Source organism: Lytechinus pictus, chromosome 13 (genome assembly GCF_037042905.1).
Source record: "Lytechinus pictus isolate F3 Inbred chromosome 13, Lp3.0, whole genome shotgun sequence".
Lineage (NCBI taxonomy): Eukaryota > Metazoa > Echinodermata > Echinoidea > Temnopleuroida > Toxopneustidae > Lytechinus > Lytechinus pictus.
In genome coordinates, this window is record NC_087257.1 from 7224529 (window position 1) to 7296617 (window position 72089).

Genomic DNA, 72089 nt, shown 5'->3' on the forward strand with positions numbered 1-72089 from the left:
TCACTGAATCTTTCACTAAATCAGATTTTCATTTGAGGGCCATGTTAAGGCGGATATGATTTTCCCACATAAATATCTAGTCCCCATACCCTCAAAAACGTTGACCCATAACGGCATCTGCTCATAATAGGCAATGATAGGCCTAATTATAAATAAGAACTCATGTTCAAGCATAAACATTAAAAATCGACGCAGAAAATAATTTAAATACTCATAATTCTATTGGAACATAAAATCAGCCAATGAGAAGAGGAAATGCTACCTTTATCGAAATTCGGTGGTCTTTGCCCCCCCCCCCAAAAAAAAAAAATCATCTAGTGACAATAATATGAAAATAGGGTTGGATTACTCAGAAGGACAATCAGAGAGAGATTTTGGGAAATAATATTGATGAAAAGACCTGATGGCGCCCTTCAAAATTCACGACATTGGTAACGTTGGTTTCACTGCAGCTGCTATGATAAGCGGTCCTGCCAACACAGTCTGAACATGCTGAATGCCGCGAGTGGAGAAAGACTGGTGGAGGCCGGGGTGGGAGTTGAAATTGCATAGGTCTAGGTTTAGCCATAAACCTACGTTTTTTATGTAAGTTCAAGTTCAAGTTCAAGTTTTATTTCATTTCTCAACTCAATACAAGATAAGGAATAATTACACAGATATAAAATGATAACCGTACAAATCAATACAAATGAATATACATTGCAAGCAATATGACTATACAAGAAAGTAAATAAATGTTTATGGTAAACACTAAATAACGTGATAATCATATTAACCAATAACAATATATACAATGGAAATAGAACAAAATGTATGCCATTCTCGGAGAAAAAAAATATTTAAAAAATGCAAGGCTACCTTTATAACTCTTTTTTTTTCTCCAATAAGGTTGAGTAAATGGAGGGATCCACTAAAAAGCAGGGCTTGTTGAGTGTGGACCCCTCAGAGAATTAAAGATTTTTAAAGTACAGGTATAAAACGAAAATGAGAATGAGAGAGAGAAAAAAAAGAATAAGGTTGATGGGATGGTCGATGAAGAAATACCGAGATAATGGATGAAGAAATATATCAAAAGGATAGGGTGGTGCACATGTGTCGTTGAAAGAAGAAGAGAAGAAGGAGAAAAAAAAAAAGCAAAAGAGTGAAGGGCATAAGACCGATGAAGGAGAATGAGCGGAAGAGAGCGAGGTAGAGAGACGGACAGGGAGGGGGGGGGGGGAGAAAGAGGAGGGTAAAAGGGATTGGTTATCGACTGTTCAATTGGAATTTGCTTTATATGATTCAAGAATTTGTTTCTTCAGTTTAATCTTAAAACTGTTCAAACTGGCAGCATTTACGATGTCATTGCTGAGTGAGTTCCAGTATTTAGGGCCATAGAAGGTAATTGTTTTTTGTGCGAAGAGAGTACGTGTACGGGGAAGGTGGAAGCGACGGGATTGTCGGGTTGGATAATTGTGAATAGTGTTGTTTTTTGTAAACATGATCATCAAAATGTTTGGTAATTTATTTGTGTTCAGTTTGTACATGAATTGTCCTGTATGAAAAAGAAATAAATCCGGAAATTTGAGGAGATTCGACTTGTAGAACAAATCATCAGTATGACATCGAAAAGGAGCATTGTGTATAATCCTTATAACCTTCTTTTGTAGAATAAGCATTTTGTCGGTGAGACTCTTGTAGGCGTTACCCCAAGCCAGTATTCCATAATTAAAATACGGAAGTATAAGTGAGAAATAAAGTGTAAATAGTGTTGATTTTGGAAAGAAATGTCGAAGTTTGTTCATTATACCAACATTCCGCGATACAGTTTTGGAAATATTTTGAATATGAATGTTCCATTTTAATGTACACTCCCTAACCCCACCCCCACCTCCGACATCATCATCCCCGTCCCTATAACAAAATAATTGTTTGGGATTATCTGTATAAATCCCCATTGTTCCCTGAAGTGAAAGATGCCTGAGTTGAAGCCATTCCAACGGCGAATAGCAAAGGGGACACATGCCCCTCTCCCCCCTCTCACCTACTTCTTCCCCTGGACTTTAATATGTTTTTTTTTTGTTCTGGTCCTAGTTTGCTTGGCAAACCCTTCACTCGAGTAAAGGGTCTGAATGTGCAGCCTACTCATGCATTGTGTACTGAAGGCCCTCTCGCTCTGAATTGAAACAGCAAGTTTTGTATGCGCTAGTCTCTGCGTAGAGACACACTTGCTGATCAAAGTTTCAATCAGGGTCTGTGCCAGCAGACTATGCTAGTCCCGAGAAAGACAGAAAATGCCACCAGTGCACTTTAAAAAAAATATTGGGTAAAATTCGAACCAGCACGAGGGTATAAGTGTCCAACCAATTTTGGGACAGTATTTTACCCAATGCGGGAAGCATATTGTCCAGTAAAGTTATATAAAAAAGGCAGCAATTACTTTAGAATTGGCAACATTTTCATCACACTGGATAAATAAAAATGCCCAAAAGAAATGCCCAATGTTGGTTGGACACATAATTACCCTCATGGAGCATTTTTACCCAATATTTTTTTAGAGTGAATTATGATCATTGTATAATTCCTCTGTGGAAATTTGAATAAGCCTACCTTCATTGTCTTGTTATTGTTAAATTAATGTGCTGTTTTAACGATGACCCTTCAATGTCAGGATCTTACATCACCTTGAATTGAATATTATGTGCTGATGACCTTCATTTCATCTCATTTTTTTAGTGCCACGGGCACCGCCCCCTCCTTTCCAACCCCCCCCCCCGGAAATCCAAGATTCGCTCTTGATCCATTCTATTTGGTATCCTTTGTTGCGACAATTTCCTATATAGTCTGCAGGCACAGACCCTGATTAAAACTTTGATCAACAAGTGGGTCTCCACGCAAAGACTAGCACATATAAAACTTGCTGTCCACAAACAAGTTCAAGTTTGACAAGCAAAAAAAAAGGTCTTCACTTTCAAAGGGGGGGGGCACACTTCTATTTTTACATTACAAATTTTAATTGTGCCCCTCAAGGGGGGGGGGGGGGCGCACGGGCCGGTTCCCCCCCTGGATCCGCCAGTGATTCAGACCCTTAACTCTAGTGAAGGGTTTGCACAACAGACTAACAATCTCCCATCCTTGAATGAATTAAAGTGGGAAATTTCAAGAATAAAAGCGACCAGTTCACCGAAAAACGACGGAACATCGTTCCTTGATTGGGATTATGACTATTATGATAATAATGTGTGTGTGTCCATGAAATATTTCAAAACTAAACCTGATTATGATTTTTGTTTCGTTTGTTCTTATTTTGATTGAGGTTGTACTTACTGACGGTATCCATTTTGTTCTTATATACCGGTAGTATGACATACAATACCCTATATCAATAACTGCAATATATTATAAACGTCCATGCTCTTTTAATGTGAATAAAAAGTAATCCTCGTGTAGTACACTTTGAAAATGTTAGAATTGTTTATACAACGCTGTTTATTAACCTTACCTTCGTTGTTTAAACAAGTGTTTATAGGGGCCTATTACTAAAACAACATGCAACAAAGTGTAATTTTGAATTAAATTCCAATTAAGGATGGTTGTTAAAACTGTTAAATATTTACTGAAAGGTTCATCTTAGTAAAGAGCGTTGTACAAAAATTTAAACAGCGTTTTAAGGTGTAATGTCTCGATTTTATCCAATCTCATAAGTAACATTTTAAAATGCATCTCACAGTGACGTCATAGAGGGCGCACTTTTAAATCCTTTAAATACCATTGAAAGGCCGTTGGAATTACAAGCAAGTTTAAAGTGCTTCCGGCTGTCTTGCTATGGGATTGTGGGTTTAGGGTGTATTTATGAGGCAGCTGTTAGACGTGGGTGTGACATATGGAGAGCGCCCCCCCCCCCCTCTCCTCTCCGCCGCTTTCTTATATAATTTTGCGATAAAACTATCAAAATACAATCTCAAGCAGTCCAAAGACTGAAATATGCGACTGTTTAATTACAGTCATGTACAAATAGAATCATAACAAAAATATAAAGTAAACATTATAAGTATATATTCAAATACAATACAGATTCATACAGATGAAAAAGAAATGTATTCTTCATCAATATCATATATTTTGCAGGGTGGTTATTTAGGTCTGGTGAAAAGGTTTGTGGAATATCCTGGTATTATCTTATTGGTCAATGATTGATAGAAATGGCAAAGGATGCAGTTGTCTGCGGTTTTCTTTTTTTTTCAGGGGAGGGGGTGAGGACGATTATTTAACATTACATATTCAAGAGAAATCTATATTTTATAAGCATTGGTTTTAGTAGACCCCCCCCCCATCTCCAGTTATACTCTACTTTATTTTGCTTTTCTTTAGAATGTCAGACCATCCTTTGGCTTGTGCCATAACCTAGCTATTATTATAATATTCGTCTTAATAGTAGAATACATCGTGCGTAAAGGGTAACCAAACCCACACTTAAAAAAAAAAATCATCAAAGCAGATTGGTGAATTTTTAAACTAAATTCGACAAACACTTAAACAATAATGATTTTGTTACCAAAAATAACAAGTTGCAATCTTTTCTAATTGATATCATATTATTCATTCATTTGCATTTTCGTTTCTTTCCCCCTCTCCGTCCGTGCCCCTCTTTTTTGTGATGATTGATTATTTATTCATTTTATTTATTTATTTATTTGTTTATTTATTTTTATTTGTTTTATTTATTTTTTATTTATTTATTCATTTAATTTATTTATTTATCCATTGATTCATTTATATAATATACTTATCCATTTGTTTATTACACCCCGTAGGCAGGGTTTTAATAAAGGGTTTCGATTTCATCTCTTCTTTGGCTGAACATTTTTACAAAAAAAAAAGTTCGCGGTCAAAATAGTTTCTAGGGTATTTCGTACCCTAGAATCTATTTTCTTCCCAATTTTTCTTGCTTTGGAAAGGTTAGGGGGTTCGACCCCCGACCCCTGGCTACGGGCTTGTATTATTATTAATATTAGGCCTATAATTGTTTTTGGGGGATTATGTATCCCTAAAGCGTCTTTCCCATAACGTTTGTGATTTGATTCTCGAAAAACGGGATCAAGGTTAAACCCCGTTCTTGTTTCATTAAACTATTTATCAATGACAAAATTGAAGGATACCAATAAATAGGAAACTGGGACAAGGTCAAGAAGAGATGGATATTAGTAATTGAAAAGGTTATGCGTTTATATAAATCGACTTTCAAAACTGACGAAATATCACCTCTGTAGGCAGCAGAACGAACAGGACCTCCCTATTTACTCCAGGTCCGTGACTCTATAAACGCCTATGGTCATCTGTAAGAGCTGCAATTAAGGTAAATGCACATGTACATAAGATACTATAACTCTTCATGAAAGATGTTTGTTATAATTATAAAAAAAATAACTACTCAATATTTCATATGATATGAATTCCATTAATTGATATTTTTGCTCAGAAAACTGAACACGTAATTTCATATCTGCAAATGAAATACATTGTTTAATTTTTTATTCGTTTGATGAAAAAAGATCAGTCATGGTGAACCAATCAAAATGACAATCTAGTTAATCAACGTTGTATGACTAAATATTTGACGTAACAGTATGAAAATAATAACTCTTATATTCTTTAACATAAATTTATCTTATTTTCTGATTTTATCAAAATCAACGCAACCACGCAAAAGAATTCTTGTTCAGTTTGCACATCAGGTATCTGAAATGAATCGACTGGTCTAAAAACTGACTTCTGGAGAAACGGCGTTTAAACATTTTATAACAATTAATATAAACGTTAAATAATCGAATTTGAGGTTCATGATAACTATCAGAATGTTTCTATATATAAAAAATAATAATTTCAGTAATGGCCGAGTTGGCTATTACAGACATAATCGTACGATTGCTGTGACGCTAATATGTTTATCAATTGAATTCCATTTTATAACTATGAAGATGCATGTAAACGCTATTAATATCATTTCAGTATTCATTGACGATTCAGAGCTTAGGAATCTATTTTTCATTGACGTAATCTTCTCATTAGATGTTATAACGTTCAATCTAAATTTCGGGTCGTATACCAATCGTAAGGTGTGTACGATCTCAAAATGATTTCGAACAGAATCCAATAAAATTACCACCCAAGTGTTTGGATAAACAAAAAAATATGTGCCAAATGGCTATCGAAAAAAAAAGAGAAATTGTCGAGAAATGAGCAAAATAAGCACGGAGTTCCATAAAATGTCGGGTATTTTTCCAAAAAATATTAATGGACTGTCCCACATATGCCTTTTGTGTGAGTGATCATCAGAATTATATGTTTTCAGTTAAGATATCAGGATTTCACAAATATACGTTTATTTCAATGTACCAGAATAAGATCTATGATGATAGGGTGGCATTTAAATTTGATTTCAAAGACTTTCTCATGAAATATTTGTTTGCTACAACTACAGTGCGTATCAAAAAAAAGTTTACACTTAAAAATTATATATTTGTAATATCGTGAAGATTTTTCCACATTTTAACATTGGTACAGATCCATTTCAGCAAATGACGATATACCTGTCGAAAAATATTTCCGCTTGAGTGAGCACCACTTACTTTTGAAAAGTTAGTGAAAAATGATTTGCGCAGAACTTTGAAATAGTTATGCGAATAAAAGTAGACCTTAATCACGAAGAACACGTGGAATTTAGCTAGTAAAATTGATTTGAAGATATCTTTTACCTTTTTTAACTTGTTTCCTTGCCCAAAACACTTTGAAGAGTGCATTGCGCCCCACCCCACTCCCCCACACACCGAGGCCATCATGACGATATTTGCTTTACACTGAGCTGTGATTTACACGAGATGGCTTAGGCTTGATTTTTATTTTGTTAATCCTTGTCAAGCTTGGGAAAAGTCGTGAGAAACAAGTATTAAATGAAAAATGAAACGTAAACCAACTTTAAATGATAAAAACTTTGTGAAAAAAAAATGCTGGAGATTTCTGATATAAACTTTTGTTCAGATTCAGTTATGTCAGTCCTCATCCAGCTGGCACAAAAAGGGTAAAGGTTGTGCTTACTAAGTGTTGAAATTTGAATTTGGGTTGCAAAATTGTTACAAAATGCTTGAATGTATCCGTTTTATTTCAACTGACTAAAAGTGCAAGGGAAATGTATGAGAATATTTTATTTCAAGGACCACAACTCTGGAATTATGTTTCTGTATATAGACATCAAGCAATCGGTTTCATTAAATGTTTTTAAGTAAAAAACAAGTCAATTTATTTTAAATAGTTATTCATAAAGTTTGTTTGTATAAATTTCATTCAGGCATTATAGGCACCCCCCCCCCTTACGTTGTAGTATAGTGATTTTTTTCTATCTTTGTTATTGAAGTCTTTGTATAATTATTATGTTATAGGGTCAGCTAATCACAAGGCTTGTTCCTTTCTTGCTGTCCCTCTCATATTCAATCCAATGTTTATTTCTATTAGTGTCGTAGTTTTTTTTCTCTATTTTGTGAATATGATATGATACTTTGTATATGTATGTTTTTGTATGGATTTTTATGAGGAAATAAATTGAAATTGAATTGAAATTGAATGTTTTGCAAGGTAAGTTTGATTTCGCCCTTTCCCCTTGACACAGCGTGAAAACGAGCATTTCTGCGCAAACAGATTTCTGCGAGCTTTAAAAAAATGGACATGCAGTGCTCACTCAAGTGTAACATTCTATCAAAACTTTTACTTTAATTGGATAGATGAGACCCAAACCCAAGATTATATGTGAAAAAAATACCCGCATGTTGTATATTTTTTAATTTCCAGGGCTTTTTCAAAGTGTAAACTTTTTTTTATACGCACTGTATATACTCTCTTTTACCTTTAAGCGTGATCATTATTGATAATTGGGAAACATGAAGTTGATGGTGCTGATCGTTCTAGGCGTTCTTTGGTCGGTAGTGATTGCTAAATCGACGATTGGTTTTGAGCTACTTGATAAGGAATTCCACGAAGGTAAAGATTGGGGAGAGAGGGATGAGGGGAGAGAGGGTGATGTATAGGTGAGTGAAAGAGAGGGAGAGGGGGGGGTGAGTGAGACATATAGAAAGATGGTAGAGAGAATAGGGGAGAAAAGAGATGGGGTCATAGGAAAGAAAGAGAGATTGGAGGAGGGAGACGGGGAGGGGATAAATGAAGAGAGACAGGGAGAGAGGAGAGAGAATAAGAGGGACAGGGAGGCAGAGATAGAAAGAGAGGGAGAGAGAGATGGGGGGGGGGGCAGCTGATACTTGGGGGAGAAAGATGGAGGGTTGTAACATTATATCATGTATATCATTATATCATTTGGGTAATGTTTCTGTTGTGATCTTTATATAAATACATTGTAAATAGTTTTTTTTCATAGTTATTCCATGTGTGAGTAAAATATGTGCAGGGGCCCCTGATTACAAGCTGTGCTTCTTTGGGGTCCCAAACCTGTCATTTTCAATTATTTATTATGTAATCATTCGTCTGTACCTTGTTTTTTTTTTTTTTTTTTTTTGGGGGGGATAAGTTCAATTCAATTCAATTTAGCTTTATGTCTGATGTGATACTTTTCGGTTTCCAAGTGATGTCTGCCTCATCATACAAGTACCCATGGTAGCACAACCTCAATCAATGGTCTTGTCAAGGGCATAGTGAGAAGAAAAGAAACCTGAAAACTAAATGACTAAAACGATAACTCAAACCTTCATATGGTCATTCCTTTGTTGTATAAAGAGTAGTATGTTAAATATTATGTCATCTGCACTTAGTCTTGCGACTAAATTTAATCATACCGATGACTACTAACTGATTTTTTTTTTCAGATGAAACCGACCTCAAAGAGGATGATTATCGCCTACTCATTGATAATGGTAAATATGTCTCAAACTTATTCGAAAAGAGGGAATTAAAAGAATAATGATTAAAAAAAAGCACCAATGACACACACGTATATGAGAAAAAAATAGTCTTATTCTTTTTCTTTCATATGAGAGAGATGGGACACAAAATTGGGTTTTAGCGCCTTTTTCTATGTAGTTTCTTGTAAATAAGCATAGCAACACTGGGTGAAGTAAAATGTTTTTTTTTTTGGCAGAGTTCCTACATTTTTGTTTTTGTGCAATATGGGGTGACTTGAGAAATTGTATGAAGGTAAAAGGGAGTAGAGGAAAGTTGAATACATGTATTACAATTGAAAATTCTAGATCACAATTTTGATAATTTTCTTACCAAAATGAAAGAATCATTTGTAAATAAATCATTACAAGTCAAATGCAATGTACGAGATTAGTGACTGGTGCTTTGTAATTCAAAAACTTAATTTTGAATGTGTTTTGGTAAGACTGGGCAAGAATTTATGGTGAAAGTTTTATTTGCCTTTACCCTCGATAATGAAATCCTTGCTCTGTTCCTGCATGGAATCTATTGGGGTGAAGATCCCGACAACATGTATAGGTGTCGTGGTGTACCGGTTCTGACACTTGCCTTTCGATCAGAGGGTCTTGTGTTCGAATCGCACCCGGTGCTAGCATCCTTTGGCAAGGTGTTGATCTGCCTTTGCCACTCTCCATTCAGGTGCTAATTGGGTACCCGGTAGGATGCGAAAGTTATTGTATATTTGAATTTGCCAGCGCCTTTCGAGGCTGCGATGAATGCAAGGAATGCTCCCCAGTGAGTGGAAATTGTGCACTTTCGTGTGGGATTTAAATGAATCCAATGACCGGGGTAATAATATGCTGGAAAGCGCTATGAGCAGTATATGGGAAAAGCGCTATACAAAAACTGGCTATTATTATTATTATTATTATTGTTGTTGTTGTCGTTATTATTATTATAATTATCGTCACCACTGCCATCTCCATCCTCACCACCACAAGGACAATCATAACTATCACAACCAGCATGACCAGCACCATCATCATCAATACCACCTCAACAATCATCGTTACCAACACCAACACCACAGCAATTTTCATCCTCTCCACCACAAGGATAATCATAACTATCACAACCAGCACCACCATGCACCGTCACAACCACCACCATCACCACCACCACCATCATCATCATCATCACTACCACCTCAACCATCATCGTTACCAACTCCACCAACACCAGCGTCACCACTGCCATCTCCATCCTCACCACCACAAGGACAATCATAACTATCACAACCAGCATGACCAGCACCATCATCATCAATACCACCTCAACAATCATCGTTACCAACACCAACACCACAGCAATTTTCATCCTCTCCACCACAAGGATAATCATAACTATCACAACCAGCACCACCATGCACCGTCACAACCACCACCATCACCACCACCACCATCATCATCATCATCACTACCACCTCAACCATCATCGTTACCAACTCCACCAACACCAGCGTCACCACTGCCATGTCCATCCACACCACCACAAGGATAATCATAACTATCACAACCAGCACCACCATGCACCGTCACAACCACCACCATCACCACCACCATCATCATCATCATCATCATCATCATCGTCATCATCATCATCATCATCATTACCACATCAACCATCATCGTTACCAACACCATCGTCACCACTGCCATCTTCATCATCACCATCACCACCACTGCGCCCTAAGGATAATCAGAACCATCAGAACCAACACCATCATGCACCGTCACCATCATGATCACCATCCCTACCACCGCAACCATTCGTAACCATCACAGCCGCCACCATCTCTCCGTCACTATCATCATTACTACCACCTCAACCATCATCGTTACCAACACCATCGTCACCACTGCCATCTTTACCCTCACCACCACCACCACTGCACCACAAGGATAATCAGAACCAGCAGAACCAGCACCATCATGCACCGTCACCATCACCATCATGATCACCATCACTACCACCGCAACCATGATAATCATCATTCTTCACCAACACAGCCGTCATCATCACCATCGTTCTCATTATATGAAGGTTTTATTTCAGTTTATCAAGCTTATTAGGGACATTTTGCAACTGTTACTTGGACGGGCTCTAGAACACAGCAAATGCATTTAAAATACCCGTCAAACGACAGCGAACAGCTGCGAGGTCTTTGTCAAAAATTGGTGAACCGCGGGACAGCAGTTTCGTCGTAAGTTTCGGAGCTGACGAAGTTTGTCCATCAGGGTCCAGAACGAAACTGCTGTTTTGATTCAATCGCAAATTTTCGACAAAGACTTCTTGGTTACTCTTTGTCAAGAAGAGCATCTGACAATACGTTTACTCGGTCCTTCAATCCTCCCTACATCGCCGTGAGGAAACCTTTGGAATAAGTATAGGCTTGTGTCGAAACAGAAAAATCAAAGAATAAGAACACAGAAAGTTTGAGAAAAATCGGACAAATAATGAGAAAGTTATGAGCATTTGAATATTGCAATCACTAATGCTATGTGGATCCTCCCATTGGCAATGCGACAAGGATGTGTGATGTCACATGTGAACAACTTTCCCTTTGATGGACTATAAAATACCCTCAAAATGTATCTTTCCGCTTTTTCTTGTGGTGATACAAACTCTTTATCCATGATGTATTCTTTAAAAATCTGTATTACATGCCCTCCTATAGAAAGAACACATAATCTACTGGTGATAAAAGAGGCAATTTAGGTGAAATATATACTAAAGTAATGGGAAGAGTTGTTCACAAGTGACATCACACATCTTTGTCGCATTGCAAATTTGAGGATCTCCATAGCATTAGTGATCGTAATATTCAAATTCTCATAACTTTCTCATTATTTGTCCGATTTTTCTCAAACTTTCGTTGATTTGTTTCTTTGATTTTTCTGTTTTCACACAACCTATCTTGTTTCAAATGTTTCATTCTCCTTTAACGACAGACCCAGACTGAGAAGACCATTTTCTGTTCGAGGAAGACATCGACATCCTGCTTACCAATTGGTTCACGAAGGCTGGTAACAGTTTACATAAGTGGGGCCATAAAGCTAAGAAGTGGACTCACAAAGCGGTGCATGACTCTAAACACTGGACAAAAACAGCAGTACACGACACTAAACACTGGACACAAAACGCGGAACATGACACCAAACACTGGACGAATAAGGCAGTACACGACACCAAGAAATGGACAAAGAAAGCAGCTCATGACGTTGGCAGTGCCGTTAAGAAGGGATGTAAGGTCGTGAACAAGATCCCCTTCAAAGGTCTCGGTGAGTAGCCTATTCTCCGTTTAATTAATTAGTTTTATCTATCTATCTATCTATCTACATCTATCTATCTATCTGTCTATCTGTCTATCTAGTCTTTATCTATCTATCTACATCTATATCTATATATCTATTTATCTATCTATCTATCTATACCTATCTATCTATCTATCTATCTATCTATCTATCTATCTATCTATCTATCTATCTATCTATCTATCTATCTATCTATCTATCTATCTATCTATCTATCTATCTATCTATCTATATATATATATACAGTATATATCTATCTATTTCCGTCTCACTCTCAACCCACTCACACACTCACCCGTCCCCCTCCCTCTCTCTATCTCTTTCTCGCTGACTGTCTGTTTCTGATTCCTAATTCCACCCCCCTTGTCCATCACCCGCGTCCCAATTTCGACGGCTTGTGCATGCCATATTGTCGGGTTATCGCAATCGGGTCGGCAATCGCGTATAAAAGGGCCACCTAAATTCCCGAAACGACCATTTAAGACTTTTGCTATAATTTTGACAAAACATTGGGTAAACTGGACCCGACCTTTTATGGAATTTAAGGGGCCCTTAATAGTTCTCGAATCGTCGTGTTTCGCGATTGCCCGACCCCCGACCCGACGCGACAGCCCGATGTGATGACACAAGCCCCCAATTTCTGGGTACGCTATCAGAAAGACTTGTGAGATAGTAACAAATGCACAAATTCTATTACAATTCAACCATCAGCCAACCAGAAAGAAGGATTCCAATAGCTTTTAACAGTATAACAAATTTGATAATTATAACAAGTTTTTGTGAAACGGCCTCATATTGTCTATTTCCCCTTTTCCCAGTTCTTCAGCTAAAAGAGTCCCTCAAGGATCGTGGTCTATCTGAGGAGGATGTGAGTGAAGATCAGGTAGCTGCGGTAGCATCTGGGATCTACAAGGGAATCAAATTCGCATGCCATGCAATCGATCACTAAAAACTTTTCGACGGGTACACTAAGACCCGGATTGAAAAGGAAAAGGATTCTTTGTAGAATTAGCCCCCCCCCCCCCCCCCAAAAAAAAAAAAAAAAAAAAGCAGAAAAGCAGAAAAGCAGAGGAAGGTTCTATTTATAGGGGTATAGTTAGGCCTATTATATTTTGCTACACTCTAGAGCAAATTATGATTTTAAGAGAAAGTATGAAGTGTTACACTCCCAAGGTTTAAAATAATGATCGGGAGTTCAATAAAATTTATCGTGGGATCTATATAGATCTTAATTCAATAAAGCGTGACTTTAATGTGATGATAGCTTAGTCGAGTACATTATTCTACGGATATTTAACCATTTTTGAATAAAATATATATAATTTGGGAAAAAGGATAACGCAAATGAAAAAGCCTAGTTTCTTTAATATCGTCAAATGTGTTATTAGAGTATAATTTGAGGGAAATGAGAGTGTAAAATTGACAGGACCATAACTGGAAACGATGGTTGCTGTGAAGCAATCGCTTTGGTCGGCTGGTGACTGTCTTTGTCTCACATTTTTATTAGGGAGGTTTTGAACCGAGACGCAGAACGAATTCTTCAAGAATACAATGAAAGTGTTGAAAATGCCCAGAGAATGACAATGAACGGCTGGGAGGTCTTTGTCGAAAATTGGTGAACCGGAACAGTAGTTTCGTTCTTTGTTTCGGAGCTGACTAGAAATTGCAAATAATGTTGTTTGCCCACCCAGAAGGAAAAACCAGTAAGACCAGTAAGAATTTTTACTGGTTTCCAGTAGAATTTTACTGGTTTCCAGTATATTTTTACTGGGCCAGTTGATTTTTAACTGGACCAGTAAAAATCAACTGGAGACCAGTTCAAACAATTGCATTCCAGTTAAAGCAAAGTAATAATACCAGTTAAATTGTTTTTCATCAAACTGGTGTTACTGGTCCAATAAATAATGACTTTATTTCAAGTCAGATCATTTGACGAATTATGGAAAATGAATCTTGCAATTCAGAGAAAGTTATTATCGTTATCATTGTTATCATCATTATTATTATAATTATCATAATTATTATTATTATGATCATTGTTGTTATCATTCTTATTACTGTTATCATTGTTATCGATATTGTAATTATTATTATTAATATTATCATAATTATCAAGTATTAACATTATCATTAAAATAATTATTTCCTTTAATTATGATAAAGATCAAAGCAAGATATATTCCTCTGATATAGTCAACTGGTCTAAAGTAATTCATTGTTTGAAATTGAACTGGTCAAGACCAGTAATACCAGTAATTCTGATGATGCTGATCACGTGGTTTACCTCATTTGCATATTTCCTATTTTAAAAAGAAAAATCAGGATTTAGAAAGGAATATCCTTGCAATGGCACTCATTGCTGTTTAAAAACTTTCCAAATAAGTGTGTGAACTAATTCACAATGGAAATGTGTAATTTCATATATCACATTTAAAATAACAGCAGAAAGATTAATTTACTAACCATCTTTTCCATCACATTTCACTGACCATGGTATGTAACAAACCAAATGAAAGTAATAAATTGATCCAGTAAGACCAGTACGAGGACCAGTTTGACCAGTTCGAGGACCAGATCGACCAGTTTGAAGACCAGTAGAAAATACCAGTAAAAGACAAGCTGTGAAGACCAGTGAGACCAGTAACAAGCACCAGAAACAAAACCAGTATAAAATTCCAGTAATTCAAGACCAGTTTAATTTTTAACTGGACCAGTAAAATTTTAACTGGACCAGTATGACCAGTTAGACCAGTAAACCGATGTTCCAATTTCCAGAGTTACCAGTTAAAATTCTACTGGTCTAACTGGTCCAGTGGAACTGGTTTAACCTTCTGGGCAGAGTATATTTTTATATTTTTTTCTCTTCTTGAAATTGCAATTAGCCAAAGTACTTTCTCCTGCTGCCCGCCTTCTTTCTACTTAGTGATACACTGCACTCCTCTGTCCCTCCTTTCTTCTCCCCTCACCCCCCTCTCTCTCTCTAATCATTGTGTAAAACAAAATATTTTCTCACACGATCCATCAGTTACGTTTTGTAAATTGTACAAAAATTGTTTGTATTCATTTTTAAACAAATATTCTATGTATTATCACGACCCAATGTTTCTTTGTTGTAATTTTGTAATGAAACTAAGTTAGGGGCTTGCTTTTGTACAAGCTTTGCTTTTTTTCGGCAAGACCCTCCGTTTTACTTTTAAATACAAATGTCATCTGAGTTAACTTTATTTATTGAATTGTGTTCCTTAAATCTATGATAATGTTTTATATATTATATTATGTCTTGTAGTATTTTCGACCTTGTTACCTTATGTTTATCATATGTACAATTGTGAAACGGAAATCAATAAATCAAATTAAATAAAAAACTTTGTTTGTGGGCATCAACGGACAGACAAGACATTTCTGTTTTGATTCACTAATTCTCGACATAGACTCGGGCAAAGACTTGGTTGCGATGTCTTATAGTAATTTGTACATAATTTAGCCGGCGAGAAAACTTTTGCTGTACATGTCGTTTTCAAATTACTGGACTGAGTTGACACTTAAATTATTAACTGAAAAGCATTAAAATCAATATATTTTGTAGTTTTAAATTTATATATTCCAATTAAATTTCATTGTAAGTACTTTTCGCCTATCAGGAAAAGCGCAGTGTAAGTATTGTGTTATAATATGATTGTAATAATGATGTAAATAACTCAACGTGATTGAACATATTTTTTAAAAAATACTCTTTGTGAGTATAATTAAATATTCAAGAGCTGCTTAGGACATGTGTTTGCATGATTTGGAGAATTGAATAAATGAATTAAAATATTTATGAAAAATATGATTTTGACTATATAAATTAGCTAAATTATTGCTGACAAAGTAGACCTAACTATAATAAAGATATTTATCTCTAGGTCTGTTGACTAGCTGGCATAGATATATTTAGTACCTTGCAACATGTTTTCTATATTTTTTTGTTGTTGTTGACGATACCATACATTCCTGCGTCTTTGGCAACGCAACAGAACAAGAAGAACAGTGGCTGAAATTTTATTTTTCAAATATCATTGTAAGTGTACCTTAATCTGAAATGATTATTCTTACAAATTGAACTCGTAATGAATATATTACCACGACCTGGTTTATATTAATTTTTCTTTACTTTTATTAATTTCAAGCGCGAGCTTGGAATTAGTGTCAATGACCGTTTATTCATGGCACCGTATCCGCAGCGGCAGACCGACAGTGTACCGTACCGTACTTTAACGACCGCCAGGGCCAGCGGCCCAGACCCAGGCCCCAGTTGAGCATGCGCATGCTGCTACTCTCTGGCAGTGCTGTAATCTGCCGGCCGATGTGGTGGTGGCAGTTTTTGCTTGTTTGTTGCAACTAGTGCGATGGAAGGCCAAGTTTTGCGTAACATATCAATAACAACGGCTCTGCCTAGCTATAGGTCTAAAGTTCTAAGACTAGGGCTAGGCCTATGTCGCCTGAACTTGAAGTTGAAATGATTTCGATTATAATTTGGCCTTTTTGGCAATTGCCCTTTGCTTTTTGCCTTTTTGGGGTCAAATTGTTTTTTGTTTTGGAAACCACTGTTTAACAGTTACTGAGTCTGAGTAAGACTAGCCAGGCGGCTTCTAGAGAGTAAAAATCATTTACTAACGTAAGGTTACTCTCATACGAAGTCAGGACTTCTACCTCATAGACCCACACAAAACAAAGGAAGCCAAAACCTGAAACTTTCACCCCCGAGATTTCTACTTTCCTTCTAAAAGATCTAGCTCTAAATCATGTACATGGGATAAAACTTCATTTCCGACATTTCTACGCTCTCGTTGTTATTTTTGAAACAAGAATTCATCAAAAAAATGAAAAAATATTGTGAAAAGACGGAAGAGACTTGCCCGATGTTTACGCCGCCATCTTGTTTCTTATTGTACTTCCCCAACATTACGGACGCGAGCGTCGCGTAACGTTGGGGAAGTACAATAAGAAACAAGATGGCGCTGAAGTTTTATCCCATGTACATGATTTAGAGCTAGATCTTTTAGAAGGAAAGTAGAAATCTCGGGGGTGAAAGTTTCAGGTTTTGGCTTCCTTTTTGTGGGTCTATGAGGTAGAAGTCCTGGCTTCGTATGAGAGTAACCTTACGTTAGTAAATGATTTTTACTCTCTAGAAGCCGCCTGGCTAAGTAAGACCGCTCATTCAATGAACAAGGTGCCTGTAACTAGTTTCATGACGAGATGAGCGGTACGTAGGAACGTCCTAGTCCTACTCCTAGGCTAGGAGTAGGACCATTCTTCCGAGATGAGATAGAAGATTGGCGACAAATCAGCGCTTTCCATTTCACGAAGGCAATTTTGTCTTCCAAGTCCGCGACATCGTTTATTATCGATAGTAGTATCGGGAAATATTTAGTCTTCATCATCACCTGAACCTTTTATTTTGGAATGACGAATTCATAAAATCATATATTTCAATAAATGGAGATCAATAATTTTTTATGTATTACTGATTGTAGAATTGATGTATGGAGCTTACATGTTCGTTATGAGGTAAAAAGAGAAAAAAACTTCAAAGATTCACAAACATAACTGGATGAAATTGAAATTTTCATTATTTCCCTTATCTAGAAAACGATGCCCTTTTAGAGACACCTTTCATTGATATTTCAACGAAAGAAATCCTTATCCGACATAAGAATTGATGTAACCAGGTAATTTCAACATTGCATTAGTTCAATATTCTGAATTTTTATAGAATAGGTCTACACTGTACTTATTAATAGTGATAATTTTGCAAATTATGCTTTATTTGTTGAGGTAAATATAGGGTTTGAATGGAGCAAACAACATCAACGTGTCTGATTACAAGAACGAGACTAAAAAGGAAAATATGAGAGGCTGCGTGTGAAAAATTGAATTTATTATTATTATTATTATTATTTATTCGGCAATTAAAAATACATGATAGTACAATACAAATCACACAGACAATAAGATATAGGTGACATAGTACAAAGGACCTGGAATAGAGATGAAGGGGCTGCCTGGGTTAGAAAAGGTAAACTGAATTACCATGGCCCACAGGCCTTCCTTCCCACACCCCTTCACCTCAATCCAGGTCAGTTAAGAATATAAAAAAAGAAATATGTAAACTGAAACTGGCAACAATTAATTTGAGGGAAACAAGTGTACCATGGATCAATCAGCAATCATCATTTCAATATATTACGGACTAGCATCATCAATGACATTTCAATTGTACAAATTATGTGTATATTAATGTTCAGAATAATGGAAAATATTTACAATACATACAATTTATGTTCAGAATATCATATTCATAAATGTGCATTATTAAAATTCAGAGTGACGCCAACAGCTAGCAAGAACCGAATGTCATAGTCCAGTTATTGATCAATAATTGAATAATACATGTAACTGCAATTGTTGCATTATATATATATTATTTGTCAGATATAACACAAGAAATACAAATATGAGTGCTTAGAGTATGAACATAATACCTTTGCATAATAACCGAAGACAAGCAAAATGTGAAAATTGCTTCAAACATGTCAAGTGGGTAAAGTAGTGCTTTGCAATAATAAAACAGAAAAATGTGTGAAATCAATTCGCAATGGAAAAAGAAAATACCATTTATAAATAAAAACAATGCTAAAAATGACAATGATCATAACGTTTTTCATATTTAAAGTTGATAACTTTATGGAAGTATATATATAAGAACATAAGCTTCAGGAATATAAAAAATATGTTCAACATTTCAAAGTTACGGAGTCGAGATGTACATTATTGCTTTGACATGACATGGGTGCCAGGGCCCACCCTACGATTTAAAATGCGCCTTTTCGTATGGACTTTCCATAACCTTTTCTTTTATAGGTACAATTTATCTTCGTTTGTAATGATTGTGATGGGTTTGTAAGCTATAGGCCTATCTATATTTGAATTAGCTATTTTGTTACAGCAGATTTTTATTTGTTTCATTCATCATCTCAAGTTTGTACAATTAATCTTTAATGATTAAAATAAATCTCAGCAAATATAATAATGAAAATGAAATAAAAATGAATAAATGATTTAGTATGTTTAGTAATTTCTTAGTTTTGTATCATGTTTTTGGTTTTCTTTTTGGGGTTTTTGTGTTGTTTTGCTGAATGTTATAAACATGTTTTCTTTACCATACATAATTTCTTTCATAAAAAATATGTTCATGTTGTTTATCTAATGATAAAGCATGAGGGGTCAGAGAGATTGCCGCCCATTTCAATATTTCAAGTTTGGTTTTAAAAAAAAACGGAAAAAGGATGGGGAAAAGAGGGAGAAAATATAAGAAAACATATTTAAAAAAATTATTTGGGTCTAGATTACACCGGAGAAGTTTAAATGACATCCGTTTTGCAGTGAAATTGATGACAGCCCCCATATAGAAATTAACTAGGTGCCATCCCAGCCTGAGGGGGGGGGGGGTACTTAGATTTGGTTTGGATGTGGGTGTGCGGCTGAAGGTTCAAAACCATACATAAGGGTCATTTTGGCTAAAAAAGGTACTCATTATTAGGGATCTGTTAAAAGTTATCACCCAAAATTGGAGGAGAATATGGACCCATGTTTAAGGCCAGTATCTAAAAATTGGGGGCATTTGTTTAGGGATTTTCCAGCATAAAACCATACCCCATGTTTATGGATTTTTTTCCAAAAAAGCGACCCATTCCAGCGGCACATCCCCATATATGCCTTATTTTGTGAGTCTTATTACAAAGTCTTATTACTAAGCTGTTTTGCTCATGTGACAAGAGGATGCAAGGCTTACATGTCCCGCCTGCACAACGAGTACATCTGCATACTAATCATGTACATGCAGCACCAGGATTACTAGAGTTGACTTCATGTAGAACTGACAAGAAGTTCTCTCATTTTACTGCCTTTATTTAATAAAATGGAGTAGACATCACAGTAGACTTCCCCTAGCTTCAAGAGTTTAGAATTTAAGTCATTATTTCATTTCCATTATATTTCACAGAACTACCATATGATATTGTGAGAGGAGACACCATGACCTCATCAGTTCTTGATGCCTTATGGGAGGACAGGGATGTCCGATTTGATATTAATCCAAGGTAAGTAAAAAAAAAAATGCTTGTTTGCTGTGACAAAGGTGAAAATATGGGTCGGTCAGTCTTTTCCCCATGTCATTGAGAATGTTCTCCCACGCCATTCGTCAGTATAAAAAAAAGTAGAAAGCAGTGAAAATTGATGTCGGTCGACACTTTTTTTTTTTTTTGGGAGGGGGGGTTTGAATAAAAGTAAAGAACTAGGTGGCCCTTGTACAGAACCTGTCTGAATTATTGCATGATCAAGTGGATTAAATCATAATGCTTCTATCTACAGCTTATGTTTTTTTTTTCTGAGGACCAAGACATTCTTATTCAATTGTTTCTGAATAGAAGTGGTTTCACAATTGCTGGAAACATCTGCTTTTTATTGTTGGTTCAGACTTAATTTATGCTTTAGTTTTAAGCCTCTTAAATTGATCTTTGTATTGGGACATTGTACCTCCATGTAACAGTTATTGGTAAAGAAAGCTAGAATCATAATTTGCATGTTTCGATTATTTCAAAAAATCATCAAAGAAACGTGTATAATAATAATAATATTCAGTTCTTTTATAGCGCATAACACATAGCAACGCATGTCCCTATGCACTTCGATGAAATTAAGGAAAGAACTTAGAAAGTAAGTAAAGAGTGTTGGGCACTGAATTCATTACAAGTTAAACAGATACTTTTTTAGGGAAGTCTTAAACTTCTCTAAATCATGTATATTTCTCATATAATTAGGAAGTGCATTCCATAAGACCGAAGAGGCATGTGCAAATGAGCGCTCACTATATGTTTTGGTAACAATGGGAGGAATAGCAAACAGCCGCTTTGTGCTTGATCTTAGAGTACGAGTAGTCTGATGTAAAGTTAATAGTTCGATAAAATATGATGGCGCTAATACTAATAGATCTGTCTAATATTCATGCTGTGTTTATTTCCCCCTAATTTTTTTCAGTCAAATGAACATGCGCCCGGGAGAGAGCATCATAGACAAGCTAGATTCTATAGAGGACACCAAAGGGAACAATGGAGATCGAGGTAAGCAGGGACTCAGTTTTATGATTATGAAGGGAGCAATAAAATGCTCTCCTAAAACTTTTTAGGGGAGCACTACAAAATGCTCTTCTTTGACATACATGTACATGTACAAGCCAAGGGAGCTCTCTTGTCCGATTACAAAATGGATGGAGGAACGTACACTAAGTTACAACCCACAACCAAAGGAGACAAACAATCACATATAGATTTACCGTATGCGATATTTGTCTCATTGAACTTTTTTTATTTCATTCTTGCTTAAAATATAATTGTGTGTTATTTATAAAACCTTGACGGAGAATGCAGAGCTGCCAAGAAGTACGATTTTTCCGTATTTAGTACGTTTTTGCAACCAAAATACGGCAGTACGTTTTTTCTTTAAAAAATACGTTTTTTGTATTTAAAAAAAAAAAAAAAAAAATACAAAATCGAAATTTATTGAGAAAAATCATCTCTATATGTCTCTATTTCATAAAACGTACTCAAATATGGTTATTAGATCAATGTAATTTCAGGTAACTTGTTTTTTTCAATCATTTTGTAAAAACCAGGGTGAGATATACACAAGTTTCAATGTTTTTGTTTTTTTCATCTGCAAGAGCAGTGCACATTTTAGCTTGCATGCAGCTTGAGCGCCGTGATGGGCGAGTGCGCCAAGCATTTTATTATGAAATACACTTTTTTTGGGAAAAATACAAAATATTTATCTCACACGGTAAAAATACTGATTTTTTTGTCAAAATACTGATTTTGGGGGATAAGAATACTGAAAATGCAAAATACAACTTGGCAGCTCTGAGAATGAGGCTTTCAAGGTTGACTCTAACAGTTTGATCATTGACTGACACTCTAATCGCCGAGGCGAGTGATAAATCGCTCTACCAGAAATGGATTAAGGAGAGCGGTAGCAAGTGATCACTCACTCCCCTTAAAACTGAGTCCCTGGGTAAGATAAGTTATTTTAATCTGTACTGGCCGCACAGGAACATAGCATTGACAATGCACTATAAACAGAGGCCGGGGTACAACCAGTAAATGTTGCAGTTACGCCTTATGTCACAGCAATATGTTATTTACATCTTGGATCAACATTTTGACATCACAATCCAAAAGATGTGACACGACTTTTGCTCCTGCGACAATTGCTCCGGGCTTTATTTCATCTGAGATACAGGGTTAGGGTTGCAATAGGGTTTTATGTTAGGTTTAAGGTTAAGTTTAGGATAGGGTGTAATGTCAAGTCCCGGAGGCCATTTCATAAAGCTGTTCGTAAGTTAAGAGCGACTTTAAGAATGACTGGTGAACCTTTCTTACACGCTAAACCATCGCCAATGGTGTATACCGTTTACCAAAAGAAAGGATCACCAGTCGTTCTTAAAGTCGGTCTTAACTTACATGTACGAACAGCTTTATGAAACACCCACCAGGGTTGAAGTTGGCTATTACATTAGTGTGTGGAATTTACAGCAGAGCAATTGTCGCCGGAGCAAATGTCATGGAACCGGGCTAACGTCATTTCTGTATGGTCGGTACAGGAGGGTGCTTCGTAAAGCTGTTTGTAAGTTATGAGTGACTTTACGGACGATTGGTGACCCTTTCGTAGAAACAAAATTAACGCTATTAGAAATCCTGTGTGCATCAGGTAACACAAGAAAAGATCAGCAGTCGTTTGTAATATCATTCATGATTTATGAACAGCTTTATGAAACACCCACCAGGGGCCCGTAACACAAAACCTAGCAATGATCGTAGAACATTTTTCTACGATTGATTCCATTGACTACAATGTTACAATCAATTGTGAAGCTCAAGCGTACGATCAATCGCTAACCTTTGTGTTACGGTACCCTGGTAAGTGTATCATCAAGCTGTTGTAAATTACAGTCAACTTTCTTGATGATTTTGCTAATATTTTGCTGCAAGGTAAACATCAAAGTTTTGAACTCTTCTAGAAGTTAACGCCAGGGGAGTGTTTCATGAAGCAAAAGGTCAGTCATTTTCACTGACTAATTTGCCCTGAGCCAATCAGATTCAAGGATTCCAGTAGCTTATAACATTTTGACAGTGAAATAAAATCACTATTTGTTTCATGAAATGCTCCCCCGATGCTACAGTCGCACTGGTGAAAGTCACTCCAATCCAACCAATGGTGTGCCATTCATTGAGTATACAAATAATGAATGTTTATGAGTGCAATGGACAGAATACTTCATGGCCTGTATTCTGAAGTCAGGTTTAACTTAGACCATGGTCTAACTCTGTGCTAAAATTATGGGAAGCCAAAAGTGTCAACATTTTTATTAAGTTGTATGTTTCTTATGTTTACTGTGCTCTTTTCTGATTCATCGATAGTGAAGACAATCATCTATTTATACTTCCTAGACAATTATGAATGATTTGAGAGCCAAATGAGCTGAAATATTATATCTCTACTGTTAGTGATTTATGTAACAAATGGCTATCCAAACTTAAACCACAACTTTAAACCTGAGTTTAAGTTAATCCCGACTTCAGAATACGGGCCCATGAGTTGAATGGATCATTAATTTCATCTTAGTGTCACCCATTGAAGTAATCTGTCCATTGCACAAATGAAAGTAACATTCATTATTTGTTTTATATGACACCTAAAAATAGATTCTTTTTCGTATGAAATTTATGAATTTCGTTGCAAAATAATCATGCTCATGCAGTGTGAGCTAGTTCTATTGAGTGTCGCGTACATACAGCAGGCGCGCTGCAAACACGGGTGGTTTTACTTGTGGTGCCCGCAGCCTCGGTGTGCGCGTGCAATTGACAAAATCGTATGGATTCAAAATTGCACGATGAATGGATATAAAATTGCACGGTGGATGACGTCATTGTAAAATGGGCTGAGTGATCAATATCAAACAACCAATCAAATGACAAGGATCTATCTAGGTGTCATATAATTACAGCTAATAGCTGTTGTTCTATATAGAGTCAGTTTCAATGGTGTGTCATAGTACTAGTGTAAGCAATGAACATGTATACATGCACAACTCTATTCTTGCTTCATAATGATTACTTACATGTATAGAGCAATTGTACCAGCTATTCATTGTTTTGTTTTTTTAATAGATTTTTGTAATAAATTTTCTTCAATTCTTGTCTCGTAGGGCGTTTGTTGGTCACCAACCTGAGAGTAATCTGGCATTCAACGTCACTACCAAGAGTGAATCTCTGTAAGTATATTAAACTGGAATCTTATCCTGATAAAATGTTTTGGTTGAAGGAGGAAACAGAGAGGAAAACAAAGGGAAAACCTGAATTTCAAGAGTTTGAAAGGAATTGGACAAACGACCATGGGTGGTATTCTGAAAATTGTCTTAACTTTTCTTGTAAATATTCTTGTAACTCAGCAAGATAACAGCTCGCTAAAATTCTCTTAAATTGGTATTCTGAAAATTGTCTTATCTCTGTAAGGACGTCCCCTATTTTATCTCTGACACACCCAATAATTTATCATCAACCAATCATTAAACTTTTCATATGCTTAGGTCAACCAATAGAATCGTTTCCTCTGAAAATAATTAAGTGCATTGTTGGCCTGAGGCGTAATTACCCTTGCGCCCTTGATGCTTATGCTTGTGCGCTACTGTGCTAAAAATACAAGAGGCTGTTCTCCCAGTCATAATTTCCTTGAAAAGTTTCATCATCTCGAATGCCGATTTTTAATTGCTGAAAAGTCTACCAATCCGTCTCTGTAATGTCTTCTGAATGTCTCCTCTTGTAAAACAAGATTTTCTTGCGTGATGCAGCAAGAAATTATTATTTTTGACCAACAATATCCCATGCGCCATAAAGTTACAATAGCCCCCTACATCTTGTAAATTTTCTTGTATTTTACAAGGAAGATAACAGAACGCAAAGACAAGAGAACTTTCAGTATACCTTTTATCTCGATATGTTATCTTGAGCAAAGAGATATATATATATGCGCCGTTATTAACTTTACGCATCATAGCTCTGACATCATACACGCTAAGTGAAAGTTACAAGAAAATTTACAAGAAAAGATGCAAGAATTTTCAGAATACGGATTTTATTGTAACTCTGAAGATACAAGAATATTTCTCTTTTTAAGACAATTTTCAGAATACGGCCCCATGTACTTGTAAATCTGGTAAATCTTAGTTTGGTTTCTTGTCTTGTAATTTGTCACAAGTCGTAGAGACTACTCTCCAATTTGTCTTCTTGATTGTAAGGAGTTTGGTGTTTTTCTCCTATATGTAGCTTTTCCCAAAGGGAAACATCCAATATAATAGGTAGCGTATTGATATATGTCATACAATAAAATATGTAAAGTTTGAAATAAAAAGAAAGCATTTGATTATAGCCAATGAAGGAGTAATTATTACCTTACATCACATTTTTTTTTTCCAATTTGCAATAGCATAAGGTGTAATGATTACACCTCTCTTATAGCTTTTAAATTTCATAAACTTTTTTTTTAATGATATTGTTCTATTTTTACTTATCTGCTTGTCCGATATTTTGTTCATCTTCTTAACCAACTTCCCCCAGGGTTGGATTCACATTTAAAACCCCTTTGCATAATTTATCTCAATTCAATCTTGAAGAAAATTCCTGTCATGTTCAATCCAGTACAACTTTTGTAGATTAGATAGATGTATAATTGCTGTACAGTGAGGGGGTTAAATCAATGCAATCTTTATATTCATAACTTTCCTTGCCCTTTATTTCATATACTTGAGAGTGTTATTGATTAAAAAATATCAGAAATGCATGTACATGTAGGTTGCACAACATTTTAAAAGATTATTTGTTTACAATTCCAGTGTTCATACATGTACATGTATATGTTTGTTGACAGGACTGTGTGAGATAGCAATAACATGGTACAAGGCACATTCATTAACCCTTGCTTTGGCTTGAGCTGCTGCTTCAAGTGCTTAGTATATTGATTGAATAAATTCTGCCAGTAACCCATCAACTTACCTTTGTTTTTAATAGTGCAGCACATTATGGATACATTTCTTGCTGAAGGAAAGCTTGCAATGGGTGGGATTTGAACCCACAATCTTCCGTTTGAAAGACAGGAGTCAGGACCACCACATTTTAGAAATGTTTTGTTTTTAGTTTCAATATTAAATGTAAAATCTTCTATCTGAAGAAGTTATGTAGAGAAAAAGTAGGTTTGTAAGTAAGAAGGCATAATTTTAGAAATCTGATGACATTTATTTTTTCTCCCTCTTTTGCAGCTGTTGGGTTGAATTGTATTCTTAGCATCACAGTGAGAACGGCCAACTCAGTAAGTATACTTAGTGTGCATAGACACTGTACACTAAACAAATACCCGGTATATCAGGTTTGAGAAAGTAAAGTGGAATAATTTATCCCTGGTTGGTCTGGCAATTACTATTTTTCACAAGGGGGGGGGAAATATAGTAGTTTTGCCAGTCCAACCGAGGATTAATAATTCCCACTATGCTTTCGAAGGAAACGCCTGATATATTTGTTTTATGTCCTACTTAAGAATTTAGAACCAAAATATATGCGCTAAGCTTGCAGAGTCCGGTTACTTGCATTGAATAATCCACTTTTTCCCAAGTAGAACGCTGATTAGTGCCTGCGCCGACGCATCACGGGACTTGCCCGGGAGAGACAGCTCGCTGACCGGTGCGCCCGAGAGTTTAGTTAAATATCCAGTTTTCTGAAATAATGACTTCAGAATATTGGTATAGCAAAAAATATATCGAGGTCTGACGTCACGCAACATCATAGTTAAAATGTATTTGGTCACATGATGCTATTTGAACCAATCACTATAGAGGATTTAATCTATGTAGGATTAATTTGTGTTATTATCACTATTTCATGCAATAGGCCTTCGGCACACATACTGTATATATCCAAAGGGATAATTTTGACAACATATTCAAACAGTTCTAGATGAATATTTATTTTGTGACATAAATAGCTTTTTTTGAATGGGTGCACTCTTTTTCAATCTCATGTCACTGTTTATAAAGCAAAAGGAAAGAAAATCTTATTGTATTATTTGGCATATTTTATTATTATTATTATTGCTATTATAAATTTCATGAGATCGTTATTTCAAGAAATAAGTTTTACTATTATTTTTTATTGTTATTATTATTATTATCATTATTATCATTAATATTAATTTTATCATAAATGTATGTTGATTCCAATATTTTTGTGTTTCAGAAAATAAGAGGACCCACGGAAGCATTGTACCTGCTCACAAAGTGCAACAACACAAGATTTGAGTTCATCTTTACCAATCTAGTGCCGGGATCACCAAGACTCTTCACCACAGTTATATCTGTACATAGGTAAAACTACATGAATGTACTGTACATCAAATAAAAAGTGATAGGAAATGATGCCATTTCATAGCATATATTATGACCTGAACCAGGCATTTTGGAGACAAGATATAACCCCATATTTTGGTCTGTCTGATCGATTAACTCATCAGAAAATATGTCACCATGGCCCCGGCCAGGGTTCAGCTGAATGACTAGGGACCATAATATTCATAAACCCCTCCTCCGCGAATTTGTCATTTTCCTATTGCGCCTATGTAGTAAATCATCGGTCCATAATATCCATATTCCTGTTTCATCAAACCCATAGATTTTAGAGATGTTTACACGTTAAGTGTAACTTTGTGCGCACCATACATGATGCAAGCCTGCGCTGTGTACACTTTACGTCACAATTACTTAGCCAGGATTTCTTCATCAAGTTCACAAATAACCTGAATTCAGAAGAGACAACAGGCAAAGGCCTGTAGGTAATAATAATAATATTGACTGGCTTCAAATTTCGGGAGATACCACATTAATTTTCCCTCGGGAAACCCATATTGCCCTCGTCAATACTTGTGTGCCGAGGTATGTGATATATTCATCCGTTGTAGTGTCACTATATGAATGTGGGCTGTGTCCTATAAGCATTGATTCTTATTATTTTCATCTTCAAATTCATCTCAATATGTACATTTGTAAGATTAAGGAGAATGTTCAGTTGCCATTTATAAGTGTTTTCAAAGAGATTTTCAGGATAGGACATTCTTTTGTTCTTTCCCAGAAAAATATCTGATTAACACTATTTAATCCCCCAATGCATTTGGTTTAAGCCTTGCAAAATACATCCTGCTGCAATATGGCAGTATGTAAGAAATATTTTTCACATCTGTCAATCATTCAATGGCTTCAATTTCTTTTAATTTTCTCTCAAGTTGGGTAATGAATTGAATAATTATTGCTGAATTCTTGAATAATTAGCTCAACATTTTCCTGATCATTATTTTTTGGAACATGTACATATGATGGTATCAATAATGCACAAAGCATTTTCATTAATATTTGATGCAAGATAAAAGAGCAATGTGCATAAAAGTGCCTTGGTCGAGGGCCCTGCCGGGAATTGAACCCCGGACTTTCACGGTGTAGTTGGACGCCTTAGACCACTCTGCCACGGCTCATTTTCCTGATTATCACCAAATGAATTATTATTATTATGTGGAGCATTGTGGCCCAGTGGATTAGTCTCCGGGCTTTGAAGCAGAGGGTCGTGGGTTCAATCCCAGCCATGGCGTAGTTTCCTTCGGCAAGGAATTCATCCACAGTGTGCTGCACTCGACCCAGGTGAGGTAAATGGGTACCGAAAGGAAGTAATTCCTCAAAAAGCTGTGTGAACCTGAATAGGTAGCCTAGCTTAGCCGGGGTAGTAATAGCAGGGCCCGCTGGGAGAACAGTTTTCAAAACTGAAGTGGCTACCCTGGATAAATATACTGTTATTATCATTATTATTAGTTAAATTGATTACTTAATTTCTGCTTCCTGGTTGAAATGAGTGTGCACTTGATTGCTTTCCTGCACACACAGGGCGTATGAGACGTCTAAGCTCTATCGTGACGTGAAGCTCCGCGGTGCGATCATCTCTAATAAGTCCTTGAGAATGCTGCCGTTGGAACAGGTCTACGACAAGGTGGGCGGGGTCTGGAACCTCTCCAGTGACCAGGTAAGTTGATTTACTGCCAGAAGAACATGGTGGTTAGTTTTTGTCCTCGTTAAAGTGAATGGTCAACATTTGCGGATTGAAAGGACCCACATTCTTGTACCTCGAAAGGTAGAAACATGAATTGAGGGAATGATACGCATCATAGGACATATTTTAACGATTGATTGCATTGACTTCAATGTACAATCAATCCTGAAAAATCAAGCGTATCATTAATCGCTCACGTTCGAGGAGCCAGGTATTAAATCCCTATTCGCTCCGCATCCTTTAACCCTTAGTAAGGGGAGGAATGTCAATTTGAACCCCCCTCCCTTCAACAAATTTCTTCACTACGCCGGCACCCAAAATTTTTCGATCGCGCTGCTTAAATAGTGACTTTTAACTTTCAAGTCTTGCGCATCTTTTGAGACCAAATTTGTGGTGCCCGGGTACGCGTTTCCGAAATACGCAACATATTGTAAGTCCATGTCAGACCCAAAATTGCTCAAAAACGTGATTCCGTGTACAAAGTCAATGCAAATTGTGTTTTCAACCAAAAAATCATAAATGTATGATTATTTTTGGTTTTGTTGGTTTAAATGGATTTATTCTATGCTATTTAATATGATCGCAAAAGGGACCCCAACAAATTTCATTAAAAAAACAATAGAAAACAAAGGTTTGAAAATTCAAAGAATTACATAAGAAATAAAAAAAACCAATAAAATACATGTACATAGGAAATTCATTATGTTTGGCAATTTTTTTTGTAGATATTTGTTAGAAATGTAATAATTGATATTTTCACAAAAAAATTAGCATTGTACTAGTAATATAAAGTGAGTTAAAGGCAAAAAAACATATTCACCGCAAATTTCATGTGCTTATTTGCATGATTAATCAATAAAAAAATGAAAAAAAATGTATTTTTTGAAAATTTTACTCGACTGTCTTGTAGTTTACATCCGGCGCGTGCAAATTTTTGCGATCATTGCACAATCAGCAGCCAACATCTGAATGGGGAGTCAAACTGACCACGACCCTCTGTTCGAAAGTCGAGGGTCTAGACCACGATGCGCCTTCAAAAATGCATAAATGTTCTCTACTAATCCTTTTGAATTGATTCTCCATTTTGGTTTCATTTAACAGGGCAACCTTGGTACATTCTACATTACTAATGTCAGGCTAGTATGGCATGCTGTGATGAATGAAGCCTTCAATGTTAGTGTCCCATACCTACAGATGGTAAGCTTGGCTGTCATATTTTCCTTTTACGTTTTTTTTTTTAACTTCAAAGAGTTATATACTAACATAAAATGTGAAAATGCAGTTACAGATCTGCCAACCAGTACGTTTGAGCCGTATTTAGTACGTTTTTGCAACCAAAATACGGCAGTACGTTTTTTCTTTAAAAAATACATTTTTGTAAAAAAAAAAAAGGTACACAAATATGGTTATTAGATCAATGTAATTTTAGGTAACTTGTTTTTTTTTCAATCATTTTGTAAAAACCAGGGTGAGGTATACACAAGTTTCAATGGGTTTTTTTTTCATCTGCAAGAGCAGTGCGCATTTTAGCTTGCATGCAGCTTGAGCGCCGTGATGGGCGAGTGTGCCAAGCATTTTATTATGAAATACACTTTTTTGGGGAAAAATACAAAATATTTATCTCACACGGTAAAAATACTGATTTTTTTGTCAAAATACTGATTTTGGGGGATAAGAATACTGAAAATGCAAAATACAACTTGGCAGCTCTGCAGTTAATGCATGGTTGCCACTAACATTTATTTGGAGTTCATGTGTTTTCTGAATCATTCAAGACACTGTTAATTTGAAACTAAACACAAAACTGTATCCAGCTGTGTTATACTATATCTTGATCATTTAGATTTGCAGCAAAATGATTACTATCTTTATATGGGAAACAATTGGAATGAGGATTTTAGCTGCCTTTCCGATGATATTCTTCCCCCTCCAAAAAAAAAAAAAAAAATTATATAGACAGATGTAGTTTGCCAAATTAATTTAGATTATATTCCCCTCCCCAAGGGGATACAGCGATGAAAGGATAATATTTTTAGAGGAAATTGTACAAATTTCTGCTTTCAAATCTTGAAGTTGTGATTTTTTTTCTACATTTTTATCTATTTCAGAGAACTGTCAAGATAAGAGATTCTAAGTTTGGACTGGCTCTGGTGGTAGAATCTTCAGTACAGGTAATGACTATAGCAGTATGTGGTAAGAGATTGGTTATTTTGAAGGGTTCTTGTTGGGCCAGATTCGCTCTTTTGGTTGTGTAGTTTGTAAGGCCAAAGCTCCTTTTGCCATAATTCGGTCTAAGTTTTTTTTCAACTCTGTAAACGATTTATTTGCTTTTGTTACTAGAACCGGAGTTTATCTGGAATACATCAAAGTATTAATCAAATCCTTACCCTGATATTTGTTATGCAGTAAAGAGATGTTTTTTTTTTTCTGTTTCTAGAGCGGAGGCTACGTACTTGGTTTCCGTTTGGACCCGGCAGAAAAGCTGCAGGAGATCGTCAAGGAGATCCAGTCCCTTCATCGGGTCTACAGCACGAACCCTATCCTCGGTGTGGAGTTCGAGGTCGACGATGTCCCTGCCGCAGCAGAGGAGCTGGTGGTTGAGAACGTGCAGGATGACATTGATATCGTCAACGAGGATGAACAATCGGATGCCTTTGCGGTGAGTGTTGAAAGTAACTGGTGCATTGTATTGGGTTGTTCATACATATATGTACTGGAAGGTTTGCAAAACGATTGTTGGGTTAAAAATGTTACCTATACCTTGTGCAGTATTTATTTGCAGTTCATTTATTACATTGTATGCCTTGCCATCAACTTTAGACCCTGTTAACTAATATGAAAGAAAGGCTGTGCTGATATGATTTTTCCTGTCCTTTCCAGGCCTACTTTGCCGACGGGGACAAGCAGAAGGATCGACCACCGGTCTTCTCCGAGGAACTGGGCCTTGCCATCGAGAAACTCAAGGATGGATTCACGTTATCAAACTTATGGGAAGTGGTGGATCACAAATAAGGGACCAGGGGCCCGTCTTACAAAGAGTTACTATTGATCATATCCGATCTCATGTATATGGAAATCCATCAGTGTCATAATTTTTTCTTTAGGAAATTTGCACAATGTACTTGGTGAACAAAGAGAAGCACACTGAATTGTCAACAAAATATTTTGAATGTATGAATATACATCATACATATATATAGAAAATATTTTGAACAATCTTTTTTTTTAGATGTTTACTTTGCTGGCCTTCCATAGTTGTGGTTGATTGGATCAATCGTAACTCTTTTTAAGACGGGGCCCAGGCGGGTGTTTCATAAAGCTACTCGTAAGTTTAAGACTGACTTTAACAACGACTGGTGATTCTTTCTTGCAGTGAATGGTATACACCGAAATGTTCATTGGCGGTGGTGTAGCGTGTAAGAACGGTTGACCAGTCATTCTTTAAGTCACTCTTAACTTACAAATAGCTTTATGAAATACCCCTGGGGGGGGGTGTTGCAAGAAAATATTTGCAATCAATTGCAAATTTGAGATGCAAGTGACTTGCAAGTGATAAGATCAATTTTAACTGAAGCAAATCAATATAAACTTGTTGATGCAAGAAGCAGATTATCAATCTATTGTAAATTTGCAAAGAAAAAAAAAACCATGATTTTTTATTTATTTTAAGCCATAAAATTGACTTGCGATCAAGTGTACAGGTCCCGTTTGGGTGTGCGGCTTAAAGCTGATCTCAAGGTAGTTTCAGAAAGTAATGATTTCATGAGAGAAGTCTTTAAAATCAAGCCTTGAAGGTCAATTGCCACCATATTGAAGATCTAGGTCTAGTACATTCATGTAGAGCCCAATTTTGTGAAACCATGAAATCCAAGCTGAAAGGCAAGCACATTGAAGGTTGCGAACACGGATAAGCACATGCAGGACCATATTTTTATTGCTTGGAAAAATATCCTATACCCAATAGGAATATCTTGCCTATTTTGGTTGTTTCTCAGCAATTCCAGATTCTCTACCAAATTCACATGGCACATATTTTGTATTCATGCACTTTCAGTGCCATTTCAATGGATTCTGTTGAACTCATGTTTAGATTGTGTATACCACAAATGGCATTTGTGTTGAAATCATGTATTCACAATGATCATCATTACTGCCTTAATTACTGGAGCAAGAGGCACAATAGCACCCACAATGCAGTAGAAATATATGCCTGATTGATCAATTTTGGTCACAAGTTCGTACATACATACATACACCCACCATGAATCATTCTATGTAGTGGGCAATTTAAAGTTTAGTGTTAATATCTGGTGTTGATGTTGGGCACAACAAACACCAGTCACAACACTAGACCTGAAATTAAGATGTATCTGTGATTCACACCACGAGGAGTGGAGCTATCAGTTGGATGATTGGTGTTGAAATCCTACCTCCAGTGTTTAAGCTACATGTAGCAGCCCGAGTCATGCTCAAAACACCCAACACTAGGAACTTGAAATAACCCAGTGTTAATAAGATCATATCATATTGCTTAGGGCACAGCCAAGTGTGATTTGAAACTAAAGAGGGCAGTATATAAAACTCCCAGCTCATGTCATTGAGATGCCATGTTGATAACAAAACATCTTGAGCAAAGTCATGACAAACAAGGAAGAAAGGCAAGAAAATTATGTTCATTAAAGGGAAGTTCACCCTGCCGAAATCTTGGAACTCGCTCGTGACAACAAAAAGTCTACGATCATTCCTCGTCACCTTCAGCTCTGTACACAACGATGAGGAACTGAACAAACTCTTGGGTGGTTTGACAGTCGCACAAGGTGGTGTACTGCCAAACATCCAAGCTGTGTTGCTTCCAAAGAAGACTGCAAATGATGAATTGGTTTTGATTTAAAGCAGAAAAAATAGAGACAAAATATTGGTGAAGGTTTGATGAAAATCCATCAAAAATAAGGAAGTTGTGAATTTTTAAAGTTTTAAACTTTTTGACGCCATGTGCTTGCGGCTTCCCCATATTTTTTTTATTGGAATATGATGAATATGAATATATTTCTTATTAAAAGGGGTATGAAGTGATGTGTCTGATCACACAAATTAACTCAAATTTGTTAGAAAATGGTATGTATGGGAATTTATAGCACACAGTATAGTAAGGCCTGCTCATCTGTGATGTCACAAAATCAAAACTTAACCATTTCATAACTCATCTTCTTTGGCAAATTTTAATCAAACTTTTTTTTCTGGGTTAAAAAAAATTAAAACCTAGTTAATTCAGGGTGAACTTCCCCTTCATCCATTACAATATGAATGGATGTAAAATCATGTTTTAAATAGTATTCAAATGTACATGTAAATATATTCTATTTCTGCACCTTGATCGGTAATTCATGTAAATTTGATTTATTTATTGTATCTTAATGTATGGCTAGCATGTGTGTATATTTCTGTACATATGTATATTGTGAAAGAGCTATTGTAGATTAAATTCGACAGAAGTCAGTTTCAGTATACTTAATCTCCAGGTCACTTTTGTTTCTTCTTCAGTATGATGTTTCCTAATTCAGATATATGAATTAACTTGGTCGCTATTAAAAGAAACCTCTGAAATGATACATTACCAGTGATTTAAAATGTTTTGTTGCATAGGAAAATACATCTAATGTTGTCCAGAAATTGTACATGTAAGAGCATTTTCTTTTTAATGGAGAGCTTAGAAAGAAAGGGAGTGAGAGAATTAATAATAATAATAACGGTATATTTTTCCAGGGTAGCCACTTCATTTCCGAAATCTGTTCTCTCAGCGGGCCCTGCTATTATTATTCCCCGGCTAAGCTAGGCTACATATTCAGGTGCACACAGCTTTTTGAGGAATTACTTCCTGTCGGTACCCATTCACCTCACCTGGGTCGAGTGCAGCACACTGTGGATGAATTCCTTGCTGAAGGAAACTACGCCATGGCTGGGATTCGAACCCACGACCCTCTTTCAAAGTCTGGAGACTAATCCACTGGGCCACAACGCTCCACATTGGTGGGGTATGGTGCGGTAGCTTTTTGAGAGTGAGTTTAGAGAGTTTTAAAGAGTGATTATTGTGAGATTAAGATGTATGCAAGATGGGAAGGAATATCTATAGCTCAGGGAGAGTATGTGAGAGACAGATAAATGAAGGGAGTGGGAGAGATTTGATTTGATTTGATTTTATTTTACATATTTCACAAGTACAAACAAAATTATGAAAAACAATATCAGAAAAATTATGAGAATACAAATCAGACAAGGCATAACAATTAATTCAAATTAAAGAAAATAGCGATTTGGAATAAAAGACAATTAAAAGAGTGAAATATGAGGGAACCTGCATAAAAAAGCAAGGCTTGTTAAGTCTACAGGATCCAGAAAAAAAATCGGTCTTAATGAGGAGAGGACAGGTAAGTAAATTGATTATAACAAAGTAATGCCAAAAATGTGACGATTGTGTAAGGAATACAAAAAAAAATAACAATAAAAAAGAGTCCGCCACTCTATGACTATTATTTATTACTCATTACTCGGCCAGAGCGTATTAACAAAGTGCATGAATATAAAAGTTTACAAAGGGAAATTATAAGAATTGATAAGCATCGCTTTCAATTTACGTTTGAATATATTAAGTGAGGCACTATGTACCATATCATCGGGAAGAGATGGGGAGAGAGAGAGGTTTTTTTTTTTTTTTTTTGGGGGGGGGCAAGAATGATTTTGAAATTTTAAAAATGCAGTAAAATTAGCAAGCGAAAGAGGTAGAACATAGCAATGGGGTGAACATTAGAGAAATATATATATACCTTCCTCTGCCTGCTTTTATTTTACATGTTTTCATGAGGGCAAAAAAGAAAGGATTTTTAAACAATACGAGAAATTTGGATAGTGTAACCCTCTATTACCCAGTTTATGTGTTATTAAATTTATATATTTCAAAAAATTAAGCCACCCCCTTTCTCCGCCTCCCTCCATTAAAATTCGCTGGTTCCAACCACCCCCCGGGAAGGGGGTTAAGTCAATTAAATGTTCCAGAACTTCCCTTTGCCCCCCAAACCATAATTTCACTTGTATGATTATTTAAAGGGGTTATATAGATTTGGTTCACAGATAAATCAAATAATTATGATGATCAGGAATAAATGCATAAAACTGCAAGATCATTACATACAGGTGATAATTTATACAACTATGATGAAAGCAAAATCAGTTCCATCAATCTCTGATGTATTTTTCCGACAAACACCAACACACATGTGATCTTCACTCCTGTTTAAGGTGAGCGAGTGAAGTGCATGAGTCATCCAGAATGCTTCAAAATCGGTCCTTTTGATTTCCATGTCATTCTCATCTTCTCCTAAAAGGTATCAAATTGACGATTTCGCCACGTCTTGTACGCGAATGTTTTATTGATGAGGATACCAACAGTTGTCAAGACGTTTTCTTAGATTTGGTAAGAGATGAGTGGGGTTTGGGAGCAACATTTTGACCCGATACATTCTTGCTCTCACGTTTCCGAAACATATCCGAGATGAGTCATTGCCGCGCCTGCATTTTTATTTTCATTTGAATATTCGATAGAAAAGGAAGCGCTTTCCCTTCTTTATTACAATATACGCCTCTTTCAGCAAGCACGAAATGCCACATTGGCAGAAATCGTGAATTACTTGGTTTTAGATGACATCGTAATTTGGTACTCTCGACATTATGAAGAAGACACTATATTCACATTATTATGTTTATCTGTTGAGTCACTGTCGAATTATTTATGAAGACATGTATCTTAGGCAGGCCAGGAGATTGAGGGTTAAACCCCCTCTTTTTTTCAATTACATTAAAGAAAACGTAAAATTTTCCATCTAAAGTTAATGGCCACCACCATACTAGGGAGAGGGATTTTCCAAAAGCGGGGGGGGGGGGGGGCGGGCAAAAAATGTGTTCACCCCAAGTCTAAGGTCATTTTGTCCACGAAAAAAAAGACAAGCAAAAAAAGGTTCCTCGCTTTCAGAAAGGGGGGGGGGGCACACTTGTGTTACAACGACATATTTACATTACAAATTGTGATTGTGCCTCTCAAGGGGGGTAAGGGCCGGCTGTGCCCCCCCCCCCCCGGGTTGGCCAGTGATATTATGCATCTAATGTTTGCTTGAGGCGGAATTAACCAAACTGAACTGAAATAAACAAACCCGCCACTGTACTATCATAATGATACTCACTCTCTCGTATCATTTCAAGTACATGATGAAGGAAGGTGGCGAGGGGGGGGGGGGGGGGGGGAGATGTATCATCTAAAATAAGAAATCAGCAATTGATCACAAAGTTTTTCTCTTTTATTTGACACATGATGTTAACTTCCATCGTTGAGAAATCAATCTTAATAACGCCGAGAAGAATTTGTCTCCAAAATTGATTGATTTGAACCCGTGAACTGTCACAAAGCACTTGCTCTCATCAATGAATAATGCGCCCCTTATCCAATAAATCTATCTTGCTCTCGTAGGATGCGTTCAGTAGTAGTATAGGTCCATGGTTCAAAGTTGATCTTGACTCGAGCAGGAGAGACGGTGGATTCATTTATTTATATATTCATTTATTTTATCCGTCGGAGACAGAGGAGTGATCACTTTATTACAGCAGTTATGAGAAAAATTGTATAAATTGGTTTACGATTACCGAGTCCCAAAAGAAAATGTTTACCCCCCCCCCCCCCGCAGAAGAAAATGTAGTAGGACCGGGCATCCGTCCCCTATGTATTGTCACGTACATGTAGTGAAAGGAGGGAGGGGGTAGGGACCAGAACGGGAAAAGAAAAGGGAGAAAGAAATGAAAAAAAAAAGAATAGAAAGAATAGTATAAAAATTATTAAGTGATTGGGCCTTATTACAACTCTATGATACTCCATATATTATGTGTTATACAATAAAGAAAATAATGACGCCACTTTAGCCTCTGTTGGCCATCCCCTTCCCCGTCATTAAAAACGGGAGCCGCCCCTGAAGCAGGTGGTATGAGTACAAAGAGTAAATAGGTCAAGAAGTATCCTCAAGATATAACCCTTCTTTTGTAATATATATATATATATACATCATCATACTGTATATATATGCCAAAGATAGAAGATAGGCCTCGTCCCCTAGTCCTATAAAAAGCTATCTGCTCTGTTTTCGCCTGTTCAAGTGTTTTGATATTGCCACCGTAATGTAAGGTGGTAACCCTGGGTAAACAAGACCGAATAAAATAAATAAATAAATAGCTGAATAGATAAATGAATGAATGAATAGATAAATAAATGAATAAATGAGTAAATGAAGAAAGAAAGAAAGAAAGAAAGAAATGAATGGATAAATAAATAAATAAATAAATAAATGAATGGAGAAAAATAAATAAATGAATTAATAAATAAATAAATAAATGAATAAATAAATAAATAAATAAATGAATAAATAAATAAATAAATAGATAAATAAATAAATAAATATAAAGTTTCTGCAGCAGACTCTCGAGAACACCTGTAATCTTACTGTGTAATCGTGTGATCTTACATGCATCATGTACAACAAATTGCTATTTGGTGTATGAAACCTTACAAATTTCTGGTAATAAAACTTCGTTTTTCCTTTTTAAAACAGACTTGTTCTGTAACAATGCAGACAAATTCCTGTTATAATAACTTATAACAATTTACAAAATGATTCTGTCCATAATTTTCTGTAAAATCTAATGTTTTTTCTTTATTTTTTAAAAATAAAATATTCTCCTTTTAAACAGTGTAGAAAATCGAAAAATAATTCTCACTATTCCTTCAGGCAGACGGTAAGGTAAACTTGAAAGTCATAAGCCACTGCCACTGCAATGTTTCTTCTCCCCGTGGTAACTCATAACGAAACTAAAATTGATTATCTGGCAAAATAGTTTTGATTCTAGAAGGGGAAACTTCACTTTAATTTCATTATCTTTCATCATTCTAAACCAAACCATCAACTTTACGCAAGACAGGGCGATAACGATCTCACATTTTGAACTTTCCAGTCGGCGGTAACAGTGATCAAAATGATATCTTGCGCGGGAACTAAAATTAAATTGAATAATTGCCCCTTGGGTTTGAAAGCTACGGAAATTGTTCTCTCCTCCCGATGTCAGATTATTCATTGGAATCTTATGAGGTTGTGTTTATTTTAGGGAGATCAAAGAAGTCGTGATGTTTCATCTCCGAATCATACGAAAGTTGGTAGATATTATTTATAGTTGGGTGTAGCAGCGAGGAGGACCGGAGAAGTCGGGGAACGTCCCCCAGGCCAGCCTTTCGAAATATTGAAATGAGCTTTTCATAAGATGAAATTATGAGTTCTTATTTATTTATTTATTTCACATCTTTATGCAGGGTAACCAATCATAGGCGGCGGAAGCGGGGGGGGGGGGGGGAACTGGCCCCCCTTAATGAGATGGGGGACGATCGGCTATACACGATAAAAAACATTGACAAAGATAAAAAGCTGTTTCCAGTTGGGCCCTGTAAATTAAAATACATACAAATTATAATGGTAAATATATACAGTACATAATATGCAAAATAGACAAGAAATAAATCTTGAAAAATCCAACCCTCTGTGCCGTCATCAGACGAATAAAAAACACACAAACACACAGAAGCACCCAAACCCACACACACGCTCATCACATACTATGGCACATTATGCAGACTCGTTAATTACTTGTAACATACACTACTCAAAAAAAGTTAAGGACCACTTTTTAATGTGTGTATACAATTTTCAAACCGGGTGTTGTATTTCTAGAAATACCCGAATATGGCTGTCTTGAATCTCCTCAAACACCCTGTAACAATTTCACACATGGGTGGTTTCAGTTGTTGCATGATGTCTCTCGCATTATTGCATATCCTGAAAAGTGGGCCCATTGTGAAGTGGTACAAATGTGGATTCAAATGCATTTTCTGTCTTTAGTCTCTACAATCAACAAATTGCTGACAACAGCAATGCCAAGATACAGCTGTCCAGGATGCCATCAAACACAATGAAATCAATTTCACACATGCAGTTCTTTCATGTCTCTTGCATCATTGCAATGTGCCCGTACAAAAGTGGCTTCCAAAGCATTTTCTGTCTTTAGTCTCTACAATCAACAACTTGCTGACAATAGCAATGCCAAGATACAGCTGTCCAGAATGCCATCAAACACAATGACATCAATTTCACACATGCAGTTCTTTCATGATGTCTCTGGCATCATTGCAGTGGGCCATAAGACAAGTGTCTTCCAAAGCATTTTCCGTCTTTAGTCTGTACAATCAACAACTTGCCTACAACAGCAATGCCAAGACACCACCTAAGTGAAACAGATGTAGCCAGAGCCCTAGGGATGCTGGAAGCTGGCCTCAGTCAGCGAAGAGTAGCCAGAATGATGGGCGTGTCACACAGTGTCATTAGCAGAGCAAATCAAAGACACCGAGAGACAGGGCTATACTCCGAGAGACAGGGCTATACTCCGAGAGACCCCGCAGTGGCCGACCAGTTTCGACAACCCCTAGAGATGATCGCTACTTGACGAATCTCAGCCTCCGCAACCGCTTTCACAGTGCACGCCGCCTCAACAATGACTTCGCTGCAGCAACTGGAGTGATTGTTTCCACTCAAACAATCCGTAACCGACTTCACAGAGCCAATATGCATGCCAGACGGCCAGCTCAGTGTGTCCCACTCACCCCTGCTCACAGAAGAATTCGTCTCAACTGGGCCCGGGAGCATGTCAGATGGACCAGACAGCAATGGCGTAGAGTTCTGTTCACAGATGAGAGCAGATTTTCCCTTGACCACAATGATGGACGTTCGAGAGTCTGGAGGCGACCAGGAGAGAGATTTGCAGACCCCTGTATTGCAGAACATGACCGTTATGGGGGAGGCAGCGTCATGGTGTGGGGAGGCATCACCTACGCCAACCGTACTCGTCTCTACGTGGTCCCAGGGGGAGCAATGACAGGAGTGAGGTACAGGGATGAGGTCCTTGAACCTATAGTGGTGCCATTTGCAGAAAATGTGGGACAAAACATCATTTTCATGGATGACAATGCCCGTGCCCACCGAGCTAGGGTGGTGACCGAGTTCCTTGAGGGCCAGGGGATTGAGCGTATGGAGTGGCCAGCGAGGTCCCCGGACTTAAACCCGATAGAGCACGTCTGGGACATGATGGGGAGGAGTCTCGAGCAGCTCGAAGCCCATCCACTTGGACTGCAGCAGCTGGGTGTGGCTCTGGAGGCTGCATGGGATGCACTGGACGTCAGAGACATCAATCGCCTCATCAGCTCCATGAGACAGCGCCGTGAAGCCGTTATTGCTGCAGGAGGTGGTCACACTCGTTACTGAACTGCCTGAAAGACACTCAGACATTCGTTTTTACCACTTCATGTCGGTAGCTGATACCCCTCGGGGCCCACTTTTCAGGATGTGCAGTGATGCGAGAGACATTGTGCAACAACTGAAACCACCCATGCGTGAAATTGATTACAGCGTGTTTAAGGACATTTAGGACAGTTGTACTGAGGTATTTCCAGAAATAAAACACCTTGTATAAAATCTTTATGTACGTTTTAAAAAGTGGTCCTTAACTTTTTTTGAGTAGTGTATAATAATAAGTTCTGTCCATTTATTCAAATTTATTAGACAAAGATAAAGAGGTGCATCACCTAGGAATGTGCAACTATAATAACAAGAACAAGATAAGCATGCATAAAGATTACAAGCCAATATGGAGGCGGGGGGGGGGGGGGCGGGAATAGTCGATGGGGATAAAAACCAAGTAGAATAGTCATTAAACCACCGACGGTCGTACACCAGGAGGGGGGGGGGTGGTTCAAATCCTCCTTAATATCATATAGAAGTTTTCATTGAAGTCCAACTAAATTGTGCATCGAATTCTTCGATATCAACCTCATTTCATCATCCTCGAAAAGAGCTCGGTCGCTTTGCTCTCACGTGTGTAAACAAACTTATAAATGTCACGCAGAAGAATAATAATAATAATAAGAAGAAGATGACGATGATGATGATGATGATGATGATGATGATGAAGAAGAAGAAGAAGAAGAAGAAGGAGAAGAAGAAGAAGAAGGAGGAGGAGAAGAAGAAGAAGGATGAGGAGAAGAAGAAGAAGAAGAAGGAGATGGCGACTACGACGACGATTATGATGATCAGAACAATAATGATATTGCATTAAAAAACCCATTGGTGATGAAATCTATCCACTATTCACGATTATTATATTAATGATAATAATATTAACAAGATTCATCATGCAAAGCGCTTACTATTTTGGAACGATCTCAGCAAAAATTGGACGATAGTTTTTCGGATTTTAACTATAATATTTGTGTCATGTCATTCGTTGGCCTAAATCAATGGGTGATTAATAAAACTGACAGTGTGATAATCAGGCCCATCTAATATTTTTAGATCCGAATATTAAATAAAATTTGTTCTGTGAGAGATATTTTGAGAATGGGAATTACGTCACTGATTAGACAGATAAGGATGTCCATATGAAATTATGCATGATTTAACCATCGGCCGTATAATCTACATTATATCTGTAATCCAAAAATAGATATTTTTATCTGTTTTGACGTATTTATTAAGTTTAGCGCGTTATGTGTTTACTTCCGCGCTGTTTATTTTAGCTGTAGGTCGCTAATTCGTGTGATAGGGTGGATCGCGTGCGAAAGAAAATTGACACAAAACATGATCTGAGAGGAAGTCTGTTGACATAGTATTTTTGAGCATGGTTTAAAATATGGAAATGATATTCCCTCAGGCATCAGGTCAGCATCGACAAGTGTCTGATTTTTTTTATCACGTGTCAAAATATAGAAATACGCTGAATGAGTGAAAGGATGCAATGGTTGCCAAATACAGAGATCAGTTCCAAAAGTACACACAATAAATTTGACATGTTTGATGGGCATTAACGGTTATCGATTTCAATCCAATATATTCAATTGAAGTATGTACTTGTCTTTTATCAAACGTACGTTTTAACATACATTTTTAAGCAACCATCCAGCAGTTAAAATGCACTTTAATTTTCGGTAGAGTGTCTCATGTACAATTATGCCCCCCCCCCAAAAAAAAACCCTATAGAAATGCGTTTTTCTCTTAAGTTAACAAAAATGAATCTATGTAGTAGTACCCAAGCACTCCAAGTCTTGAGTAGCAATAGCTTAATTCTTATGGCAACGTCCTGGCCTACTGATGCTGTACCGGCTATACGCCACACTACCCTCTCGCTTCGGGTACCTGAGTACTGACGGAAAAAAAATCGGGTACCGATTGCCCCCACCCTGGCATTTTCTTTTGTCTGCATTCAATTTCAAATTTAAATTCAAATTCGATTTCATTTTCAACAAAATATAGGGCCTAATACAAAATCATTACATAAAGGTATAATTACATTCGATAATATGAATGAAAATTAACGTATAAACGTTAATTTCGAACATTCCTTAACATTTACATATTAACATTTCTTCAGCACTTTTCTAAAATAGGGCAATTTATCTAAAAATATTGCCTCATTATAAAGATTGGGCCTACGGGGGCGTACCGAGGATTGATGGGGGGGGGGGGGGGGCTCAATGGTGGATGAGTACGACAATTTCTGCCAAGCACTCGAAAGGTGAAATGTCACCACCATAAGGCCTCCTCCCCCCCAAAAAAAATAAACAAATGAATTAATAAATAAATAAATAAAATAAAAAAGAAAGAAAGAAAGAAGGAAAGAAGTAATAAAAGATGGGGGATCCCTCGCCCCCATGTATCCACTCATGTCTCGACGTTACTACTGCCAACCGAAGTGATACTTGTCGTACCGTCTTCATCAGCGGTAACTATTTTGTTTGTATTCTATATATCGTGCGAGTTCTGTCCTTCGTGGTATAGTAATGATATCCCATGATTAACTTCCATAGAAATGGACACGCCACTGAAGGTCTAACTTCTACAATGTCCATCATTAATTAAGATAGTTCAGAGTATGCACTATGAACTACGTAACCTTCACTAAATGTGAAACTATTTTTAAATCTTTAAGTAGGCCTTTATAATCGGGGGATCGTCTTCTCAGTTATTTTCTTGGAAAAATGCCACTTTGTCTATAAAAACAGCCGTACGCAGCGGGGCTGGGGGGGGGGGGGGGTGGGCAGGGGGATAACTGCCCCATAAATTTTGAAAAATTACATTTTCTTACTGAAAATTTTTCACAAAATTCACCAAAGTATCCATAAAACCCTTCAATTTCACTTTAAAAATACCAAAACGCGCCCAATTACAATCTCGGTTGCTTTGCTCCTTCGCTTTTGAGTTTATTCACAATTTCTCACGCGTCCTGTCCCCTATATAACAATTCTGCGTAAGGCGATGCACCGACGTACAGACGAGGGGGCCTTAAGGGCTATGGCCCGAGTAAAGTTTCACGATCAATGATAAGATAAAGAGGGAAGGAAAGGAAAGGAAAGAAAAGAAAAGAAAAGAAAAGAAAAGAAAAGAAAAGAAAAGAAAAGAAAAGAAAAGAAAAGAAAAGAAAAGAAAAGAAAATGAAAGAAAAGGAAAGGAAGGAAAGGAAAGGAAAGGAAAGGAAATAAAAGAAAAGAAAAGAAAAGAAAAGAAAAGGAAAGGAAAGGAAAGGAAAGGAAAGGAAAGGAAAGGAAAGGAAAGGAAAGGAAAGGAAAGGAAAGGAAAGGAAAGGAAAGGAAAGGAAAGGAAAGGAAAGGAAAGGAAAGGAAAGGAAAGGAAAGGAAAGGAAAGGAAAGGAAAGGAAAGGAAAGGAAAGGAAAGGAAAGGAAAGGAAAGGAAAGGAAAGGAAAGGAAAGGAAAGGAAAGGAAAGGAAAGGAAAGGAAAGGAAAGGAAAGGAAAGGAAAGGGAAAGAGTAAAAATATATTATTTTCTGAATACGTCAGCTTGGAAGCACCATGTACTTTGTCTAATGTTCAGTTATGCTATACGAATTTCGTCTCATCGCCTATCCACTTCGTCTGACACAGTTTATTCAATAATAGATGTCAATGACACAAATTCTCATTTAACAAAGTGTAAAACACGTTTGGTAGACGAACTAAATGGACATAAGATTGGTTAGACCTAACCATGATTAGAGATATGTGATAGTACACTGTTATGATTTTACAGGGAAAAAAAGAAGATTTTGCAGGAAGCAATCATTCTGTAAATTCATAAAACAGGAATTTTTCTGCAATTTTTAACAGAACAGGTCTGTTTAAAAAGGGGAAAAGGGTGTTTTATTGAAGGAAATTTGTAAGATTCCAGACACCAAATACCTATTTCCTGTTAGATTACGCAATCTGGTAAGATTACAGGTGTTTTCGAGACTCTGCTGCAGGAACTTCTTTTATTTTAAAGGACAAGTCCACCCCAACAAAAAGTTTATTTGAATAAAAAGTGAAAAATCCAACAAACATAACACTGAAAGTTTCATCAAAATCGGATGTAAAATAAAAAAATTATGACATTTTAAAGTTGCGCTTAATTTTACAAAACAGTTATATGCACATCCTGGTCAGGAGACTGATGATGTCATCCACTCACTATTTCTTTTGTATTTTGTTATATGAAATATGAAATATTCTAATTTTCTCCTCATTGTCAAGTGAAACAACAATAATTCCTCCCCGAACATATGGTATTAGCATTGTTTAATACTATATGGTTCGGTCAAGTTGGTCCATATTATCAAATTTGTAAAAAATGAAACAATATATAATTCAAACAATAAAAAACAAAAGAAATAGTGAGTGAGGGACATCATCAGCTGTCTCATTTGCATGTCACTGAGTTGTGCCTATCACTGTTTTTTTTAATAAGCGAAACTTTAAAATGTCATAACTTTCTTATTTTACATCCGATTTTGATGAAATTTTCAGTGTTATGCTTGTTGGATTTTTCTCTTTTTATTCAAATCAACTTTTTGTTGGGGTGGACTTGTCCTTTAAGGATAAAGTTTCATACAGTGTAGACCAAGTTGGTTAAGCCCGATGATGGTGTAGGCCTACTGCTAGGCGATCTGAAAATTAGACAACCTGCCGGTAGACCAAGTTGCAATAAACAATTTTCTTTATATACCCTTCTTTAACAAGTCTACGACACCCATGATGCTTTTTTTAAATAGCACTTTAATTAATTTGAATACATCTAGTAAAGGATAAAAGAGCAGCTGTGTTCACGGGCATAAATTTCATGACCCCCCGCCCCTTGGCATTTTGAATGATCGAGATTATAGAGAAGGAAGTCTATTGAGATGAGCAAACTGATCATCACCGTGTCCAGTTTATAATAACGAGGCCGTTAGCCCTTGATAGTGACGAAAAGTGACAAAATTACAACAAACAGTTGTTAAATTCAATTACCTTTCAACATTTTCACCGTGAACCAAACCAGCAGACACCCCCCCCCCCTCTTAAAAAAATCGTTCCCAGGGCCCCGGTTGTGATTACAGGAAAGAACTTGACAAAAAGGATGGTTCACAAGATCCAGGAATTATTTTTTTCTCCGTCATATCCCTCCGACAAGAGGGGGGTAAGAAACAGAACACAGAGGATATGCTTTTATAATCCTTTTGAATAGACAAATTAAGGGGTTAAAGAACTTGTGACACTGAATTGGAAAAAGGCACCCCCCACCAAACATTTATGCTATAAATCTTCATGGATCTATAAAGGTGTGTTATAATGGGGATAACATGGTGAATGATTGTTGTTTTGTGATTTTGTTTATTAATTACTCCTTGCAATGGGCAAAAAAATATGCATTTCTATGATAAGGTATTGGAATTATCGTCAAATTGACCTGCAGGACTGTGTCAACTGCGATGCCATGGTTACGGGGGCTAATGTAGCATATTCTGTATAATTTGTGCAATTATTGAACCATTTTAATTTTGACGAGCGGAACCATACTAAAGGGTGGGGGTTAACGATTAAAAGGAGGGGGCCTGGGTCGTATATTTTATACATTCACTTGTACAAAAGTAAAATATGAACAAATACTAAACAAAGATCTAAATAATAAAATAAAAAACACAGAGGCGAGATAGGGGCAGTTTGTCATCCTGGCACTTGTCCTTTTTTTTTCAATCAATAATCTATGCCTAACGTGACCTTCGTGTGTAGGTCTATCCAGGATATTTAACCTCACCATTTAGTAACAAGGATTAACACATATTAATATCTCCGGTCCCTGGATATCGCCACGGAAGGTAAGCATCTTTGTTCCTACGTATATAACCGCTTTATGTGGTATTTCCGTTACTTTTTATAGACCGAAAAGGGTATAGGGGCCAACTAAAAATAACTGATCTAGGAAGAGAAAAAAGACAAAGTGCCTGGAATGTCCTTTATAAAAAAAAAATAATCCCAGAATATAGTATTGTGGTTGCATTTTCTTCCATAAGTACCAAGGGGGCAGGGATACCTCAAGTGATGAAGAGTATAGACCTACATTAAAGAGGGAAACGATCGAGGGAAGCGATCGAGCATAGTTAACGATTATTTTCTGGTCAAAATTAATACAGGATCTGGTGCACTATTTGGGTAAAATATCGTGAGAAATAGTCATACGCAACATCTAATAAGGATTTAGAATATTTCATAGCCAAGAAAAAGAACAAACTTCCTCTACATTTCAAAAAATGGAGATTTGTTTTTAATGATTGAAATACCTTTGTTCTCTCTTTGTAAATTTGTAATGCTGCTTTGTGTAATCGTGTAAATACATTGTAATTATTGTTTTGATTTTTGTAATTATGTTATATTTGATCAATAAAAGTTGAAATAATTTTTTTTTGCCATGTTTTAATTTAAATCCTTGTACGATGCGTCTAAGTATTCTTTTTTTCTATTTAGAAATTTGAATGTGCATTATTCATTTCTTGAAAATATCAAGCAAATTTTTATTTAAAAATGAGAGGGAAATAATGATTTGCAATATAAAAAAAACCTATATCAAGGTTTCAATTATATTTACTATTTATCTTTAAAACCTTCGTGCATGATCTTCAATGTTTTGAGACTGATGACAAATATAATGTTATTTCTTTTTTCGTTATCATTATGAATATTTGGATGATGTTGGGCAATAAATCAATTTAGCTTTTACGTGGCTTCATCATTCTCTCTATTGGTTCTTTGTCCCAAGTGACCCTGAGTGCCCTGGATTTATGAACTTGTAATTCAGGGTTTCAAGGGTAAAATATTTAATAAAACAACATCGATTTTTTACCCCTTTTTCCGGCTAGATTTTCTCCATTTAGCTGGTGTAAGTTACAGACTCAGAATCCTTCACATCTGCTGCCCTCAGGCAACCACGCGACATTGAATATAATCAGTGATATCGATATGGTGAGAGAGAGAGAGGGAGAGAGAGAGGGGGAGAAAGGAAGGGAGAGAGAGAGAAAATCCGAGAAAGAAGTAGAAAAGAAATACAGAAACAGGGACAGATAGAGATGAAGAAAATATGGAAACGGGGGGGGGGGGGGTCGCAATGTCATGTTTTTCTCTTTCTACCCATCGTTTTCTTCAACACTTTTTTTCTTCTCCATTTAGGCATCATGTTAATTCTTTATCTCCAATTCGGACGGATCCATTCTGGAGCAGTGAAACAAAACCTCCGAAGACGTACAAACGGTTCCAAATTTAAACCGCCTTCGGAAATAGGCGGTCGGGCCAATACTATCCGAGAATGAGCCACGCTCCCTCTTTGACCAATCATGTAACCTGAGCGCCTCCACATGGAAGAGGGGCGGGCATGCACCCTCGTGTTTGCCCGGTAAGGAAATAAAAAAGTGAGAAAAAGTAAGAAATAAAGAGAAAACAAGTAGGACAAAAAGAGTGGATTTATTACACCGCTCCTATTATTGAATGGAGGTCGACTGGCCCCAATTCATCCATTTCTTGTTTTTATTTGGCAATAAGTCATGATTATTTTTGCCACTCACTATATAAAGAAGGATACAATTGTTCATTTTTTTTAATTCATTCTTTTCTATGATGAAATACTATTCTTATGAACATTACATAATGGGAAAAAAATCAACGCCAACTTTATACAACTTGCAACGATTACAAGCGAAATAAAACACTGATGAATATGATATCAGCAAACTATAGGGGGAGTATATACTTCCCGAATACGATAAAGGTTGTTGATCGATGATCTGTGAAAATAATAATAAGAAGAACAGTCTGACCAACAAAAGGGGATAACATTTCAACAATCCCGAAGTTCTTAGGTACTTAAACAAATTCTCAGTGTACCAAGCATCACACATACACTGAAGACGCCCGCCCCTGCCAGCTAGCACTTACAATAATTTTCCAAGCTTTATATTGCAACTCTTCCCGTCTTGCAGATTTTTGCTGTTATTTTTTTTTAATCAAGTTTTTATTGAAGCAAGTCAAACAATTACAAACGAAGTACACTATTTCAATTTATATTCAAATGAGTTTTACTCGTTCACATTGTTCTTCGTCAGAATATTGCGATAAACGTCCCTGAAATGAAAAAAAAATTCTTTTACGGAATGACCAAATTAAGTTTTACAAATCCCCTCTCTTTTCTATAATAGAGTAGAAATACCAACATGTCAAATGAACCTTCCCCAACCCTCCTCACAAAAGGGAGGAACTCCCAATAAAAAAGAAAAAATATATATCAGAAAAGAAGAAATATCAAGAGCAAGATTGGCGGAAATTGTCTCTGAGGGTCGAGTGATTAATAATGTGTCTGGTTTCAATCCACGAGTCTTGTGTCATTAGAGAGATTTATTAGTATGACCAGGCTTTCCGCAGCGCCATTAATTTCATAAACCTCATTTCATGTTACTCCGGCCTGGGCCCTGTCTTACAAAGAGTTATGATTTATCCGATCGATTTTAACCTATGGAAATCCATTTATGTCGTATTTTTTTTATAACAGGAATTTTACGAAAGAAAATCACACTGAATTTTCAAGAAAACGATGGATGCAGAGAGTTGGGAGGAGACTCCCCGATAGACAGGCGCGTAGCCAGGGGGGGGGGGCGGTGGGGGCGGTCGCCCCCCCCAAAACGACCCCAAAATGAAAAAAAGAAGGAAAAAAAAGAGAGGAGAAAAGGAAAAGGGAAGGGAGGAAGGAAGGGGAAGAAAGGTAGCTTTGTGGTTTTTTTTTTCTTTTTATTCTTTTTTTTTCTCAAAAGAGAATTAAACTCCTTCACTCTTGCTCTAAATATAAATTTTGCTTCCGCGCTGCGCGCGGTTAAATGACAATATTGAAGTTCTCCTTTGTTTCCCCCACCCTTTCTCTAGCCCTGTTTTTCCACCTCAGCTATATGTGTTTCTTGCCAGTTAAAGTTCAAATGTATAGATTAGGGCATGGAATTAGAGTAAAGTTATACCGAAATATATGAAGTTAATATCTTTTTTTGATTGATCGCGAAACTTCTGGCCGGGTCGGTTCCGGGCGGGTAAAATCTTTATATCAATTTCTGCCGTCACCTCCATAAAGTCAACTTCTCCCGCTTTTCAGCTCATTACTAAACAACCATAATTTTGGGGCAAACAGTTTCCTGATTTAAAAAGAGGAAGGTATTAAAATTCGTGTCGTATATACTAAATAAAAAAGTACAATATTTTTTTATCAAATTCTATTAAACTTCATGTCATTTCCCTGCACATTCATCTCCTGTCATGTTTTGCGCCCTCAGTTTGAAATTTTGAATGACACCTAAGTTTCTTTATAATTCAAAATGAAGCGCTTCAGGATTAGTCAAAGAAATTAGGCATCCTTTTTTATATAATTTCAATAAATCACAGACGTTTCAACTTTTTGAGCATTATTTTCTTTGTAATGAAGTTCAATAATCTTAGAAAATCAATTGATTTAGAGCCGATGGGGTATTAGAGATAGGCCTATCTGCATTTGATGAAACGTCCGCCCTTTGAAATTTCAGAGTTTCATTGCTCTGCGCGGGGAGGAATATCTTCCACCTGGTATATACACTTCTTCTCCTCTGTTTTGTAAATTGTTTGTAATCAAATCTGATCTTTCCAAGGGAAGTATTCAATATATTTTTGAGAATACCCGTTTCTCGGGACCCTTTTCATGGCAAAAAAAATTGATAAAACGCTTTAGCTTCCGCGCTTTGCGCGGGGTTATTATTATTTTAATTTCCTCCATTACCTTTTTTGTGCGTTCACAATCACTTTTGAAAGCAAGGTTCATGAAAACAAGGTTCAAAATCACAATATAGTCAACTGAATTGGAGCTGATATAGGTACTAGAGACAAGAGAGACGGCTCCTTTTCATTTTAATTTATGAAACACCAAAAGCTCCGCGCTTCGCGCGGGAGGGGGAAACTCCCCCTCCCTGCACCCACCCCCTAGGGACCGCGCTTCGCGCGCTCTATAAGTGTTGGCACGCTTCGCGTGCATTTACCGCCCCCTCCAAAATGAAATCCTGGCTACGCGGTTGCCGATAGATGTACATCACAAGAAGAAAATATTTTGCACAAGCATGCATTTTAGATTTTGTTATTGCTGGCTTTCCAAAGCTGTGGTTGATCAATCGCAACTCCTTATATAAGACGTGCCCTGAAGTCACACCGATGAAACCGCTCCGGTGCCGATATACAATTAGAAATAATAACGTATTCGTGGTGATAGCTTTGATCGCTTTTCTTGGTGTGACATAATATCGCACTACTTGTGAAACCAGTCATAATGATAAAACCCAATTATTGGAGTTCCTCAAAAATTCTCCGACTGCTCGTAATTTCCTCGAGCCTTCGCATGTCATGCCGTGTCATTTTTAAGAAGTTATTTTTGTAACTTGAGAAATTCTGATGAAAATATGTCGAAGTCAATTATGAGAATGTTTCATCGGCCGAAGGAAAGAAGATTAAAGAGAAGAATAAATGTGATATGTTGGATTGGCCCTTCAACGTCTGGCATTTACCGTATCTTGAAATAAATCAAACTCTCCAATCGATTTTTATTTCTTTGTAATTTTGCACGTCTCCAATTCGTCTTATTCAGTATCAAAATATTGACAGAGGCATTTTCTCAGATAGCTTTCCATGATGATAGTTCGAGCTTTCCCACTTTTTGGTACATGGTTGAACAAACCCCAATCAAACATGCAGATGGAATCATAAGAATAATGCTATTAGGGGGCTTGTAAGTTGCCAATGCTCTTGTAGGCCTAATCTCCTCCTCTTATCAAGATAAATAATTTGCTTCATATAAGTTTATAATTATTTCGGGTGCTTACATGTTTCTAATGCTCATGTATGCCTAATGATAATCTCCACCTAAAGGTTAAAAAATAATTTGCTTTATCGAAGTTTGGTGGCAAATACTTTGTAAAAGCTCTCCATAACCATCTGATTATCCTTCACCCCTTCCCCAACCATTCAGCCTTCATTCTCTCCCTTCCTGTAAATGATTCTTCCCTCTCTCTCCTCTTCGTCTAACCTTCCCTCTCTCCTCTTCGTCTAACCTTCCCTCTCTCCTCTTCGTCTAACCTTCCCTCTCTCTCCATGATTCCCCATCTCTCTCATCCACTTTCTCTTTTCTCCCCTCTCCCTCCCTCCCTCTCATACTATTCATCAGTTTATCGTTACAGCCGCTATCTTTTCTCCCTTCATCACCGTTAAAAAATTTGAACAGAAGTTCCTATACAGCAGTCTCGAGAACACCTATAATCTTACTGCATTGCGTAATCTAATACAAGCATTATATTGTATAAAATTACAGTAAATTGGTATTTGGTGTATGGAACCTTACGAATTCCCTGCACTAAAACCTCTCCCCCCTCTTCTCTCTTTTTAAACAGACCTGTTCTGTTAAATTGAAGAAAAAAATTTGTTAAAATTTACAGAATACTTCTGTTCTTTTTGTAATTTGAAAAAAAAATTATGTAATATCTTCCATTTTTTTAAAGTGATGGTTATCCTAATCTTGTAAAAAAAATTCCTGACATCCACACCCGTTATTATATTCAGATACACAATATACATCGATAAAGCCATAAAGACAATATAAACAATAATTACATTATAAATATTACACCAATTGCTGACAATCATTTATTAGGAAATATGTACAGCTGGATATATACACACACCCATTCCTTAATAAACTTTATCCAATGAATCCACAGCTCACCAGCAATATGTAAAATAAAATAAAAGGCAGTACAAAATATGAGCAATACCATGAGGATATTCATATCTTCTTTCTAAATATATTAAGAATGTAATCATCATACACAAACATTGCCCCCCCCCAAAAAAAAAGAATAAGAAAAGAAACAAAAATGAATACCCAAATACAGCATTTTAGGCACATTAACTCTTTGATGGAAAATAATTTCACGACACAAATAATATTTCTGCAGTATTTCTCCAATCTATGCTATACACCATGTACTTAAAGCAGAGATGTGGGATGTTAAAGTCAGGAAAATACCTGCCCACATTTTAGTCATGATTAAATCTGCAACCATACACATACAAATAATTTTTTTTCATGGTTCATATGTAATAAATGAGAATAAGATTCAATGAGGAAATTATAATTTGAATACGAATAGAATTATTTCATTCCTTGACTGCTTTCCAATCCATTAATTTCACGATCAAGAAAAGATGACATTACAAAAATTCTAGCGTAGTGTAAATGGAAATAAGTATCACTCCATACTTAATATATATAAAAAAATCTCAAATGCATAATTATTTTCAGAGATATCTCTGATAGCATACAATTAATTGGATATCTGGATATAATATCAATGTGCAGGTACGAAAAATCAATTTCCCTAAAAAAATCTAAAGAAAATATGAGACTTCAATCAAATCCCTGATTTAATAAGTATGATCACCATTAGCTGTATTTACAATTAACTATTGTATTACCTTATGGCTAATGTGGATCTTGTTGGATCCTAGGACAGAATCAGTCTGAAACTTTAATTGGCCATTTCAGTTAAAACAGTCTTATGAAGCTCATCAATCAGTATTATATTTTGTAAAATGATTTGATTGACAACCCATTACTTTCAATGGAAGCATCACTTAACCACATTTAAGAAATAATCCCATAACTGAAACCTTTTCTTAAAAGAAAAACATTACTGAAACGAAGAATTTCTTACGCAAAGGTACACTGCACATACTTTCAGATATCTCATGTTTGCTTAATTATTTTTTCTTCCAATTTTAAACTAAAATGTTACTATATATGATAAAATCTTAATGGTTAGCTGGTATGTAGATTTGTAAATTAACTATTATGATTTCTAGCAATGTTGCTAGTTTAAAGTAACTTGCAAATGTCAATCACAATCAAAATTTGGAAACCAAGTTTCATCAATGTCGTCAAAATGCAATTTCTATACATCAATATCAAACACTGAGTTCAACTTGCATTTTCAAATTAAACAAGAACTCCCAGTGCCTGGCAGTATTACATTGACGCATGAAATAATATGGCACATTTAACATCATACAATCAATCGCATATACACACTTATTCATGAATACAAAATGTCTATTTTCTTTATTTATTATAACCCTGTATCTTGTAAGACAGAATATGCACCCTTCCACATTGTGGAATTTCATTTCATTATTAATACAATACTGCATTGTACAGATAAATCAATAATTTAACAAATGCTACTACATGTATGAATATCCAAGTAACTAATCAGTATTCCATAAATCACAATAGGCCTACGGGTTAAAAACATTCCCACAATACATCGCAATAATTCATACTATTTTCTTTGTTAAACTGAAGAATAACGTTGCCTGTATAATTCTGAATAAAGACATCGAGAAACTTACTTCCTCAAATTAAACAAATGAACAATGGAATATTTGTGTATTATGTCTAATTTTTGGTGCCATTTTCCCTATATTCCAATTACATTTCATGTATTATTCACAATGAATTAAACGCACTGGAAGGAAAATGTTTGAATACATCGGGTTTCTCGCCTCATTCAAGAAACAGTGATGAGCCATGTACTATCCTATTTCAGCAAGGCAGAGCCCAAGGCCCTTGTTCTTCCACTCATGAACCCAGGTTCTACCAAATACATCAAGAAAAATTCCAGTTGTGGAAACCATCGAAAAATGACTTCTGACTCAATCAACCAAAGGCAATTGCATGTATCAAAGTACATGCCAAATTATTTCTGTGGGCAATGAGCATTGCTCGATAAAACTAAAAATGAACATCACATTCTGTCAGTGTAGGCCTACTGATATGTGAGCTGGCTAATTTAGCACAAGCAGTTTATTATTTATTTTCCATTATTTCATGGCACTTGGTGCGATTAAACTATGACAGAACCGAGGAGAAGTTAGAGTAGTTCAAAGTTTGAAATCAGATCTAATTCAATGATGATATAATCATATACATGTATGATCTAATATAATGATGATATGACAATAATCCAAGCTAATCTAATGATGATGCCATGAGATCTGATCCAATTGAATGACGATATGCTAATAATTCACTCTGATTTAGAAGACTTTCTTGCAAAATCATTGCTCACTGTACATTTAAGTTCCTCTTTAAGAATTCTACTCTCTCCTCTCCCCCCAGAAACCCATTGCCTCCCAACTCAGGGCGATTAGTGTACCAAGCCTATGGGAATCACTAAATTCAGTAGTTAGGAGGTTAAACCAATGCATATGGGATCTGAGTGGTCCCTGTGCAACACCTATGGGGATGACGGAATTCAGTGGTGGACATGTTAACCTATTGCTTCCTGGAACCGAGTGATCATTGTACAAAGCCTACGGGAAATCTCAAAATTCAGTAGTAAAGAGGTTAAACAAATGTATAAGGGATCTGACTGGTCCCTGTACAACACTTATGGGGATGACGGAATTCAGTGGTGGACATGTTTAACCTATTCGCTTTAAAAGGCCCCCCCCCATCACACTTATTCTGAAATCTAGCAGAATTGGCCGGAATGAAAGGACTATTGTTCGACCACCAGTTGGTCATTTAAATCTACTTCGAACACCGTTCGAAAATACCCCTCGAATGTTTTGAACATGACCAAAACCTTCCGGACGGCCAAAAGAAATGACAATAATATTTCAAATGCACTCAGAATGCAGTCAGAATATTTAAAATGCGCCTAGAATGTCCAAGAATGTAGCACGAATTATCAATCTGACTCCATTGCGGTTCATTTTGAGTGGTGTATGATGATTCACCTGGTCAACTTACTGAATTTCAACTCCAGTTTGGTGAATTCATAAGTTCCTCCCAAATATTTCTAGATTTTTTGAATATTTTTTTCGTTCCAGCTTCTGCTTGATTCCTGCTGATTTCCGAATAAGTGTGATGGGGGCTTTACTGGAACTGGGTGATCCCTGTTGTACAAGTTTGATAGAAAATCACAAAATTTTAATAGTAGTGAACGGGTTAAGAAAGTTGAAAGGATGAACCCAAACCCGTGTCCTATTTTGGCGAGGGGCAAAGTCTCAGGGAGCTTTTCTGCTAAGAGGACGGTGGTGAACATTATTGCCTTTCCATTATCACATTATACACACGATACTGGAATCAAAACAAGATTTGGCAGTGACAGCAAGGACCAGTTCACACCACAGAAAAAAGTTACAGTAAACCCCACTAAGAAACGCTACACTGAATGTTAAGAGTAGCTTGAGAAGGGGCGAGAAGAGGAACAGAAGGGGGCAATGCTGGGGGTAAAGATTGCCTTCCAAGCAACCAATTCACCATGCGCCTGCCCAATTACAGATGGTTACACTGCACTGCACAAGCCCTAACCAAAGGCAGGGTTTCGCTAGATATGATTTACAGTATGATATCTCAATAATTGGATATGATTCGATCATAAAATTCACAATAATCCTAAAAATGCAATCTCTTCTTTGATTCGAGACCAATTACGGAATTACTCACACAAATGCAGAGTAAGAACAATAAATTCTGAGGCATGTAGGAAATGGATTTGCACGGAACTCACATGTGAATCAGCACCCACTCTCATTTCGGGATGAATGAAAGAAACTTAACGAAGAATACAAAATATATGCCAATGAACCATCCCTTTCTTGCGCAAGGTTGTAGCATCCCGAACAGACCTCAACCAATATTTTTGGCACAACTTGATTATGACATTTAATTTTCAAATGATTCCATATTTTGTATCAAAATATGGATGAAAAAGTGAATTTTATTACAATGTTAATAAAAGCCCACGACTCGTTTTGGTGTGTTTAAGAAATAACTGGGAATTTCAGTTTCTTCCTTTGTGGGACGCACTATATAGTGATTTCAATTACATGATTTCAAGTACATGTAATGATAATGAAGATGATGAGAGTGAATATGTCGATAGAGCAACATGTAGCTATACATAAAACTTCGATCATCTGAATGGGGGCAATGTTGTTCGGTGCCAGATAACAAATTTACTGCACGTCCGAATGTACACTGGAGCTTGGAATAGCATAGGGAATGACGTCTGCAGCCTCTCCCGGCTCCCGATTGCAGCCGAGTATTTATAGGAGAAGCTCCATTCCCCCATGTGATAACCATCAATTTTAACGGGCAAAAGCTTTCCAGATATGTGATTTAATGTAAACATTTTGAGTTTGAGAGCTCCAAGAGATTGCCATATCACTCTGCCTCTTTGTGTGAGTTGTAATTCAAACCATCAGTGTTATCTAAGGTCCCCCTAGCAAAGAGCAAAGAGTTGCGATAGATCCAATCAATCTCAACTGTATGGAAATCCACCCACAGCATAATATTTCTACAGGAGATTTGCACAATCTCCTAAGTACACCAAAGTGAATCACACTGAATCTTCAAGAGAACAATCATCATTATCTAGAAAATATTTCGAACAAATTAGCATTTTAGATGTTGACGTTGCTGGCCATCCATAGTTGTGGTTGATCGAATCAATCGCAACTCTTTGTAAGACGGGGCCCTGACTAGTGTTCAAGGGATGATATACTGAATATGAAAGAATATATAGGGTAATCAAGTTGTGAAAGAAATCTTAGGGCGTGTTGCAGGAAAATATGTGCAATCAATTGCAAATGATCTGTTGCAAACTTACAATTGATAGATCAATTTTAACAGTAGCAAATCAGATTACACTCCTTGTTTCAAGAAGAAAATTACCAATCAATCCCAAATTTGCAATTAATTAAAACTTTATGATTGATTTCATAGGACCGAAAATAGACTTGCAATTGATCACAAGTTTCTTGCAATGCCCCATTAATCAGGTAAAATCAAACAATCTAACAGGCCCTGTAATTGATTCATAATTACAAAAGACAATGATCATGGGCACCTTTTCCTAAATAAAAACATTGTAATTGATGCAGAATTATTTTGTGCAGCAAATCTGTGCCATTCTGACACACACAGAGGGATCACTTTAGACTACACTATCAAACTGGTTACTTGAAGTCTACGGCAATGAAAGTGGGCTGTGCTAAGTTCATGAACACCACATTTATCTCTAAATGTCACAGACAGTGGCCAGAGTAGGCAGCCAATACCTTCAAAGGCTACCCCCCCCCCTCCACTCCCCAACCCTCTCTGGTTGTCTCTACAAGGGCGTGATTCACGTTGTGTCATCTCAGAGTAGGAAGTAAGCCGCCGGTCCTAGACGCAACGTGGCCACGAAGGAAGGTGAGATAGAAACCTGTATCAGTGCTACCTATCACAAAGCTTAGCAATCGATCGTAGAAAATAATTACAATCGATTGCATTGAATACAGTGTATAAATTGATTGTAAACCACTGGGTATTTTCAGTGGCTAAGCATTGTGAAACAGAAACCTGATGCGTATATAACGCCACAATGTGATCGGTTGATTAGAATAGAAGGGTAGAAAAAAAAAATTGCTGTGTCGTGCAGACATCTTCGTTTTGATATTAAGCAAAGGAAACTATGTGCTTTGAGCGACACATGACACAAGCCTTTCATCCGTTATATCATCAAATTTATGGAAAAATCTGAACTTTACATTGGTTTGAGCACAGGTTATCAGAATAGGTTATCAATGGTAATGGTAATTAAAAAAAGATAAATTGGAGAAATAATAGCATTCTTTAACTACAACCTGCTCATAACTATTATCAAATCAGTGTCTAATTTGACATGTCGAGTAAAGACTCTGATAACAACTTTATGAAGATATTCTATAATTATTTGTTTTTCTCTTTTAAAACTGTTCATTTTGAAGTAAACATGAAAACCATAGTCATCACAAATTAAGAAGAGTTAAAAGCTCGCATAGCACTTGCTAGTTTTTCACAAGCTTGTGCTGACGTTATTCCTTTGATATAAGTTATGGGTTAAATAATGCATTCACATTTAAAAGGACCAAAAATTATTATTTTCCATATGTTTGCTACATAATAGAAGTGTGTAAGCAAGGAGTACATGTATAATAAACCCAAATATTTGAGAAATGAGCCATTTTTTTTCAGTCCATGAATAAAAATGTCCTTTTCAAGAAACATTCAGCATGATAATTGGGGCAAGGTTAAGACTCCCAAGCATTTAGAGCCTACAAGGCCTACATGTATCTGTTAAACATGAAATAATGCATTCAGATTTAAAAGGGCATAAAAGCCGAAAAATCACGACGTGAAATAGTGCCCTTCTGCCACCGATCTAGAGGAAATGCATGATCGTAATCAAAGTTAGTCATGCATGATTCACATTAAATGGAGCGTAACGAAAGCTCACATTATTCTGACAGCTTTTAAGTCATGAAATGGGTGCCCTTACATAGGTGAGAGATGTTCCGTTTTAGATCCGAAAAAACACATTTGTCGAGGAATCTGAAAATTTGCCATCGCTTAATTTCTTTATGCAAGGCATGCCACGTGACAAGGACACCTTTAATTGTGGGTAATCTGGGGACTGTTTCATGGAACATCAGGTTAGTGAATTTCACTGGCTAATTTGTTCTCGGCCAATCAGATGCAAGGATTTACAGTAGCTTATAACATTTAACAGTGAAAATCACCGACAAATTTCTTCATGAAATGCCTCTCCTAGGCAATGTTTCATAATCAACTTTTATGTCGTCAGACAAACTGTCAGATCTACAACTTTCCTTGGTTTAGACTGGCAGAGAAGTACTGTTACCATGGTAACTGTTGGATGAAACAAGACTTGTTGGCTAAATTATTCTGACAAGTCCTTTCATGAACTACTCACCATATCTTTCTTCAAAGTGAAAACTTTCTGACATTTATTAAAAAACCTAAAAAAATTTAAATCCCATCATAATCTTGTTCTTCTTTCCGAATATACAAAGTTGACTAGTTCTTCCCTTCACAGATTGAATAGCATTACAAAAAATGCACTAAATACCATGATGAATACAAAAATTGAGATATATAGTTAGAAAATGCCATTTCAGAGCAGACTGGATAGGTTACTAATGGTTTTACAAAATTTGTGTTTCGCCGGGTCCATCAGGACCATAAAGCATTTATCACTTTTTTTTCTAAAATTTTACAAATATTTAGTTTAGAGAATGGCAAGATACTACAGGGCATCATAAAAAAAATCTGAAAAAGAGTGAAAAATATCAGCCTTATTTTTTTGTAATGTCTAATATCTTTATGAAAAATACAAATCATTTGGATGGGACAAAACCAACCTTCATATTTTAAGGGAGTTCTTGAGTACTGCTGGTGTTGCAGGTCATACAATTTGTTTTATTGAATAGTCAAATGTGGGGTATTAATACTATCTCATGGCTTAATTTTGAGTGTCTCATACCTCAGTCACATTTGCTCTACGGCGGCCGTACGCTGAGTTGAAAACAGCCGTTTTAATAATATTTATTCAAACCACCTATATCTAGCTGGTACAAAAAATGTTAAAACGGCTGTTTTCGACTTGTCGTACGGTCACTGTAGAACACATGTGACTGAGGTATCAGTAAATGAATACCAAACAATTTTTATGCATGAAACCATACACTTAAAAGGTTATGAGCATTAAGAGTAGCATCTTGGTCCCAATTCTAGTTTGAAGTGCACTTGTGAGAAGGCATACGAAAACAATAAAAAAAATGAACAATTTCAAATAACCACAAACAGATGTCATCACAAAACAACAGCACAGTTATATTTCAATGTGAATATGTATACACTATTCACTGCCAATACAAGTAACACCCCCAACACCAATAAGATAAGCATGCACAGTACATGTATATCTTCAACGAGTGCCTTTATAATTACACCAAATATATTCGAGAAAAAAAAACAAAACAAAAATAATAACCCACAAGGAACACTGGTAATTGCACAGCTTTAAGTCATACAATATTTCAACATAATAAACTCACAGGCCAAAACACGGACAAGATGACAATCCTTTTCAATAAAAAACACTAGTTTCTAGGATAGTTTGTATCACACGAGTCTTTGATAAATCTATGATGCGTAATAATCTGGCAGAAATCATACACCTGAAACATTTGAAATTGCAATACACATAGAAAAAAGACAAATCACCAGGTAGATCATTGTTTCTAGGCTATTAACAGAAATCCAGAAATCACTTTCTGTTTTCACCAAACTCTGAATACATCTATTCTAAAGGCAGCTATAACATTTCATTGCAAGATGATAGGTGCTATGTTTTTTCTTCACAGAATCACAGATACACTGAGATCATCCAGTACTTACAAAATAATGAATGTACTTTTCTTTTCTCTCAAAATAAAATACTTTTCACACATCGCAAATAAATGGACAGATTCTTTTGCTATTAAAATATATCTAAGGCAACTCAACTCTTTTTTCTCCCTATGCATGTAATCGCTGAATACTTGTAAGCTTAAATTGTTTTTTTTTTATAATAAAATCGTAGCAATGAATTCCTCCAGTGATAAATTATCCATAAATGCAAATGAGACTGCAGAAAATCCACATCATTTCAGCAAGTGAACAGCAAAAAATATTTACACCTCTGCGCGCTATTCAATTGAGTAACAAAAATGGACCTTGCCGACAAATGATTATTTTTTTATCATGTTTGCACCTCGTATTTGAAAGTACTTTTGTCTTGTATAGCACTCCCATGTTGAATAAAATTGAAAAGTATATATATACAGTTGTTATTCTTACACGGGATGCCAGCCTCATCTGAAGACAGATGCTACATGTGTTGTGTGTTTGGATATAAATGCATAGTCACTTTTCGCTCTGAAAGGGGACAATATAATTACCTTTTTTTGGTGTTGTAGTTTTCGGGAACTTTCACCCTACAAGTTATTGTTTTTTTTTAAAATTATTATCTAAGTTTCCCTTTTCCTTTAATATCGGTTAATACATTTATTGTATTTGTACAAGAAGTTTTCAATTTTCTGAAGGTACATTTGACGTAAAATTTATATTTGGAAATCAAAACAAAAAGTGCTGTATGATTTCTCCTTTTGCACGAAGAATCTGTAGTTCCTTATCTGGACCCTATTTGATTAATTTTGATTATTTGAAAATCTTTGTGACAACCTATGAATTAGTAAAACTTGATCCCTATTCATCATCCCCTAATTTCATCTCCATCCTTACGTTTTATTTTTTCTTTTGAATTAATGTTCTTCAGAGTAGAGACGATCACATCTCTGATAAGTACACGTTTAAGATGGATGTCCAGCACAGTCACCTCCATGAGTATTAAACACATCACCGGAAGAAGTTGTCTTAAATGATCCATTGACGTTGTATTCTTCCTAACATTTTAAACTGACTGATAAACTAACGCGGACCACACTAGATGCCATTTCCTTGGATAAAGCGTCGAAATGATAATGTCGCTCATCACCGGATCGCTTAACATCGCTAGTAGCTCCTCAATGGTCTCTCTTCCCTACACCTGAGTCAGATCCCGGGGAGGGGGTCAAGAGGGGACATCATTCATCATCGGCTGATTGGAAGGGTTGCCCTGGCAACGATGCAGATGATGGATTGCAAGAAGGGGGCAAAAGTTTCATCATCAAGGCTAAGTCCATACCCCTAATCGGAATTCCTTGATATACATATAACCCCTCAATCACGATCTTCTTAGTCATCCTCTCGATGGACTCTCATTGTCTTGGAAGGAATTTCCTCCTTGCGGGCTTCAAGTGTCGCCATGGCAACGGTGCTGATGGATAGTGATAATAGGGACGAGAGACGGCCTAAAACAAGCTAATGGGATGGAAACACATTTCCCGTTATACCTCCACGATCTCGCCCTCCTCGACCTTTGTCATGCCATCGATGGAGTCTATGGTCTTTGAAGGGATTTCGTCCATGGTTGTTTGAAGGGTCGTCATGGTGTCCGTGTTGGTGTTGGAGGAGTCGGTGAAGGGGATGGCAGGCTCTGACGGGATGTGCTGGATGGAAGCGATTCGCTGCATCTCGGGGGAGAGGTGATCATGGATGCTCTGGAGATAACTCTGCAGTGGGAGAAAATATAAGAGGGGTACAAGAGGGGGGATGTAATGAAAGGGGAAGGGAGAGAGAGAGAGAGAGAGAGATGATTTTAATTCTCATTGTTTAATTAAAATAATAAAGGGGCAATTCCATAGGTTGGTGGACATGAGCTCAATGTGTCCTTGTACTGTATAGCCCATCTGAACCGTAACGTGAGTAACCACTTTATCTGCACCCCTAGTAAAAACAATGTGTTCTTTATTTTTGAATTATATACAAAGTTTGTCTCCCTAATATACTTCTTTGAAATGGATATAATCAACTTTCATAAAAGCCTTGTATGAGGACACTTTTCACTTATGTTGACTTTTCATTTTATGCATGTCCAAATCATGTAATATGAGTAACCGACACATTTCAAAGATTTGCCAGGAGCATAATAAAATTTCCCAAGTTTTGTTTTTATACAAAGGATAGTCAGACTGCGTACTTTGTTGTGATAAAGAGATGTTTAGTTCCTATCAATAATAATGGAGTTACAGCTCCAAGTATGCATCAAGGTGTCTCCAAATGTAACGTGGGTAACCATGGAATAGCCCAAAGGTAGAATATGTTGAAACAATTAATTTTTCATCTTCACAGCACATCTTTTCTGCTTAAAAATATCATTTTTTTCCATCTTTACAGCACGTCTTTTCTAATTAAAAAAAAAAAAAAAAAAAAAAATCTATTTTTTGAGTAAGGCCTACTTTATTTCATCACTTTGCCAAACAATTGCTGTAATGTTTACATTATGGCATCTTCACCATGGCAACAGGGCTCGGCAGCTAGTAAAAAAATCAAGGTTTCCATGGTGGTTAACCATAATGACAATGTTACCATATTCATAACCTTTGTGACATGAGCAGCAGATGTTAAATGAAATTCATGGTGCAGTATTTCAGTCAGTAAGCTGGAAAACTAGCACCCAACACAACATCTACAGGGAATACAAAAAGAAGTTAAATATAGGTGACTTTTAAATACTTTCCAAAAAGAATACCGAGCAACCTGCTAATCATTATCATACAAATGCAATATTAACATTCTTCATATAGAATATCTCCCCTACTCTCTCGTTAGAAAGCCCAAGCTGAAAATAATCCATATTTGCTCCACAATCTTTTCCAAAAAATAACGGCGTCACCTTTAGCTTGTCTTGACCCCCCCCTCATTAAAATATCATGGGGCCGCCCCTGAAGCAGGGGGAAGCACAAAAAGTAAATAGGTCTACGAGTATTCTCAAAATATAATCCTTCTTTGGTAAAAAAAAATATCATTCTGTTGATAAAATAATTTTTTATGTCAAAGATATTCCAAGAAAATAAATATATAGGCCTAGTCCTACAAAAAAATCTATCTGCCCTCTTTTCGCCTGTTCAACGATTTTGGATGATACCACCGTAATGTATGAGGATAGTTTCTGCAGCAGCCGAGCCTCGAGAACACCTGTAATCTTAGACCCCGTTCTCATTTCCGTCCTCAAACTAGTTTAACCTGTGATGAGAATGGTCGAACCGACCTCGGAAGCGATCTTCCAAACTGGTTCAGAAAACCACCTCGTGATGAAGTTTTCAAGATCGCTTTGCCTCGTAAAACCGGTTTTAGCGTTAGGCCACAACCTTTCTTCGCACATTTCTGATCGCGCTACTCCACACACTGTATGTAGAATGCCTACGCTGTGGTTTAAATTTTCACGGGAAACGTGTCACCCCACTGAGAGCGTTCCCGTGGCAACAAGACCACTTTACTTGGAAGTGATTTTGAAAACCACTTTCGGGTGATCAAATGGGAATGCTAGCAAAGCAATCCTCCAAAATGGTTTCCTGAACCGGTTTCCAGTAAACTAGTTTTAGAAAGTATAATAATAACGGTTCTAACGTGCTCTAACGAATGAGACTGTTAATGACTGTGTGAAAACCCTTCAAATCCTGCTGGTGATCCGAGCTTACGACACAGCTGATCATGCACCAGAGAGGGAAGTAATCGTCTTATACAGATCATATTCAGGATTTACAAACTTCAGCTGTAGTCCTTGAAAACATGCCCCAAGCTATTAAGCCTATGTGATATGAATTATAAATTTTATCTCCTTTGAACAAGATTATCGAGAGTAGGAATTTTGAATCTTTAATTTCTTCCATCTTTCTTCCTCTCGCTCTTTACCTCTTTACCTCTTCTCTCTATATACCATGATAATCCCCCCTCTCTCTCTCTTTAAAAAAAAAGAGATTTCTAGATCTACACTTTCTTTCCTTTCTTTTATATTTCAAAACTCTAATAATCTTTCACCTTGGAACTATCTATTTTTAATATACAATGCCTGAAACCTGCTTTCTCAAATAGCTCTACCAAACTTATCTCATTTTATATCCCTTCTCCCATTATAAACACATATTAGGTCTATTTTCATAATATCGATTCATCCTTTTTTACTTCTCCCTTTCTCAACCTCATTATCAAACTTGATGAAGAAAAATCATCAATATCAGCTCACGAGCTTCAACAATAATTTGTAAGAATTACTTTTTGAGATCTTTCCAAAACTGGAAATGGCTTCACATATAAGTGAGAAAAGCACATGTAACCATGAAATGCACTCCTTTTTATGATGCATTTCATGACCTGAATAAAAGTGGAATGGTGAGGGCCCATGACCAAAGGGATTGCCTGAAATAACAAGATATAGCTTTCGCTGGAAGCCAAGGATTATATGTTTCTGAATGACTCACGCTTTCACCCACCGCTAAACTCCATCCTCCGACATTTATCTGATATTGAGGGGCCCATTCCTTCACAAATCTACATTTTGACTTTCCACTTTAATACTCATTCAAATGTGGATGAAAAAAATGGTACAACATTCAACAGTAATGAAAATACGTAAGTAGGTAAATCCAATAACTGAATATTTGTTTTCCAAAAAGACAATCATTTTGTCTCCTGTTTTAATACTTGATTGAAACAAATGTGCAGTAAAATCCACTGGTGTCAACATGAACACAAGGATTTCATGCGCATATTCTGCTGAACAAGGAACTGTTTTCTTCATTTATTCTTATGAGTTTCTTCATCCCCTAACACCATAATGATTTCATAGAGTTAGGTTTATATAAGAGCCACATCTATGATAATACTCTGTTTTGGTATATTGCTGAACACATAGGATCGAGGACTCTGTAAAAGCAGTTCACATATATTACATGTATTATCCCGGTCCTCGGCTCCTGGCATGCTCGCAAACAATGTACGCACTCTCTCCACTCCCTGGGAGCATTCCAACAAGAGCTTTAAGACTCAATTGCCAGGCATATTACATAATTAGGCTTTTGCATTCTCCCAGGTACCCATTTAACACCTGGGTGGAGAGTGGCAAAGTGTGGATTACTGGATTGACGGCTTATCAAATGACGCATGGAGTCCTCTATAGGGCCGTCTGCACCAGCCCGAGTTTTCAAATTAGCGCACTATTTCTGATCCGGCAAATTATCCCGATCTGAACAATCTCGAGATTATTTGCAATGGAGACGCAATTATCGCGTTAGTTCGTAGGATTAATCTCGAGATTGCAATCCAAAGTCAACTTTGAATTATTTGCAAAATAGCACGCTACATTACGAATTATCCCGCTAATTCGCAGGTGCAGACGCACTCGGGATTATTCATTCACGGCTTCAGACCATAATGCATCGATGCCTCGCTCGAGCAGGAATCGCTCTTCTTGCGATGGTGGAGACGGGGTTTCTTGAATCTCGAGATTAATTGCGAAGAGGGCTGATTGGGCTAAAATCTTGAGATTCAAACACATGACCCGCTGATTACAAGGCAGTCTAGAGTAAAAACTGCCACACCACAACAATTTAACACTTTCTCACAAAATTATTGTTTACTACTACAAGTACAGGTAATGCAGACTTTAAGAAATATCCTCCACAAGTTCACAGCTAACAGAGGGATTTATGTGGGGGAGTTGGGAAAAGTTCACGGCGGATATGGTCATATGATAACGCAGGAATGAGAACTGACAGTGTTAAAGCGCCACCAAGAGTTCATCGTGCAATCTTTTTAATTGGATACCCTGGACAGTAATTCAGGGTTATTTAATGAGTAAGATGAGTGGGATACTAGCCAGAGACCTGTCATGATACCTTTCTATAGGATTGAAATCATCACCTCCACATTTGTTGTTTGCATATATTATGACACAGACAGACAACGACCAGCCACAAATCACCTCCCTGCACAAATACAGTCAGAGTACATGTACACACATCGTATTGTGGAGTCTTGAATGAAGGCACTGACAATTTGGCATTGTGGGAATACATCTTTGATTTTTCATTAATTTGATTTTAGTCACTATCAGAATGATCTAAATCTAGAATTTGAACTTCAATTTAAGTCCAACAAGCATAAATGTCACAGTAAAAAGAATATTTTCATTTTCCTATCTATAATCTACCTGTCTGTCTGTATGTCCGTCTGTCTCACCTTCTGTCCATCCATCCATCCATCTTCCCATCCATCCATACATCTTCCATTCATTCATTCATTCATTCATTCATTCATTCAATAGTTTATCTTTTAATTTTTGTCGCGGTGGGGGGGGGGGGGTAACATTATCACATTTTTTTTATGACATCCAAAGATTGCGGGTTGCTCAATGCTATTATTTGCTATTGCTGTATAAACAGTATAAAGCACTATAATTTGAAAAATTATGACATTAAATGACATCTGCTGTTAATAGGCGGCCTTGGCCTATTGTATTTCATTGGGAAAGCTGGAGGGGGGGGGGGGGCGGCGGTGGGGCTGCATCTTTACAAAGAATGAGAACAGAATCATGTTAGCCTAGATGTAATAAAGCCACCTTGAACTTTAATACACACAACACACAAGGGACAGGGTCTCTCAGAGCATTGGATATAAATTTCATAAAAACAATCAAAAGCCATCCATGACCACAGAATTAAAGGGGTTCCTTTCCGAAACAGTAAATCGCATCCTTTCTTCCTGATGACGTATGTTGAGAAAGAGATGAGTCACAACCTTGGTCTTAAAAACAAAGCTTGCTGGATTCCCTGCCTGCGATCCCTGCAATTCAGGAAGATCTCCGAGCTTGAGAAGATTATCTCATCTTACAGTTCACATCCTTGTCTCATCTTTAATGTGCATTGCCTCTTCATACAATCCCACAGAGGATCCCACGTTAACAAAATAAATATATCTGATTTCATTGAATGCTTTCTTTAATAACAGGCTACTGAATAGAATCAAAACACAAGATCAGGGTTCAGTTGTTAAATAAAAATCTTCCACAGTAGTACATAATTATCCTTGGCACATAGTACATAAATTTTATAGGGCATGCATACAGCAGGCCTATTTTCTTTGAATTTTGTTTGTTTTGTATCAGAGGATTTCAATACAAGATGAAAAAGAAAAGAAAAAGCCATTGAATCTTCTATAAAAGCTTTAGGATTTTGATCCAAAAAAAAAGAAAAAAAAAAGGTCATTAAATATGCTACAAAAGCTTGACAAGAGATTTGAAAATTAAAGTCAACCCCAGCAACATAGTCGCAAATCCTAGCAGATAGAGGTAGGATATGAACCTTCTAGCTGCGCCTAGGCCAGGGGCCCATTCATAAAACTTGCTATAATAACAAAATTGCAATTGAAACTTTGATTAACAAGTGGGTCTCCATGCAAAGACTAGCACATACCGAAACTTGCTGTTTCAATTCAGAGGGATGGCCTTCGGTACAAGACATTATAGTCTTTACATTTCATAGACCCTAACTCAAGTGAAGGGTTTGCAAAGCAGACTAGCCTAATATAGTGATAGGCAACCACAAGCCATACTTGCAACACTCGTCCTTTGAGGGAAATGTCAGGTCATTTTTCCGATGGCCAAATGTCCCACTCACTCACTAGATCTCTTAGCTAAGCTCATCATCAGGAGATAGACAGTGCAAGGTTTATCTTTATCCCGAGATGAGGTGAAGGTGAAATGGCTCATATCACATTGGCTTTTCTGCATACTCATCCCTACATCTGTACATCACCGTGGGGATTTACCGGCCGGCGGCGCTAGCACGCAAGAGCAAGATTCCTGCTTGATTCAGGCAAGGTGACTCAGCTCCTGGCTTTCAGCTGATTTTCCTATCTGAAAATGACTCTTTGAAATTGGCCATTGTTGCCAGAGGTTATTGTCTCTCACTCTGTTTAGTCCTGGGTCCCGTAACACAAAGGTTAGCGATTGATGGTACGCTTGATTTTCACGATTGATTGTACATTGTAGTCAATGGAATCAATCGCAGAAAAATGCTCTAGGATCATTGCTAAGTTTTGTGTTACGGGCCCCTGGTGGGTGTTTCATAAAGATATTTGTAAGTTAAGAGCAACTTTAAGAACGACTGGTGATCCTTTCTTATGGTAAATGGTATTCATCATTAATTATTTAGCGCGTAAGAAAGGTTCACTAGTCGTTCTTAAAGTCGCTCATAACTTACGAACAGCTTTATGAAACACCCACCTGGACTACAGGGATGGCCGGATGTACCTCGCACTCACAGATATCACCCCACCCCTTTCCTTTCCTCCTCCTTACTCTATTTGGTGCTTCTTCCTTCCTAAACCCAACCCACTTTCAATACTCTTCTCCACCAACTGATTCTTCTTCGGTCACCCTTCCCCTCTGACCATCCTCCTCCCTCAACCCAACTCCTCTCCTCCACCAATTGCTTCTTCCGTGTCTTCTTCAGTCACTTCTGTCCCCTTTGACCATCCTCCTTCCTCAACCCAACCCTCCTACTCTTCTCCACTAACTGCTTCTACGTCTTCTTCAGTCGCCCCCCATCCCCTCCTCCAACCAGCCATCGTGAACCCGAGCCCCCTTCTCAAAATATGATCAACATCCCTCCTCAAAACTAGTCTGCGGGCACAGACCTTTGGTTTCGCACTTTGCAGAGTGCATAATGCAGAGTCTGAAAAAGTGAGACTAGATTCACTATGTACTGTGGCTGGCTCTTCACAGACAGAGCCTTTGGTGTCTAGTCTTTACACTAGACCTGTTAATAGTGGTTAAAGTGTCAAATGTGAGTCTGTGTTTGCAGACTACTTCAAAACAGCTATTTAATATTTGGCTGGACAGAGGTGGTTCAACTGCCAAAATAATCTGAAGTTTAATACTTTAAAACGGCAATCTCAGGTGTTTTGAAATGGCTCAAATTCAAAGATTTTCAAGGGTTTGCTGCCTCCTGCAATGGATTCAACCATCTAGAGATTTTTGCACTTACTTGCTCCCCATGAGTTCACATACTTAGTTTTTTGCTGTTTTTGAGGAATACTCCCCACCCAACCTCCCATTCTAAAGACCCGAGCACACCATCGGATGATGTTCAATTGTCTACACTGCAAACTACATGTATGCAGAGTGTGAATGACACAAGCGTGAAATGGCTAGGCCTGTTCATACCTGAGTGACTATATCCGCGTTTCTGCTTCTCGCCCTGTAAAGGTCACAATATTTTTGCGCCCGGACTTCTTCCCTTGCTTCCCGTTGTCTAAGCTTCTGAAGCTCCACTCTTCTCGTCTTTGTGTGACCGCTTACTGTAGTAAAAATAGAAAGGGGAATATAATGGAATTACAGGTATTCATCATTTCAATATTTATATGCAAACACACTTCAAAGGAACATACATGTAGATGTACATACATGTACAAACAGTGGTGCTAAAAAATTAATGAGTCACACCAGAAAATGCACTCCTTCATGCTGAGTGTTGAATGGAGACAACATCACTGCAATGTTTGGCAAACCCAGAGATTTAAAACTTTATTGAATGTAATATTTTATCACATGACTTCACAATTACTACATGTATCTTATACCCCTTTCATAAACCCAATAAAACATATCCTCCAATTAGCCGCCTAAGAGTAATGCGGATAATTCAATAAAAATTGCGTTCACAAACTCCATAAATTATTTTTACGAGCGCCCGTCCTGAAA

The 72089-nt window shown here is 36.8% G+C and overlaps 2 protein-coding genes and 1 long non-coding RNA gene across 4 annotated transcripts; 2 read left to right on the forward strand and 1 right to left on the reverse strand.

Annotated features, from left to right (window-relative positions):
* Positions 1–7910: 7910 nt before the first annotated feature.
* LOC129273936 (uncharacterized) lies at positions 7911–13265 on the forward strand. The gene is made up of 3 exons (XM_064108914.1): positions 7911–8010; positions 11925–12239; positions 13091–13265. The coding sequence occupies exons 1-3, from the start codon at positions 7911–7913 to the stop codon at positions 13219–13221; spliced, it is 546 nt and encodes a 181-aa protein (XP_063964984.1). The 3' UTR covers positions 13222–13265.
* Positions 13266–16254: 2989 nt separating this feature from the next.
* Positions 16255–35012, forward strand: LOC129274955 (Bardet-Biedl syndrome 5 protein homolog). 2 transcript variants are annotated; one of them, XM_064108456.1, is made up of 11 exons: positions 16255–16332; positions 20317–20413; positions 21351–21433; positions 24574–24639; positions 26680–26729; positions 27650–27777; positions 29338–29473; positions 30602–30697; positions 31609–31671; positions 31938–32159; positions 32381–35012. In XM_064108456.1, exons 2-11 carry the CDS (start codon positions 20349–20351, stop codon positions 32510–32512), a joined length of 1041 nt encoding a protein of 346 aa, XP_063964526.1. In that variant the 5' UTR covers positions 16255–16332; positions 20317–20348; the 3' UTR covers positions 32513–35012. The 2 variants fall into 2 exon arrangements, with proteins under 2 accessions (XP_063964526.1, XP_063964527.1); XM_064108457.1 differs by lacking the exon at positions 16255–16332 and adding an exon at positions 17901–17983.
* Positions 35013–60838: 25826 nt separating this feature from the next.
* Positions 60839–71688, reverse strand: LOC135156376 (uncharacterized). Its single transcript, XR_010295502.1, has 2 exons — positions 71553–71688; positions 60839–64059 (listed from the first exon to the last, which is right to left on the reverse strand). It is a non-coding gene; the product is annotated as an uncharacterized LOC135156376 (long non-coding RNA).
* Between the last annotated feature and the right edge of the window lie 401 nt (positions 71689–72089).

Excerpts from the sequence above, each read along its gene's own strand:
- LOC129273936 (XM_064108914.1), top strand. The coding sequence starts at position 7,911 with ATGAAGTTGATGGTGCTGATCGTTCTAGGCGTTCTTTGGTCGGTAGTG. Across the intron at positions 8,011-11,924 it reads TGATAAGGAATTCCACGAAG|ACCATTTTCTGTTCGAGGAA; the intron begins GTAAAGATTGGG and ends CAGACTGAGAAG. Across the intron at positions 12,240-13,090 it reads GATCCCCTTCAAAGGTCTCG|TTCTTCAGCTAAAAGAGTCC; the intron begins GTGAGTAGCCTA and ends CCCTTTTCCCAG.
- LOC129274955 (XM_064108456.1), top strand. The coding sequence starts at position 20,349 with ATGACCTCATCAGTTCTTGATGCCTTATGGGAGGACAGGGATGTCCGA. Across the intron at positions 26,730-27,649 it reads CAGTGAGAACGGCCAACTCA|AAAATAAGAGGACCCACGGA; the intron begins GTAAGTATACTT and ends TTTGTGTTTCAG. Across the intron at positions 29,474-30,601 it reads GGAACCTCTCCAGTGACCAG|GGCAACCTTGGTACATTCTA; the intron begins GTAAGTTGATTT and ends TTCATTTAACAG.